The 69,646-nt window shown below is 50.7% G+C and overlaps 4 protein-coding genes across 12 annotated transcripts; 1 reads left to right on the top strand and 3 right to left on the bottom strand.

Annotated features, from left to right (window-relative positions):
• Positions 1–12,389: 12,389 nt before the first annotated feature.
• Positions 12,390–35,408, bottom strand: LOC113255871 (olfactory receptor 9-like). Its single transcript, XM_026499610.2, is given in 5 exon segments — positions 12,390–12,727; positions 12,730–13,083; positions 13,086–13,177; positions 13,179–13,339; positions 35,214–35,408. Coding segments are annotated over 5 exon segments (1,140 nt in total).
• Positions 35,409–35,609: 201 nt separating this feature from the next.
• Positions 35,610–39,078, bottom strand: LOC130544457 (histidine-rich glycoprotein-like). Its single transcript, XM_057316353.1, has 4 exons — positions 38,786–39,078; positions 37,327–37,458; positions 36,407–36,566; positions 35,610–36,014 (listed from the first exon to the last, which is right to left on the bottom strand). The coding sequence occupies exons 1-4, from the start codon at positions 39,076–39,078 to the stop codon at positions 35,610–35,612; spliced, it is 990 nt and encodes a 329-aa protein (XP_057172336.1).
• A 4,674-nt stretch (positions 39,079–43,752) lies between these two features.
• On the top strand, positions 43,753–46,477 carry TMT1B (thiol methyltransferase 1B). Its single transcript, XM_026500334.4, has 2 exons — positions 43,753–44,623; positions 45,682–46,477. The coding sequence occupies exons 1-2, from the start codon at positions 44,126–44,128 to the stop codon at positions 45,916–45,918; spliced, it is 735 nt and encodes a 244-aa protein (XP_026356119.1). The 5' UTR covers positions 43,753–44,125; the 3' UTR covers positions 45,919–46,477.
• Positions 46,433–65,613, bottom strand: ITGA7 (integrin subunit alpha 7). 9 transcript variants are annotated; one of them, XM_044384735.3, is made up of 27 exons: positions 65,160–65,588; positions 60,894–61,021; positions 60,713–60,792; positions 59,371–59,626; positions 58,753–58,884; positions 58,304–58,423; positions 57,259–57,466; positions 56,955–57,148; positions 56,498–56,586; positions 56,244–56,371; positions 56,048–56,143; positions 55,827–55,888; positions 55,511–55,680; positions 54,931–55,080; positions 54,170–54,285; positions 53,406–53,598; positions 53,246–53,326; positions 53,061–53,140; positions 52,843–52,917; positions 52,598–52,700; positions 51,872–52,048; positions 51,579–51,710; positions 49,643–49,756; positions 49,326–49,424; positions 49,112–49,237; positions 48,052–48,164; positions 46,433–47,413 (listed from the first exon to the last, which is right to left on the bottom strand). In XM_044384735.3, exons 1-27 carry the CDS (start codon positions 65,363–65,365, stop codon positions 47,347–47,349), a joined length of 3,495 nt encoding a protein of 1,164 aa, XP_044240670.1. In that variant the 5' UTR covers positions 65,366–65,588; the 3' UTR covers positions 46,433–47,346. The 9 variants fall into 9 exon arrangements, with proteins under 9 accessions (XP_044240670.1, XP_044240671.1, XP_048073824.1 ...); XM_044384736.3 differs by having other exon boundaries at positions 46,433–47,146; XM_048217867.1 differs by lacking the exon at positions 58,753–58,884 and having other exon boundaries at positions 46,433–47,146; positions 65,160–65,613.
• Between the last annotated feature and the right edge of the window lie 4,033 nt (positions 65,614–69,646).

The following is a 69,646-nucleotide window of genomic DNA, read 5'->3' as shown; positions in this document are numbered from 1 at the left end:
ACTTGACCACTATCTCACACCATACACAAAAATAAACTCCAAATGGATGAAAGACCTCGATGTGAGACAGGAATCCATCAGAATTCTAGAGGAGAACATAGGCAGCAACCTCTACGACATCGACCAAAGCAACCTTTTTCATGACACATCCCCAAAGGCAAGAGAAACAAAAGATAAAATGAATTTATGGGACTTCATCAAGATTAAAATTTTCTGCACAGCCAAGGAAACAGTCAGAAAAACTAAGCCCACGGAATGGGAGAATATATTTGCAAATGACACTACAGATAAAGGACTGGTATCCAAGATCTACAAAGAACTTCTCAAACTCAATACACGAGAAACAAATAAACAAATCAAAAAATGGGCAGAAGATATGAACAGACACTTTTCCAATGAAGACATACAAAGGGCTAACAGACACATGAAAAAATGTTCAAAATCATTAGCCATCAAGGAAATTCAAATCAAAACCACACTGAGATACCACCTTACGCCAGTTAGAATGGCAAAAATAGACATGGCAAGAAACAACAATTGCTGGAAAGGATGTGGAGAAAGGGGATCCCTCCTACATTGTTGGTGGGAATGCAAGTTGGTACAGCCACTCTGGAAAACAGTGTGGAGGTCCCTTAAAAAGTTAAAAATTGAGCTACCCTATGACCCAGCCATTGCACTACTGGGTGTTTACCCCAAAGATACAGACGTAGTGAAGAGAAGGGCCATATGCACCCCAATGTTCATAGCAGCATTGTCCACAATAGCTAAATCGTGGAAGGAGCCGAGATGCCCTTCAACAGTTGACTGGATTAAGAAGATGGTGTCCATATATGCAATGGAATATTACTCAGCTATCAGAAAGAACGAGTTCTCAACATTTGCTGCAACATGGATGGCACTGGAGGAGATAATGCTAAGTGAAATAAGTCAAGCAGAGAAAGACAACTATCATGTGATTTCTCTCATCTATGGAACATAAGAACTAGGATGATCGGTAGGGGAAGAAAGGGATAAAGAAAGGGGGGGGTAATCAGAAGGGGGAATGAAACATGAGAGACTATGGACTCTGAGAAACAAACTGAGGGCCTCAGAGGGGAGGGGGTGGATGAATGGGATAGACCGGTGATGGGTAGTAAGGAGGGCACGTATTGCATGGTGCACTGGGTGTTATACACAACTAATGAATCATCGAGCCTTACATCGGAAACCGGGGATGTACTGTATGGTGACTAACATAATATAATAAAAAATCAAAAAAAAAAGAAAAAAACTGGAAAACTTCTTCAAAGTCATTCAAAATTCTGAGAAACCTGGGCGTCTCAGTCATTAAGCAACTGCTTTGGCTCAGCTCATGATCCCAGCATCCTGAGATCGAGCCCCACATCAGGGAGCCTGCTTCTCTCACTGTAGCTCCGCCCTGCTGATGTTCCCCCTCTCTCTGTCAAATAAATAAATAATAAAAATCTTTTAAAAAAAAAAGTCATTCAAAATTTTGCCATAATTGGAATTACATGCAAGTACATATTTATATTTAGTAGCTCTTCCTTTTCTTTCACTGACAAATGGTAATTTTAAAAATTTTTGTAATAATGAAAAAGGATTTCATATCCAATCATACTTTTTCAAGTCAAGTATTTCAATAGAGCCCTATTGGAGCTCTAAGGCACAGAATGCACGTGCACTGGTAGAGCGGCCACCGTGAGGCCAGCTTCGATACCACGGTGGGGCCAGCAGGTAACACACAAAAGTACTGGATATATGTGAAGACAGATATTCAGGACCACTAGGGACAGCTGACCTCTCAGAAGACCCCTAGACTCCCCGCCCTCATGAGGGCGACCCCTGGGCTGCTCTCTGTACTCCTTGAGCACATGAAAGCCCAACTCCTTGACAGCTCCATGGGCCCCTCGTCCACAGGGGGCAGCAGGACCCTTGGGAGCTGCATGCTGGAGTAGATGTGAAGGTCGCAGAGCCCCTCCTGGGCGACCCTCAGCCTACTGAAGCCAAGCAGTGGCTATGGCTCATTTTTCTCAGCAACTGCAGGAATCTCAGCGTGCATTACCAAGTCCCACTCCTTTTGGGCTTCCCCCTGAGGTGTCCCAGGCAAGCTGTTTATAGCCAGATGCATCAGGCCAGGGAGCTCTGTCTATTCCAAGACCTCACACATGCAGAAACTAAGGGCTTAGAGGGTCATTCTCTCACGGAACATTTGCAATATGAGTGGCCCTACAATGTGCCACGATGCACCTTTAGGAAGACCAAGTTTTTCATCCAGAAAATACCATGTCAACGGGCACCTGGGTGGCTCAGTCAGTTGAGCGTCTGACTTCAGCTCAGGTCTATGATCTCGGGGTCATAGGATGGAGCCCTACATTGCGTTGGGCTCCCTGCTCAGGGGGGAGTCTGCTTGTCCCTCTCCCTCTGCCCCTCCCACCACTCATGCTTTCTCCATCTCTCTCTCTCAAATAAATAAATAAAACCTTTTAAAAATAAATATATAAATAAAATTTTTAAAAAAGAAAATACCATTTTAAGCTGTGTGCCAGGAATTTGGGGCAGAGGAGAATAAAACACAACCTAATGGGGGAGGCAGGCCAATTAACAGCCAATTACAATCATGATTTTATATGAGATGTGTACCAAAGATAGCAGCAAGACAGATGGTGAGGAGCAAAGAAGAGGTCCTGAACCCAGTCTGAGAGAGATGAAGAAGGCTTCAGGGAGGACAGGGTACCATACCTGAAGTCTGAATAACAAGAAGTTGTCCGGGGAAATAGGTAAGAAAGGGAAGAGAATGTACAGAGGCCCATAGGTGGTAAAGAGCATGCCACAATCTAGAAACTGCAAGGCATCCTTTACAATTGAGTACAGTAAGCAACAAGGAAGTGATGAAAGAGGAGGGAGAGATAGGGGTGACCAAAATTGCTGGGGTGTGAAGAGGTTCAGTTAACCAGTTAACCTCTCTCCCTTTTGGGTTCTCTACCAACTAAGAAAATATATTGGTAATAGAGAGGGAGCAGAAGATCAGCTTTATTACTGAATTGGATGATATGGCTTGAACCCAAAGTCAAAATGAGCTTTCTACTCCCCACATTTACCACCACCACCACCCCCACCCCCAGTTACAGGCAGAAAATCTGTACAAATTACAGGTCACTCCAAGCAAGCCCAGCCCCAACCTCGCCACCTGAAGGGGGAAAGAGTGTGTACAGCCTAAGTCAGGCCAGCCTGAGAAAGCAAGCCAAAGAGGGCTTAGGCCAGGCGTGGGCAATATGCTTTCTCTGGTATCACCAGTAAGTTCTCCTCCTCCCAGGAAGTGAGAGAAGGTGAGAGAAAGCAAGAGATGTTTCTACCCTATTCCCTTCTGGGAAGGGAATAAGAAAGCCCCTCATTTTGTGGAAAACCTACAGAGCAGAGTGACAGATGTGCTCCCAGTCCACCCAGGACAGAGCATGAAGGATGATGGGGGTCACTTATGAATGTGGGGACTCATCCTGAGTGACAAGATGGGATTTGAGTGTTTAAAAGATCATTCTAGCTATGATGTGAGGAATACATAATAGTGGCAGAAAAAAGAGACCCAGGGACCACGAACCAGTTTCTTAATCAGGGCGTCCACTTGCAAACAGCAGATCTGGCTCTGATCACCTTAAGCAGGGAAGAATTAATCAAAGAAGACTTAGCCATGCAGTCTCCAAGGGAGACAGAGAGCCAGGGTCCCAGCTACACGTCAGGGATGAAACTCAACAGCCCACGAGGCTGCTCCAGCATCCACACCACTGACACCAGCACTCAGTTCACCCGACACTGCCCAGGGTGTACTGATGACCCCCAGGACCAGACATCAGAGCTCTGCCACCGCTGCCTCCAAAAGCCAGATGCCTTCTCCACACACTCTCCAGCCCATAAACTCTGCATCCCTCTGCGCCATTGCTCAGCTCCAAAGCAATGTCTGACTTACCCACAGAACCCCAGTCACATGCCAGCACCCTAGCTGCAAAGGGAGCTGGGAATGCAAGTTTTCTGGCTACTGCTTTGGAAAGAGGGGACTTATAAGACAGGAAACTTCCCAAACAGTAGAGAGGTGTTTAGAAGATGCTGGAAAGACAAAAAACAAGACAAATGTCTACCATTTACAAATCCCACTGCTGTAACTGGAATCCAGGCAATTCCAGCACTCTCCCCATTGAAAAGAAGGGTGAGTGAGCTGGTACAAGTTTGAGGCATAAAGGAAGTGATTAGAGCCTAAGCAGGAGGCACAGAAAGGCAGTTGAGGCAGAATGAATAGAAATAAAAATAGCTAATATTGTTTGAGTACATACCGTACTCATACAGTAGCATGATACTAACCCCCTGACTCGTAATCGTCTTACTTAATTGCCATACAAACCCTATGTGATAGGCTAAGGGACAGATCCCAGTTTTGTGGGACCTAAAGCTTATATAATTTGAGATGGCCCTATTTAATAAACTAAAACAAAAATACTAAAATAAAATTAAGTACAAATGTCTATTCAAAATGAAAAAAAAACTTATAACGATTAGAACTTCTTTGAACTAGTCAATGCCACAAACGTCATATCCAGAAAAATAGTATGCTTTTGTTAACTACCTAATCACCTCTGTAATTCTTTTCTTCCTACCTTTTCTGCTGTGTACCTTTTCGTTGCCTTCGTATTCGTATGACAGTGATTCTGTAACGCACTTTCCACAGAGGGATTGGAAAGATGATTCGTCTCTCCCCTAGCATGGTTGACTAAAGTTTGTCGCTCTTTTATGGAGAGTTTAGAAAGTTTCTTTCAACTTCACAGCTCATTATTGGTACTTTTATGTACATTTTCAGGATTGTTGTCAAATTTGGCCAAACCTCTATCAAGTTTCTTTTATCTATTAGCTGTAAATTTTCACAATACTCCCAAGTTTTTTCTTGGGCAATGAATTATCTTACGTAGCCTTTGAACAGACTTCACTTGTTAGCCAGTTTGAGGTTCTCATTATAGCTGCATATTCAATGTTATCTTTTCTTCTTTGAGGTCAGTATTTGATGTGTAATCATCAAGAAATCTAAAATTCTTTCCGATGCGCTCGTATGATTCACTCCGCTTCATTAATCCGGTGGTGTTCGAGTCACCATGGCTGCATACCAAACCACCCCAATCTAGTGGCATGAAACAACAGTCATTTCATTATGCTCGTAATTTCTGCAGGTCAGGAATTTAGGGCACAACCAGGATGGCTTGTCTCTGCTCCACAACGTCTATGTCATCCACTGAGGGACTCTAGAACTAGAAGTAACTTGAACAGCAGGGAGCAGAATCACCCAACATTTTCTTCATTCACATGTTGGCTGCCTGCAATGACTGGGTTTGTTGGCCAGAACACCTACACATGTGTGGCTTGGCCTTCTCATAGCACAGCAGCTGGGTTCCAAGGGTGAGTATCTCAAGAGGAAACATCCAAAGACCAAGCAAAGAGCCAACCCAGAAGCTGTAAGGCTTCTTCTGACCTAACCCTGGAAGTCACACAGCGTCATTTCCACCACATTCCGTTGTTTACAAGTGGGTCTGAGCTAAGGCCAGCTCGTTTAAGGGTAGGGAGAATGAGACTCCACCTCTTAATATAGGGGAGTGGCAAGGTCATCCTGAAGAAGTGTAGGTGGGGTGGGAGATATTGCTGCAGTAGTATTTGGGAAATACTATCTGTCAGAGATAATCTAGTATTCCAAGGGCCATTTTTTCATGCAAAAATCTATCCCTTCCTCTTGATGAATTATAGCTTTTTTTTTAAGATTTTATTTATTTATTTGACAGAGAGAAAGACAGCCAGCGAGAGAGGGAACACAAGTGCATTTTTCGGGGTGCCTGGGTGGCACAGTTGTTAAGCGTCTGCCTTCAGCTCAGGGCATGATACCAACGTTCTGGGATTGAGCCCCACATCAGGCTCCTCCACTAGGAGCCTGCTTCTTCCTCTCCCACTCCCCCTGCTTGTGTTCCCTCTCTCACTGGCTGTCTCTATCTCTGTCAAATAAATAAATAAAATCTTAAAAAAAAAAAAAGTGCATTTTTCCCTATATTGTAAGTGGGAAACCTCCAGAATCGGTAGGCATGCTCCTGGAAGGTACAGAAGTTCTTCTTTCTTGTCTTGCCCAGAGTTACACCAGCTGAGCTGGCTAGCTCACTGTGCACAGAACCCACAGGTATCATCACCGTCTCGCTGAGGACACCACACGGCCCCTTACATTGATAAGACTGCACTCAGCACCCGGAGAGAAGCAAATGGCAGGTATGCCAGAGGCACATTCATACCAGAGGCTGGGAGATAAATCTTATCCAATTTAGGTGCCGGCCACCTCATGCAGATTTTGGGGGGATGTCGAGACATCTCCTTAAGTGCCTCACTTTTCTCATTGGAAAAGACCCCCTGCGGTTCTATAGATTTTGGAAGCAACATACAGCCCATTTGGGTGTGCTGCTTCAAAGCACTTGTCAGATGTCATAAAAGCCAGAGCAAGAAAATGTTCTCAAGCTGACCCAGGCTACAGTTCCTCAATCTGGGCCTCTCAACTACCCGGGAGACCCTAAGATGCTCAGTCTTGAGGACAGTGGAACCTGTGGCGAATCCAAGAGGTGAATCACGGATCCGGGAGCAGAACCTTGCCCTTTGGGACAAATAATTAATATCTTCTTTTGAAACTGTTCTTGGGTGTCTTGCAGGCAACCGTACGTACTGAATACCTGACCAGTGGACACCAACTGACCCTAAACTGTATTGCCCTCCACAGACTGGGTGGCATTTGATCCACCCAGCCTAACGTTAGGTATTCCCAATAGCACTTCATCGATAAGTAGAAGTGTTACTGTATGTTAACGAACTGGAGTTTAAATAAAAACTTTTCAAAAAATAAGTGAAAGTGTCAAATTCAGATGGGGCCCAAGCACATCCTGAAGACAAAAAAGTTTCGTCTGCCTCCTTCCCCAGCAAATCACACCCAGTTCATTCATAACGAGCCTGTGAATAAAATGGCCACGATGCAAGAAAGGAGGCCAGGCGTGAACTTGACAAAAGGGCTTACCCTTACCAAGCTAACCCAGTTACCACCACTGCTGAGAACAACTTGCAATTTACTTTGGGTTGGTGGTTAAGAGCTTTGTGGGAGCCAACTCTCCACCCTTCTATACAGAGGCCAATAAGGCCAGAATATTGGCTTCCCTAAACTCTGGCCGCCAAGACACCAGCCTATGACCCTGGCTAGTCCTAGTGCTTCAGGCCTTACAGCGAGTGCAAGAGACGCACAGAGTAGAGGAGAGTTTACAGCTCACTTTGCTGATGGCAGCAGTGCCATCCAGGGCCCAGAGTCAGCAGGGCCCCACGCTGCCAGACGTGGTGTCTGTGCCCACAGCCTCCTAATCAGACCACTCTTGTGATACGACCTCAGCTGCAGTTCTGCTCGAAACTTCTCTCGGTTCCTGATCATTTTCTAAGCCGGGTTCTCCAGGATTCCCATCAACTCTGTGAACCACCCGAGTTCTTTTTTCTCCACCCCAGAGTTGCTCACTTGTTACCCTTCCCCCATGGCCCATCCCCATTCACAGTTTGCACCAGGATTTCCTAATTTCCAAATCCCCTCTCTTCAAAAGCACACACCCCTCTTCCCCTTACCTCTTTTCAACTAACACATCTTAGACTTTCCAGCAACTTTAGGGAATTCTTTTTAATGGAGAAAGTCCCCAATTTTTAATATCTAAAAACCTCTATGAAAGTCATCATAGAGGGGCGCCTGGGTAGCGCAGTCGTTAAAGCGTCTGCCTTCGGCTCAGGGCGTGATCCCGGCGTTCCGGGATGGAGTCCCACATCGGGCTCCTCCGCTGGGAGCCCGCTTCTTCCTCTCCCACTCCCTGCTGTGTTCCCTCTCTCGCTGGCTGTCTCTCTGTCACATAAATAAATAAAATCTTAAAAAAAAAAAAAAGAAAGTCATCATAGAGGGGCGCCTGGGTGGCTCGGTCTGTTAGGCATCTGCCTTTGGCTCAGGTCATGATCCCTCCTGGGATAGAGCCCCATGTAGGCTCCCTGCTCAGTGGGGAGTCTGCTTCTCTTTCTCCCTCTGTCCCTCTCCCCGCTCATGCTCTCTCTCTCTTTCAAATAAATTTTTAAAAAAGAAAGTCATCATAGAAATAACAAATGATACTAGTAGCAATCACAGTACTGATCAAAATAGATTAGTGAACAGTTCACTATTTGCCATGCACTGTGCTAAGCAGTTCTCTCATATTTATTTATTCATTTATTTAGTCAACAAATATTTACTGAAGGTCCACTATGTGCCAGACAGTAGGAATAGACTAGTGAACAAGACAGGCAGCATCACTGCCTTTATGAGACACACATTTTAGCGAAGGGAGAGAAACCACAAACAAATAAACAAGTTGATTTCGGATCCTGCTAAGTGATTGTGTAGTAAAGAATGTCTGGGGAGAGGTACATTTAATTTTTACAACAATCCTGTGAAGCAAAGAAACTATTGTAATCATTATTTTACAGATAAGGAAAATTAAGGCATAAAAATGTTAAGAACCCTCTCAAGGTCGGGGCACCTGGGTGGCTCAGTTAGTTGAGCGTCCAACTCTTGGTTTAGACTCAAGTCATGATCTCAGGGTCATGGGATTGAGCCCTGCGTCAGGCTCGTCACTCTGTGAGGGTTCTGCTCGAGATTCTCGGCCTCTCCCTCTCCCTCTGCCCCTCCCTCCGCTCACATTCTCTCACTCTCTCTCTCTCTCTCTCTCTCAAATAAACAAATAAATCTTAAAGAAAAAGAAAAGAAAGAAATCTCCCAAGGTCTTACAGATAGTAAATGGCAGGCAGGATTTGATCTTGCCCCTGCCGCACACCAAAGCCAAGCTCTAATGCTCTGTGCCATATTGCTATCTATAACCTAGCCTTCTGCTCAGACTTCCTCAGCCAGCTCCCTACTCTCCACTCCTAGACTTTCCAATAAAATAAGGGGCCCCATTCTACTCTTTAATGCCTTTGATTCCCAAGGATAGATATGGGATCCTCCATCTTCAGAATTCTACATCCTCTTGTGCACTTACAGGAGGGCCAATGTTCACACAAGTGCTCAGAGTAGAGCTCCGGTCAAACAAAGCTCACATCACAGGAAACTACTCTATTTCCCCAAGAGGCTTCCTTCTTCCCGAATGGAGGTGAGCAGAGCTTTCTACCTAACTCCTCATCTCCTTTTTTTTTTTAAAGATTTTATTTATTTATTTGACAGAGACAGCCAGAGAGAGAGGGAACACAAGCAGGGGGAGTGGGAGAGGAAGAAGCAGGGTCCCAGCAGAGGAGCCCGATGCGGTGCTGGATCCCGGAACCCCGGGATCACTCCCTGATCTGAAGGCAGACGCTTAATGACTGAGCCACCTAGGCGCCCCCTAACTCCTCATCTCCTGTTGCGGTTCCGGCCCTGCTTGAATAACACCTGGGGATAGATTTGCCAGATTTAACAAACGAAAATACAAGATGTCCAGTTAAATTTGACTTTCTGATGAACAATAAATAATTTTTAATGTAAATATGTCCCGAATATTTCTTTTAAAAAAAAAGATTTTATTTTTAAGTAATCCCTACACCCAACATGGGGCTCACACTCACAACCCAAAGATCAAGAGTCACACGCTCCACCACCTGAGCCAGCCAGGCGTCCCCCGAATATTTCTTTCCCTGGAAAGATAAAAGAGTGCTAAATCCCTGTGACCAAATATTTTATGTGACATACTTATACTAAAAAATTGTTAGTTGTTTATCTGAAATCCAAATTTAACAGAGCATTCTGTATTTTCCTAACAATTTTATCCAGGAACCCTGAAAATAGGGGACCTCCACCTCCAGAGCTGATGTCACTGTCTCAAGTGAGAAAAGCATGTAACCATCTAGGGCTGAGCCAGTCCGATTTCATCATTCCCTTCTCTTGTCACATCCTCCTGCTCAGAACAGTGGAGGAAAAGTTCTCTCCCCTCATCTTGTTCAGACACCAGCTCTGCCAGGAAGTCATCCTTGGGTCTGACTGTGATGCCTCATGTTGCCCCTCGGTCCACCTCTGTCTCACCCAGTCCTTGGTCAACTGAGGGAAAGTGGGTTCTTGTCTTCCTCATCAGATCTTTTCTGCACTATAAGAATATTAAATATTCATACCTTCCCATCTTTCTTTTTCCCAGGCCATCTAACACCAACACATTCCTAACCCTTCGTCCACTTCCTTGCCCTGAAAATTGGACTGTAAAACAATAAAAATTCTTTTGGAAGGCAATTCGGCAATATGTTTCAAAAGCTCTGAAACTGTCATGTTTTTAGTCAGCAATTCTATTTCTAGACTTTTGTGCTCATAAAAGACCTAAGAATACAAAGATATAAGTGCAACAATTTCTCTCTCTGCAATATTTATAACAAAAATGATTAATTCCAATAAGAGCAGTGATGAGGTTGTGGAATATCGGTGAGGTTCAGTGGGGTGGAGTCCGGAGCCAATGACCAAGAAAGAATTCTTGAGGCATCTTTGGTGCAAAATGGTGGTTTATTAAAGCACAGGGACAGGACCCGTGGGCAGAAAGAGCTGCTGCCCGGGTTGTGAGGGGCGGCTGATTACATACTATGGGGTTGGGGGAGGTGAGGAAAAAAGGGAGGTTGAGAAAATACTTTCATATGTTAAAGAAGATTCACAGGATACTGGAGGCCTTGCCATTGTCAAGTTAAGGTTGTTTTTCCCTCTAGCAAGACATTAACATTAAGCTGGTTGGGAACTTCCTGGAGGCTGCAGATTATAAGGACATTTAATTGTATCTACATTCCCTTCCGGAAGCTAGGTTATTGATAGAAATGCTTTGTTCTTGTAAACTGCTAAGACATTTGTAAACTGAGGGAGACTTAAGTCTTGCAGGATTGTGGTGTCTATAGGTTAACTGTTTCTTTGTCCTTTAGGGCAGCCAGGAGTGCCTGAGGAATGTCACGTACACCCCATGGCGGGGGGGGGGGGGGGGGGGGGGGGGGGGGGGGGGGGGTTGCAAGGCGTCAGTTTCTGCTTTGTCCTCAGCTTGCCTTCTGTTCCCTCATCAGCAGTTGCTTAATATTATAGTATATATCCATATATTGATACTATAAGGATATTAAAATCATGCTTTAGAAGTCTCCCTATATGGTAAAGTGCCACAATATAGTTTAATAAAGTGAAAAATAAAGGTTATAGAACAACTTAAACAGTAAAATCCCATTTTCAGTTTTTAAAAATACGTTTATATACATATATAGAGGGAAACCAGAGTGCAATAATTTCCCAAGGACATTAACACCAAAATGGTAATAGTTATTTTCTTTTCTTCTGAATGAAAAATTCTTTGCAATTAACAATGTTAATTTTGTAAACTGAAAATCAATGCTACTTTAAAGACCCCCATTTATTGTATCTTGAGAGTGATTTTCCCCACTTGTACCGGCCCCTCCTATGGCTTCTTGCTGAAGGAGAATTCATGAACAAACAAGAACTGGCTTCCCAAGAAAAGTAAAATGGTGCCAGGTCTCTCTGGCCAGCAAACCAATGTGGCCTCCAAGTAGAAATAGGGGACAGTTTACAAGAAACAAAAGCATCATCTTGGGAGTTTAGGGGCCAGATCAGACCTTCTGATTGGTCAAGGAAGAGAAATTGTATGTGCCTTTCTACCTTAGGACCAGAGGAGAAAATAAAGAGCAAGTCAGGCAGCAGGTGAGAAAGAAGCTAAGTATTGAATATTAACGTCTCAGGGATCCCAGGATAGCCACTGTTAAATCAGGAGCAATGTACTAGACAGACGCTTCCAGACCTAAAGCAGCACCAAGCAAGACTTGGTGCCTGAGTGTCTGAGCCCAGACCTTACTCCTGCTCCTTCCCTGCCAATCCAGTCACACAGACCAGACCTCGTGCCTGGAGTAAAGGAGCTCTTGTTGTACCAAAGGCAACTGATATGAGAAACAAAGGCTCGCAGTGAGGAGTCTGGGAGAAGAAGAAAGAGGTATCTCCAGGAATCATAGCCCCAGAAGGTGCCCTGAGCCTCAGAACAGAGCAGGAATGGCTCGATCTTCACACAAGATGGACACAGTCGTCTTCCCTCTCAACCTTCCCTCAAGTGCATGCTTTTGCAGTTCTACACCTACAAACAAGTCAGGTCAAGGCCTCACGAGGAGATTCCCAGAAGCGGAGCTCTGAGCAGGACGTCAGTGGCTTGGGCCCTCCAGCTGGGCAGGCCAAGGAATCCCACTCTCACGGTGCACAGAGCAGGCCAGACCCCTGGGGTCTCAGGGTCCTAGCTTCTCTCTCCTCTGAAAATATCCAAGGATCAGGCCTTATCTCCAAGAACTCGACGGAATCAAGGACTCCAAAGGTATCTCTTCATAAGGCGTCTCATTGCCCCTGTGACCTCCTTGTTCCTCAGAGTGTAGACAAAAGGGTTGAACACCGGAGTGACAACCAAATAGAAGAGAGCAAGTATCTGGTCCGTGTCCTGAGAGGAGCCTGCCCAAGGCCTCATATAGGCAACGGTCCCAGTCCCAAAAAAGAGCATGACCACAGACAGGTGGGAGGAACAGGTAGAGAAGACTTTTCGACGTCCCTGCGATGTCGCGACCCCAAGGATGGTGACAAAGATACAGGCATAGGAGGCTATGATCAGTAAGAAGGGGGTCAGGACAAAGGCTGTCGTGACGCAAGATTGCCCACGTCACCCCAGAAGGTGCTGGCACTAGCCAGTCTCAGCACAGGCAGGATATCACACAGGAAGTGGTGGATGGTGTTGGCACCACAGAAGGGCAAAGTGAAGATGAAGATGGAGTGAGTGGTACCCGTGAGGATGCCCATGAGGCGGGAGGCCCCCACCATACTCGCACACGCTCTCCGGTTCATCAGGGTGGTAGAATGCAGTGGCCTAGAGATGGCAGCGTAGCGGTCATAGGCCATGGCGGTAAGCAAACAGCATTCAGCGATGCCAAAGACGACAAAGAAATACAGCTGGGTGAAGCAGCTGGCAGGTGAGACGGTGGGGCAGGAGGCAAGGGGGTCAGCCGCGTCCTAGGCACGCTAGCTGTGGTGTAGAGGGTTTCCACCAGGGAGAAGTGGCGAAGGAAGAAGTACATGGGGGAGTGCAGGGCAGAGTCCGCCAGCGAGGAGGTTCATTAGGGAGTTGCCCAGCAAGGTGACCCGGTAGATGCAAACTGCTCCCCAAAACAGTGGGCCCCGAAGCGAACCAAAACCTGAGAACCCCAGCAAAACAAATCCCGTTACTGCTGTGCCATTGCCAGCCGCCATGTCCTCAAGTCCGGGCTGGAGGAAGGAGCTGAGAGGGGGCTCATGCAGCCCCAGAAGCCACCCCGGCAAAGACAAAGGCTCCCGCTGCCGCAGGAAAGGCGTAAAATAGTCTGCAAGAACATTCCAGTTCCCGGGAATAGGATGGGTGAGCGCCTGAGCTGCTAGCAATTCCCTCGCAGAAAATCCCTCAGAACCGAAAGATTAACCAGGGGAGTGGAGAAGGCAGACCTTCCTCCAGCCTGGGAACTTGAAAGACCCCAGGGTGGTCGTTCTATTCACTGAGTACTGGGTTCTAGGAGCCAAGAGCAGGGACAGGTAGAACAGCTACCTTTTGAGAAAGTGGTGGCAAAAATGGGCAGAAAGGTGGGTGAGCAAACAGAATAAATAAGGCTGGCAGGAAACTAGAAGAAACATAGATCCACCGTGAGGCAGAGGAAGAGCTGGAGTGAGAACAAGAGACAGAAAGAGAAGACACGGCATCACAGGCTATGGAGAGAAGGCAGGGGGTGCTTTTACCCGCAGATGAGTCCCCTTGGCCCTCAGGATGCCCCTCCCCGGAGGCACATCACCAGGAGCTCTGGCCCCCCAGGAGCCTGATTCCCAGGGGAGAGGGAGGGAAAGTAGGCGGGGGAAGCTAAGGAGGGGGAAGGCAGGTTTGTCTGGGTCCAGGAAGAAGGAAGCAGTTTTCTCCCCCCGCTTCACCATGCCTAAGCACCTCCGAATTCCCTGCGGTCAAGCCTGGGGTCTGGATCCCACCCAAGGACAACGGAGAGACCACAATGCAGAGGGGTTGGGATGTATCGAGGGTCCCCCTGCAAGGCCCGAACGAATGTGGGCTCAGAAACCAAGTGTTCTAGCTCCCTGACCGGTGCCTGTCTGCCGAGCTGCTCAGCCTGCCGCCCTCACGACTGCCCTCAGCCGGCGGCCCCTTCCCAGAATTGGTCCGAGGCTTCTGCTTGACAGCACCCGGAAAGTAGGGAAGCACTTTTTCAAAATCCTCTTGTAAAATAGTGCTAATACTCAAAAAAAAGAAATTGCTGCAAATAGCAACAGGCCTGACTTCTGGTAGAACTTCCCCAGCTACCCCAGGGATTCAACCTGTCCTCAGCTGCTGCGGAAAGCGGAAAGCGTTAGAAATACGAAACACTCGGGGCCTCTGGGTGGCTCAGTTGGTTAAGCAGCTGACTCTTGATTCAGCTCAGGTCATGACCTCAAGGTCCTGGGGTCAAGCCCTGCCTCAGGCTCCGTGCTTCTCATATTAACCTTCTTTCGTTGTCTTTTCCGGTGTCTCCTGCCGGGTGCCAAGACTCCCTCACTGCCGTGACTTCCAGCTGACGACGATCCTTTCTACTCAAGGAGGTTCATACATGTTGGACTGGCTGCCTCTGCCTTTGGCAGCTCCTGTGTAAGGGTCCCCAGCTGACCAGTGTTGATGCATGGGCGGGGACATCCCTACACCCCTATTCAGCAGGAAGAAGTTACAGAAGAGAAGACCTTCCACCCTGAGCAGCCTTAAAGAATTAAGGGTCGAAATTGTTCAGGGGGGAATGATGTGGAGAACAAAGGTGAGAAGGAAATGTAGATAAAATTAAATTTCCTTATAACCTGCAGCCCATTGACAAATACTTGAGGCAATCCGAGGATGACATTCCTCCAGAAAACGCCTAGTGTCTTTATGTTAATACTTCGCTAGAGGGAAAAACAACCTTAGCTTGACAAGATCTAGGCCTCCAGGATCCTGTGAGTCTTTAGCATATGAAAGTCCTCTTCGAAACTTCCTTTCCTTCCCCCAGCTCCGAAGTATATAACCGATTGCTCCTCACAACCCTAGTGTAGCTCTTTCTGCCCATGGGTCCTGTCCCGTGCTTTAAAAAAAACAATTTTTTGCACCAGAAAAAAAAAAAAGGTTTGTTTTTAAAAGTTAATTTATTGGTAGAGGAAAGGGGTATACAACAATACACTTAAAATATTAAGTGATAAAAGCAAGGTAAAGAAATAAATTCTCAATAGAAAATATATATCAGATAGATGGACACCAAAGTACTAACAATGATAGGCTCTAAATGGAATAGACTTGGAGTTTTCGTTATGTTCCTTTATGTCGGGTTTTTTTTTTTTTTTAGTATCTATGTATATTTTAAGATTTATTCATTTGACGGAGAGCAGATGTGTGCACGTGAGTGGGGGGAGGTGCAGAGGGAGAAGGAGGAGAAAAATCTTCAGGCCGACTCCCCGCTGAGCAGGGCTCCAGGCGCGGGGCTCCATCTCACTACCCATGGGATCAGGACCTGAGCAGAAATCAAGACTCACTCACTCAACCAACTGAGTCACCCAAATGCCCCTTAATATATTTTTGATCCAATGATCATACAGTAGGAAAAAATATATATATGAAATATTAAAAGAGGGGTTCCTGGGGGGCTCAGATGGATAAGCATCTGCCTTTGGCTCAGGTCGTGATCTCCAGGTCCTGGAATAGAGCCCCATTGGGCTCCCAGCTCAGCGGGGAGTCTGCTTCTCCCTCTCCCTCTTCCTCTCCCCTGCTTGTGCCCTCTCCCGCATGCGAATAAATGAAATCTTTTTTTAAAAAAAGAAAAAAAAATTAGAAGAAAAAGATGAAATTTGTTTTGACATATTTTGATACTTTTAAGTGTCTAATATATTTTCAGTCATTTATGCCTACTTACACCTTTGGAGATGTTTTTATTAATAGTTTAATTTTGTAATTTGATCAGTAGTGAATGTTTCTGAGTATTTCCCAAGCTGTGAGTGAAGCACAGCTATGGACACTTAGGTCGTTTTCAGATTTATGATGGTGAGCATTTCTGCAAGTTTCCAATTTAAAAGAGTTACAAATAAAAACAGCAGGGGGCGTGAGAAGTCTGAAAAGGAGCCCAAAAAGGCAGATTTTTTTTTTTTCCTAAAGAGCGCCAGATTCCATAGTTCGTTCAAAATGGGATCGCATTGCCCCCTTGTGGCGAATCTCAGAGTAGCCATTTTCGACGTCGGCTCCTGTCTGGGAGCTGTGTTGGGGGTAGTAAAAGCGAAGGGCTTTGAAGATTTTCTACTTATTCCAATTTCAACCTGCAGAAGAGGGAACTGAGATCTTCTCAGTTTGTAACCTGCTAGGGAGCGTCCCAGGTGAAATCTGAAACCGGCCCCCGTACTCAGAGGGCAGGGAGAGACTGAAGAAAGAGGAGGCCACTCCAGGTGGGTAGGTGGCAGTTTTAATAAGCAAAGGGAACTTACATACGAGGCTTGTCTTGTGCGGCAGCAAGACGAATGGATCCCTGCACCTGCCCATTGCGTCTTAAGAGTTTATAAAGAGGCCCTAAGTGGGTTCAGTCACGTACACCAGGCAGCTACTGTCAACACCACATCACTATCTCAAGGCTGTGTCCTTGGAGCAGCCCCTGGGAGCAGGAAAGGCAAGTGGAACCCACATTTCAAGAGCGGCGGGGGGGGGGGGGGGGGGGGGCTAGGAGCCTGTGATCACCGCGGCCCAGCTCACAGGTCAACCGGTGGTCACGTCTTTTCAATGACCTTCTCCAGCAGATCTAGGAAAGCTCATTTGGTTTACCCAAGATAACTCAGCGAATTAAGGGCAGAGCTGAGACCAGTAATAACATGTGTCATTTACAGGTCATGCCATCATTGCATAAACCACCTCCCCAGATCCTGACACAAGGCGCTTCCATTAATCCCAGCCTACAGTTGAGGAATGAGTGAGAGAGATGAAGTGTCTTGTCCAAGGTCACACAGCCTGAGAGCAGCAGAGCCAGAACTCAAACACGGTCTCTCTGCCCCCAAAGCCAGTGTAACTGAACACTACAAACCCAGTCTGTCAAACCCAGCGCCTACCCTACATGTCTCTGTAATGTGTGTGTATCTAGATCACAGAAAGAAAATGCCTTGGAGACATCTGCTCTATTCTCATCATGTTACAGAAGAGGAAACAAAGATGGAGGAGGGATAGATAGAATTTTTCCACAGTCACCCAGGGACAGAGCTAGAGCTGAGGGCAGGTTCCCCATCTAATGCCCTCTCTCAGCCTGTTTTACCTACCTGTCTATTGCAACTCTGCGTGCGTGCACGTGCCTGTGAACACGTGTGCCGTGGGGGTGCACGTAGGTTCCATACATGTGTATGCAGTTTTGTGTGCAGGGACCATCCTACACATAGGAAGAGGAGCCATGAAGTCCCCAGAGTAAGCCCCACCAGTAACAGGAGCTTCTCAAATTGGCACCTGCCCCTTTGCAGAGCCTTGAGTTTGGACCAAAGAGTTTAAAGGAAGAAAGGAGTCATCGGTGGTGTAAGGCCCCACAAGTGGGGCCCTGAGGGACTAAGGGTGCTTCAGTGGTGCAATAACCCGGGGGTATACAGTCAATCCTTGAACAACATGGGGGTTAGAAGTGCCAACCTCCCCACACACACAGTCAAAAATTCACTTATAACTTTTGACCCCCAAAAAACATAACTGCTGATGACCTACTGTTGACCAGAAGCCTTACCAGTAACATAGTCAACTAATACCTATTTTGTATGTTATATGTATTATATGCTGTATGCTCGTGATAAAATGAGCTAGAGAAAAGGAAATGTTACTAAGAAAATCGTAAGGAAGAGAAAACACATAGTACGGTACTAAGAAAAATCTACAGGACTCGTGTAGTTCAAACCCACCCTGTTCAAGGGTCAACTGTACTTCCCTGAAGTGCAGTGTGCAAGGCTCAAAGGGACACGTGAGGCCACCGGGGAGGGGGGTGGAGTCAAACATCCTATAAAAAGGCAGAGCTCAAACCATAAGCCCCTTTCTCTCCCAGGAGAAGAAGCCCAGGGGACCAAAATAGGACATCCCCCAACCAAGAAGCGTAGCCTCTTCCATGTTCCTTCTTCAGCACAGAACTCCACGTCTGAGCCTCTACATGGATCCTGTGGATGGGGAAGCAGGCGAACTGAGACAGAACAGAGCTGGTAGAAAAGGCAGGACTGGCAGGAGAGGGGAAACATGGCCAGAGACAAGGGAGGAACTTTCCCGATGCCGCCGAGGTGGGGGTGCCCTAGTGCCGGCAAGCTCATGCCAGAGCACTCGAGGGCAAGATGGCAAGCAGCCAAGCACAAAGACCACAGGCCCTATGCAGACACATACCGTTGACAGAGAAGAGCCACTCCTGCCTCAAGTAGGATGTTTTCATCCACCTATGGATGTAGGTGAGGGGATTTCCACCAAACCAGATTTCACATTCCTGGAAAACTCCAATTAGCTGTTCCCCTGCTTGAGAATCTTTATCTGCCTGCTCCTCAAGTTCATATCCTGTCTACCCTTCCAGACCCAGCACAGACGCACCACTGAGAAATCTCCCCCCATTCTCCCATAGAAACCACATCACCCCACAGTCTTCCATGTAGTATTACCTCAAAACTTAGTAGCTTGAAACAACAAATATTTGTTATCTCATGGTTTCGCAGGCAGGAGTCCAGGTATGAATTAGCTGGGTGCCTGTGGCTCTCACAAGACTGTAATTAAGATGTCAGCTGGGCTGGGGCGCCTGGGTGGCTCAGTCATTAAGCATCTGCCTTCGGCTCAGGGCGTGATCCCAGCGTTATGGGATCGAGCCCACATCAGGCTCCTCCGCTGGGAGCCTGCGTTTTCCTCTCCCACTCCCCCTGCTTGTGTTCCCTCTCTCGCTGGCTGTCTCTCTCTCTGTCAAATAAATAAATAAAATCTTAAAAAAAAAAAAAAAAAGATGTCAACTGGGCTGCCTTCTCTCAAGGCTCCACAGGGGAGAAGGGTGTGCTTCCAAGCTGACTCACGGGGCAGTTGGCAGGCCTTAGGTGCTTACTGCCTGGGGACATCAATCCCTGACCACGTGGACATCTTCACAGGGCAGCTCACACCTCCAAGGAAGGGAGCAAAGGAGAGAGTGAGAGAGAGTGAGCAAGACTGAAGTCACAGTCTTTTTGTGACCTAATCTCGAAAGTGACATCCCATCACTTTGGCTGTGCACAGTTAGGAGTGAGTCAGTAATTCTAGCCTGAAGAGATCCTGATTACAAAAAGACTGTGACTTCAGTTTTTCTCCCTCTCTCTCACTCAGAGGGAGGGCATCTGCCATTTGTGAGCGGCCCGATGGAGAGGCCCGCAAGACAAGGGACCAATGTGTCCATTTGCTCAAGGGAATGGGGTTACCTGAAGGCTCAAACCCCAGGAGGTGGGGAGCAGTGGGCGCCAGCAGAGGGGTGCTACCCACCGTGCAGCTGTGACCATGGCATTGCCTGAGCAGCCCCTGAGCTTAGCACGGGGCTGAGTGTCCACTTCAGCTACACCCATCATCCCCCTCGTGAGCCAAGCACGACGGTCACCTCTTTACAGATACCAACGCTGAGGCGAGAGAGAGGCGATGCGTCTGACTTGTTCCAGGGCCCATTAGTCAGTGACCCAGCCAGGATTCCAACCCAAGCTCTGACCCAATCCCATGCCCTTTCTACCTCAACTGCCTGCCACTGATCACTTTCCAGGTTAGATTCCTGGCTTCAGCAATGTCCACAATAGCTAAATCGTGGAAGGAGCCAAGATGCCCTTCAACAGATGACTGGATTAAGAAGCTGTGGTCCATATATACGATGGAATATTACTCAGCCATCAAAAAGAACGATCTCTCAACATTTGCTGCAACATGGACGGCACTGGAGGAGATTATGCTAAGCGAAATAAGTCAAGCAGAGAAAGACAATTATCATATGGTTTCACTCATTTATGGAACATAAGAAGGAGGAAGAGCAGTAGGAGAAGAAAGGGAAGAAGAAAGGGGGGGTAAATAGAAGGGGGAATGAACCATGAGCGACTATGGACTCTGGGAAACAAACTGAGGGCTTCAGAGGGGAGGGGGGTGGGGGAATGGGATAGACTGGTGATGGGTAGTAAGGAGGGCACGTATTGCATGGTGCACTGGGTGTTATACACAACTAATGAATCATGGAACTTTACATCAAAAACTAGGGATGTACTGTATGGTGACTAACATAACATAATAAAAAATTATTATAAAAAAATAAAAATAAAAAAATAAACTACGTCAAGAAGATTTAAAAAAAAAAAAGATTCCTGGCTTCACCACCTACAAGTGGGTGAGTGCCGTGGGCATGTTGTTGAACCTCTCAGAGACTTGATATTCTCACCTGTAAAATAAAGATAATTCTTACCTCTTGGGGTTGTTGTGAGAATTCAGGAACAAAGTGTTTGAAAACACGTAGCACAATGTCTGGTGTAGGATCAAAACCAGCGTTGTGCCCCATGAATCAGAGAGATAGAGGTGAGTTTACTACATCCATTTCCACCCTGGCCTGGGAAGACAGTAAAATTTCAAAACCATAAGGAAAAAGGATACCAAGATTGGAGAAAGTATGGGACTAAAGGAAAAATACCTTGAAAGTGTTCAAGTGTTCACTTGCAGTGAACGGAAGACTCAGGAGGCCCTCCTGTCACAGACCTCAAGGGCAAGGAGAGGGCTTTCTTGGTCACGTGTTTATTCAGGTGCAAATAGAAATCGGTTGGCTGCGGCATCTGGGGGGTGTGTTCATGGGGGGACATGAGGAGAGCCAAGGAGAAGGAAAATGAACTGTTGGCCAACCCCACAAAGGTCAGACGATGAAACTGACCTCAAGGTGCCACTGAAGACATCACAATTAGACCCAAGAAACTAGGGCTTCCCTGTAGAGATCATGAAAGAACACAAAGTCTAGGAACTCCATTCACCCTGAACCCCCGACCTTCTTGACCTTCCTGAGGCAAGCTTTCTCTTTGTAGGGAAAACTGGTGAGCGAAGATCTCATAGGTGCTAAGAGTTCCCAAGAGAAAGAGGCGGGGGCCCAGGACCGGCCTCTCCAACCCCACGAGACACTTCTCACTTTAAAAGCCTAAGTGGGAACTTGCAACCCCCCAGATGTATGTATGGCATTATTAACAAAGGCTTTCTCCCCGTGGGTTTTGTGAGAGTTTTAATTAATTCCCTCATGTCAGCCGTGTCTCTCCGTTTCCCTCAGGCCTGCTTCCCAGCTCCACCGTCCCCAGGGCCTCTGCAACAGCAATTTCCTGCTCCAAAGGATCACGACTCGGCGAGCACAGCAGTAATCACAGCCACCACAGTTCCCCGATGACTTTTGTCCCTCAACGTTTAAAAAAAGGAAAAAGTTGGCAGCCTAGCAATGAATAGAACTCTTCAGCAATTTCCTGTCATTATCTCATTCCGTCCTCACATCGACCCCACGACAGGCCTAACAGCCATTACTCCCGTGTTCTAACAATGGGAAAACTAAGGAACCATGTGACAACAAAGTCACTTGTCCATCAAGAGTGGAACTGGGACTTGAAACCTAGAAGCCAAATCCCTGGCTCCCGGTCCAGGACACCCTAATGCGCCACCCAGTCCTGCCCATCATGGGGCCCCCTCTCCTACCAGCTCTGTCCCCACATTGGTTACGTGACCTCTGAAAGCCCAGCTCCTTCCAACACCAAGAGGCCACAGCATCCCACACAGCAACCAGGAACAGCTGACCTCCTCTAAGAGGTCCCCTACTTCCTCATGACCTCACCACTGAACCTGGCTTCTGGAACATGGACCAGTGAACCCTTTGGGGATGGTCATTGCTCCCTGCCCACAGTCTTCACTATGCCCCTGTAACACCACCACAACTCCAGCGGATCATCTGCCTCCTCCCTCCCACTTCCACCCCAGAGCTGCAGAGAGACTCACTACTTCCATGTGTTAATGTCCCGTCTTGGTTCTTGTCGCACAACGTGAAGACCTCACCAGGACAGACTGAACACCACAAGATGGCAAAAGCTAAATGTGGGAACAAAGGAAAGAAATAGAAAGAAAGGAAATTTTTTAAAAAAGAAAAAGAAAGGTAGGGATGTAAGATGGAGCCAGGAACGAAACTAAAAACCAAAATGGAAGACCCATGCCCTTCTTAAGGGGAAGCCACAAGTCTGGCCAAAACAGTTTGGCAGCCAATCGAGAAAGGAAAGCCTGATCAGTTCCAGAGTTCATGGTGTCCAAGAGATAAAACAGAGACAGGCTACTCAGGGCAGTACAATTATTCTCGGAGCCAGGACCAGACAGAAACTTTGCCCCAGGACACCCCTAGAGAGAGGACTGTGGTTCACATCCTTGCATTGCCTTGAGAGTGAGTTACCCAGGATGGGTTGTAATAACTGCCCTCAACACAGGAGAGGCCATCACACCAAAGGACCTCGGGGTTTGTGGGGAGAGGTGGGGTGCACCCGCTCCGTCTTGATACAGCTTGATCTAGGCTTGATCTCAACCTTGGCTCTACTGATGGTTGGGGCCAGATAATTCTTTGGTGAATGTCCTGTGCATCCTAGGATGTTTCCCAGCATGCCCGGCTTCTACCCACTAGACGCCAGGAGCACCCTTCCCCAAAACAGTGACAAACAAAATGTCTTCAGATATAGCCAAATGTCCCTCAGGGGACAAAATCGCTGAGAACCACTGATCCCACAGTAGAAATCATTGCTCCTATTTTCTTTTTAATGTGGAGAGGCAAAGAAGGGACCTCGTTTTATTTTTATTATTTTTATAGCTTTATTGAAGTATAATTTATAGACTATAAAAATTCATTTATTTAAAATATGCAATTCACGGGGCGCCTGGGTAGCGCAGTCGTTAAGCGTCTGCCTTCGGCTCAGGGCGTGATCCCGGCGTTCTGGGATCGAGCCCCACATCGGTCTCCTCCGCTGGGAGCCTGCTTCTTCCTCTCCCACTCCCCCTGCTTGTGTTCCCTCTCTCACTGGCTGTCTCTCTGTCACATAAATAAATAAAATCTTTTAAAAAAAATATGCAATTCAGCGTTTGCTGTGTTTGTTTCTTAGTATACTCACAGGGCTGTGTAACCATCACCACTATCTAAGTTTAGAACATCTTCATCATTTCGGAAAGTAACTGCAGGTGCCAAAGCAGTCACTCCCTGTTCTCCTTTTCCCCCAGCCTCTGGCAATAAGTAATCTGGTATTTTTCTTATGGATTTGCCTATTATGGACATTTTATATTATAGAATCATGCAAAGTATGGGGGGTTTTTTGTGCCTCGTTTCTTTCATTCCACATAATTTTTTCAGGTTTTGTCCATATCATCAGTACTTCAACCCTTTTTATTGCCAAGTAATATTCCATTATATGGAGATACCATATTTTACTTATCCATTCATCAGTTTATAGACATGGGGTTGTTTACACTTTGGGGCTATTATTAATAATTCTGCTATGAGCTTTCATGTACAAGCTTTTGTGTGGACATTTGGTTTTAACTCCCTTGGGCATAACCCTAAGGATGGAATGGTTGGGTTATATGATAGCTCTAAGTTTAGTAGTTTGACAAGTTGCCAGTTTTTCAAAATAACTGCACCCTTTTATGTTCAGACCAGCAATAAATAATGGTTCTAATTTCTCCACATCCAGCACTTGTTGGCTGGTTTATAGTGGTGTTCATCTGCTCTATTTCTCAGTTGATCTTCCTCCTAGCTGTCCTGTCCATTATTGGAAGTGGAATGTGGACGTCTCCAGAAATTACTGTTCATTGTCTATTTCTGCCTCCAGTTCCGCCAGGTTTGGCTTCCTGTATTTGTTGTTAGGTGTCTCTAGTAATATCAGGCAAAAATAGAGGTTAAAACAGAAGTTATTATGGAGACCAAGAAAAATATTTTATAGGAATATGGCATTCACTCTATAGTGAAGGCAATAATAGACATTAAGTTGAAATAAATGAAGTGGGAATTTTTAAAAATAGAGAAAATCAGCAAAACAGAAAGTTGAGTCTTTGAAAAGATCAACAAAGTGGACAAACATCCAGCTAGACTGACCAAGAAAAAGAATAAAAGTATTAAAATCAGGAATGAAAGAGAAGCTATCACTACTAAACTTACAGAACTAAAAAGAGATTAGGGGTGCCTGGGTGGCTCAGTCGGTTAAGCCTCTGCCTTCGGCTTGGGTCAAGATCCCAGGGTCCTGGGATCGAGTCCTGCATTAGGCTCCTGGCAAGCAAGGAGCCTGCGTCTCCCTCTGCCTGCTGCTCTCCCTGCTTGTGCTCTCGCACACACTCTCTTTCTCTCTCTGACAAATAAATAAATTAAATCTTTTTAAAAAATAAGAAAGATTATAAGAGGATACTATGTGTCCAACATCTGGACCTCCTTAGCAATCCTATTTATTGCTTTTTTTTTTTCCTTTTCCTTGTAGATGGGCCATACTCTCCTGTTTCTTTGCATGTCTCATAATTTTTTGTTGAAAATTGGACATTTTAAATAATATTATGTGGCAGCTCTAAAAATCAGATTCCCACATCCTTGGGGAGTTTTGTTGTTGCCGTTTGTTACCGTTGTTTATTTAGTGACTTTCCTGGACTAATTCTGTGAAGTCTATATTCTTTGTTACGTGTGGCCATCTGAGTTTCTGCTTGGCCAGCTTAGCAGGGAGCTAATGATCAAACGGAGATTTCCTTCAGTGCCTTGACCATTAAATCTCCGCGCTTTGCTGAGGCGCTGTGTGTGTGCGTGTGTGTGTGCTGTGGCATGGCTTTGACTTTCCAGCAGTTTACAACTCCCACTTCATCTGCATTTCCTGCTTGTATGGATTCCCTAGGTCAGCCGGAGGTGAGAGATGTGCAGCTGTGTACCGCTACCTTGCATTCCAGACCCTCAGGATAGAATAAGAGATTTTCAAAGCCCATTATAGACATCCCCAAATTCTCCTTTCAAGATTTTAGCCAGCCCCTTGTTTGCCCCATAAGATTGCCACATCAGGCAGCAGCAATTTTTAAATATTGCCGCTGATTATCTAACCAATGCCCTACTGGTAGGGATTTCCTCACCGAACACATAAAGAGAAGCCCTGTAAATGGGGCTTTCCCAGGCATCTTTCCGACAAGTCAACGAGTGACAATTCTCTGGAAAACAGCTCTTTTGGGAGCGCAAGCCCATTCTACCCCTTCCAGTAGCTGCTAGGGTCCTGGGTTTTGCAGTTCCTGTGGATCCAACGCCACTGGTTTCAAGGCTACGTGGAGCTGGGGAGAGACGGTAAGAATAGGGAGACTTAAAACACCACGAAACTCACTGTACTTGCGAGATTCCACCATTTGTCTTAAAAAAAAAAAAAAAGCTCATTGGGTTGTAAGCCTTTGGTTAATTTCTAGAGTTCTCAAACACTCAATTTTGACAATTTTTGTCAGTGTTCTTACTGCTTTCATGGAAAAACATGTTTTCAGAGGTCTTTACTCCACCATTCCAGAAGCACTTCCTCCTGTCCTTAGTTTGTTTTTTTTTTTTTAAGATTTTATTTTTACTTATTTGACAGAGAGAGAGACAGCCAGCGAGAGAGGGAACACAAGCAGGGGGAGTGGGAGAGGAAGAAGCAGGCTCATAGCGGAGGAGCCCGATGTGGGGCTCGATCCCATAACGCTGGGATCACACCCTGAGCCGAAGGCAGACGCTTAACCGCTGTGCCACCCAGGCGCCCCTCCTGTCCTTAGTTTTTATCACATTTCCTTCATAGTTCCCTGGGGTCTCAGAAGGGAGTGGGTCCTGAAGAAACAACGGAACCAAAAAAGATTTCAAGGACTTCACGTCTGCCTTTTGCCAGATCCCAGAGTCATAAAACCTCAGGATGAGCCCTCTGTTTCCCCATGACCACGGTTTTTGGGGTGCGGGGATGCAATAGCCATGTTGGGAGACCAGGGCCAGCGCTGACGGGGAGTGCCTCAGGAACTGGGTAGGACTGGAGCTGTTGGGATGAGTGAGGAGTGAGACCCCAGCTTTTGTGGTATTAGTAAGTTGGTCCCTAAGACTACCACTCATGGTTTTCCATTGTTTTTAGTGCCTATGTTGCAAGGGGGAAATACAATTTTCACAGTGTTTCACAACATATAGAACCATGAGTAACTTTCTATAATTGTCATAACTGACTTCACATTCTATCTACAACCTGGATGTGGCAGGCAGGGCCACTCAGAGACTGAGAGAATACTAGCCCTCTTCATTTTCCAGGCTCTGGGTATAATAAAAAACAAAGAAATGCCAGAACAGAGTTACTCAAATATTGATGTACTTTACCAACCAAAACTTTGAATACAATCAATAAACACAAAGACAATGGGACCTTATTTGGCAATAAGATGAAGGCTATACTTGAGGCCCTTCATGGATACAAGGCCCAGGCCCCGTAGTTTTCCTGGTTCCACTAGTACTAAGGCTCCTCCTTTCTGTGCTGCTGGGGAGTTCTTTGCTTCCCAGTGGGAGGGAGGGAGAATTCAGCTAAGCCGCACCAACTATGAATCCTCTGTTGCCAGGAGAGCCGCCTACAGCTCAGCAGATCAAAGTGGTGAGTCCTCCCCACCAACCCAAGGAGGTGAGAAGTACGTGGTTCCCAACCACAGCGGCGTCTCAGCCCTGGTCACGGCCTCCTGCCTCTCTGGGGGGGGGGGGGGGGAATCATCTCCTGTGTTCTAATGGGGTGCTGTACCCCTCTGTTAAGAGGGAGCTGTTACAGAGCAGTCCAGAAGAAGCCTAGAAGAGATGCTTTATCTAAATAAATCATTCCCTAGTATCATACAAGCAAGAGTCCTTCTAGACCTAGATCTTCAGGAGGAAAGGTTTCTTGTGGACCCTTCCTCTCTCTCTACCCATGTTCAAACTTCAGATTGTAGCCAAATGCTAACAGAAAATTTCCTCTGTCCAGATTTTACCAGATCCGAATTACCTCTGGTTTCATGAATGAAGCAGACGTGCGCCGTAGCCGGTTTCCTCACAATTCACCCACAGTGAAGCGGGGGAGCGAGGTCCTTGTCTCACGGAGCTGAAGAATGAATCTCGCGACAACGGAGAGTGAGTAAAGCGACAGAAGTTTATTAAGTAAAGATACAGAGAGAGCTCTCAAGAGTGAGAGGGGTTCCGACAGGGTTGCCAGCGGGGCCTTTAGGGTTGGTCTTTTATAAAAAGCTAACCAAGGAACTTAAATCCTTTAACATCTCTGTTGATAACACCTTCCATGGCTTACTTCCTTTTTAGGGTCTGGTTATTCTTTTTTGGTCACAGGTGATGATCATAAAGACACCCACCCCACACAACCCACCCTGCACGCCTAGGGCACGGTGGTCCGATCTGTCCCCTATCTCTGGGTTCCCCACACCTCCACATTTTGGGGATTTCTGTAAGCCTGATCACACAGCTCTCTCTCCCTACCTAGCCCCGCCTGTCCCTTACTCAAAAGCAAGCATACCTGATCCTAGTGAGGGTTAATTTTTCTCCCAAATCCATAAAATCTAGTTTCATATTAGGAAACCATATACTGGGGCTCCTGGGTTGCTCTGTCGGTTAAGCGTCCAGCTCTTGATTTCCACCCAGGCCATGATCTCAGGGTCGTGAGCCGCACATCAGGCTCCATGCTCAGGGGACATCTGCTTGGGATTCTCTCCCTCTCTCTCTGACCCTCCTCACCCTGCCCCCGGCTCATATGCCCACTTGCTTGCTCTCTGTCTCTTTCTCTCTAATAAATAAATGCATAAAATCTTTTTTTAAAGGCATATATTGTCCTGATATTAAGATCTTGACCCTATTCCTTCAAATTTATAACCCTAACAGGACTGAGCTAAGGAACACTTGCCTTCTTCCCAAGCCCGCAGTACCTCTACTTGGTCCCTCAGCCCTCCCAGGCCAGGTGCAAGGTCCAAATTCTCATCCACAACTCTGTTCCCTGACAGAAGGAAAGGGCAAGTGTCGATCCTTAGCACACATCACGGTGTGCATTCTAACACGTATCTGATGGCTTCCATGATTTTTGCTGTGATATACCAATACATCACATTTGAACCTAAGAGGGTACACGCAGGAGTTACACAACAAATATATATTTAACAAGAGCACACTGGGGTGCTGGCGGGCCCCAGCTACTCTGCCCCCCCACCCCCTCCGGCTCCCTGTCAGTTGTCCTTATGAGCACAGGAGACCGAAGGTGAAAGTCTGCCGGCTGCAGGCTAAAACAAGACACTTTAGCACAGCCACGCCTTCAAAAGGTAAATCATCGCTCTGGGTTAGCCAGTAGCTGTTTACACTCGCCGTTCTGACCCTTACTCCAAGCCTGCACTTTGCCCTGTTCCGGAAGCTGAGCACCCAGCCCCAGTCCCTGCCCCAACCCCAGGAATGGGCTCATCTGATCCTCTGGCCCTGACCATTGCTCACTGACCAGGCCCCTGATCTTCCATCCAGGTCCTCCTGCCACACCTCCCTGCCCAATCGTGGCCAGACTCCGTTTGGTCCTATTTACCCAAGCCTGGTCTCAGGCCCCAGACAGCTCCTGTTTGACCCCACCTGTGAGGGGCTCGGTCTCTAGGCCTGACTATGTGGGCATCGCTGCTAGATCGGGTCCTTTGCCACCACTCCTCCCTGAGGTCAAGCTCTGGAACGTCCAGCCAGCTAAGCCCTGCACAGCACTGCTTCCTGGAAGAGTGAGAGGGACTAAGGACCTGAGCTCACAGGCTTCAGACCCCTTTTCAGACAATAAAGTGATTTCTTAAGATAGTGCTTCTCAAACTTGAATACACATAGGAATGACCTGGGGACCTTGTTGAAATGCGGCTTTAGATTCACCGGGTCTGGGATGGGGCCCAAGACTGCAGTTCTAAGAAATACTCAGATGAAGCCAATAGTGTTGGTCCAGGGACTACACTGTGAGTAGCAAGTTTCTAGAATACTAACTATTGTCATTTTGCAAAATTAAAAAAAAATATTTCACAGTAACAACAGCCCTAACGTCACCAAGGGAAGAGGAGAAATTGTTCCCTCGCAGTTCGCTCCAGCCCGCAGAATTTGGAGTCTGTCCCATGCATATTTTGCACTAATCACATGCAATACTGCTTTGAATTTCACATACAAGTGTCCTGTATGTTGTGATGAGCACTGGATGTTATATATACGTGTTGAATTACTACACCAGAAACTAATATTATACTGTATGTTAACTAACTGGAATTTAAATAAAAACTTGCTTTAAAAGTCTCCTATGTGTGTTTTGTTCACTACTCACACATCTGGTTCCTTTACAGCATTCATTCATTCTGCAAACAAGACTGGTTATTACTGTGCTGAGGCTATAGGGACATAGTCCCTGTGCTCCATAAGCCAATGGGCTTTTAAAGGAGACAGACACGTAAATAGGTATTTTTGGCACCATATGGTACGTACAACAATAGTATCTGTATACAGTGTGAGGGAAAAGAGGCCCAGGACAGTATCAGAATCGGGGAGGCAGCAGGAAAGCCATTCTGGGCAAAGGAGAGCCTGAGTGGAGCTAACGAACAGAAGCGGTGAGCCAAGTGAGGCGTAGGGGACCCGCCCAGCAGAGGCTCCAGCACGAAACAGCTGGGTAGCAGGGGAGCCGCACACCCTTGGGGTTGTCAAAGCACGTCAGCGAAGGAGAAGACCTCAGAGAAGAGGCTGAGGTGTCAGCCAGGGGCTGATCACAGAAGGCCTTCCTGCCGTGGCAAGCAGCTTGGACTTTATCCTGTGGACGACAAGGAGGAAACAATTCAGATTTTTAAATAAGGGCATGGCATGGTGATGTTTGTGTTTTAGGTAAATCATGTTTGGCGACTGTGTGGAGAATGGATTTGAAGGTGACAAAACTGGACAGCTGTTTTCATGGTCCAGAAACCAGATGACATGGGCCTGAATTTACAGCAGTGGCGGTTGGGATGAGAGAGACAGATTCAAGATGTGTTGAGAAGGAGTTTGGAAGTACCCGGCAAGATTTAGTGATGAATTGAATGCGGACGGGAGTGAGAGAACAGGAGGGTGAAGAATGGCTCCCGGGACCTTGGCTTGGGGGAATTACAATGTATCCAACTGAATCAGAGAGGACAGGAAGAGTTGCTGGAATAGAGTTCCAAACCGGAGCCAACCTCTATGCTAATGGGTCTCCAGTATTTATCTCTAGCCTGAAATGCTCTTCAGAATTCCAGATTCACATATTTAACTGCTCATTGGACATATCACCTTCAAGCCAGCATGCCAAAACCAAATTCACCATCTTAAAAAAAAAAAAAAAAAAAAAAAAAGTCCTTACTCTGGTAAATTGCCTCCAGTGACCAGAGCCAGAAGTCTCAGAGCAGCCTGTTAAGAACTACAAATGTTCACAGGGCGCCTGGGTGGCCCAGTCAGTTACGCGTCTGACTCTTGGTTTCAGTTCAGGCCCTCATCTCAGGGTCCTGAGATTGACCCAGCCTGGGGCTATGCCCTCAGAGAGGAGTCAGCTTGAGAGCTCCCTGCCCCTTCCCCCCCCCAAATAAATAAATAAGCGTCTGTAGTTAAGCGTCTGCCTTCGGCTCAGGTCGTGGTCCTGGGGTCCTGAGATCAAGTCCCGCATTGGGCTCCCTGCTCTCCCTCTGCCTGCTGCTCCCCCCACCACCCCGACTGTGTTCTCTCTCTCGGTCAAATAAGTGGGTAAAATCTTAAAAAGAAAAAAAACAAGAAGTTCTGGGGATGGACGGTGGCAATGATTGCACAATAATGGGAATGAAATGAATGCTGCTAATTATACACTTAAAGTTGATTTAAATCGTAACATTTATGTATATTATGCATATTTTACCCAAATTTTGTAAATGAAAAATAAAATACTACTTCTTACCACCTCCTATATAAATCTTGTCTCTGTCCCCACTACAGCTCCATTTTTCATTATCCATTCACTGGACTGTTGTAAATCATCTCTCTTTTTTAATCTCTTCTAATTTTTATGTAATTCCAATATAATTAATATACAGTGTTATAGTAGTTCCGGGTGTACAATACAGTGATTCAACAATTCTATACAGTACTCCATGCTTATCATGATAAGAGTACTTGTTTTTTTTAAGATTTTTATTTATTTATTTGACAGAGGGAGAGACAGCCAGGGAGAGAGGGAACACAAGCAGGGGGAGTGGGAGAGGAAGAAGCAGGCTCCTAGTGGAGAAGTCTGATGTGGGGCTCGATCCCAGAACGCTGGGATCACACCTGAGCCAAAGGCAGACACTTAATGACTGCGCCACCCAGGCGCCCCGATAAGAGTACTTTTAATCCCCTTTATCTGTTTCACCCCTACCCCCAAACCCCCCCACCCCCCACAACCATCAGTCTATTCTCTATATTTAAGAGTCTGGTTTTTTGTTTGCATCTTTTTTTCTTTGTTCATCTGTTTTGTTTCTTAAATTCCCCACATGAGTGAAATCATAGGGTATTTGTCTTTCTCTGACTTACTTCGCTTATACCTTCTAGGTCCATCCACGTTGTTGCAAATGGCAAGATCCCATTCTTTTAAATGCTGAATAATATTCCATTGTGTGTGTGTATTATATGAGTATATATATATATATATATATATATATATATATATATATATATCTCACAGCCTCTTTATCCATTCATCTATCTTTGGAAACTTGGGTTGCTGCTATATCTTGGCTATTGTAAATAATGCTACAATAAACATAGGGGCATATATACCATTTGAATTAGTGTTTTTATTTTCTTTGGGTAACTACCCAGTAGTAGAATTACTGGATCATATGGTAGTTCTACTTTTAATTTTTTGAGGAACTTCCATACTGTTTTCCACAGTGGCCGCACCAGTTTGCATTCCCACCAACAGTGCACAAAAGTTCCTTTTTCTCCACATCCTCACCAACATTTGCTTTTTCCTTAGGTTTCTGATTTAGCCATTCTGACAGGTGTGAGATAATATCTCAGTGTGGTTTTGATTTGCATTTCCCTGATGATGAGTGATGTTAAGCATCTTTTCATGTGTCTTTTGGCCATCTGGATGTCTTCTTTGGGAAAATGTCTATTCATAACTTCTGACTTTTTAATGGGATTATTTGTGTTTTGTTTTTTTTTTTGTTTTTGTTTTTGTTTTTTGCATTGACTTGTATAAATTCCTTATGTATTTTGGACATTAACCCCTTATGAGATATATCATTTGCAAATATCTTCTCCCATTCAGTGGGTTGTCTTTTTGTTTTGTTGATGGTTTCCTTTGCTGTGCAAAAGCTTTGTATTTTGATGTCATCCTGATAGTTTAAGTTTGCTTTTGTTTCCCTTGCCGAAGGAGATATATCTAAAAAAATATGTTTCTACAGCTGATGTCAATGCAAATCGTCTCTCAGCTGGTCTCCCAGGCTCCAGTCTTTTTTCCTGTAAATCCAGTCATCAGAGAGATGCTTCCAACAAGACATCAGACCATATGACTCCTTCCCATTTCCTATAGGATAAGATCCAAAGTCCTTAGGTTGGCATACAAGATCCTCAATGATACAGATATTTATCAATGAAATGGACCCTTTATCAGTGATATGGACCTTTATTCATCCATCCAATAAATATGTGTTGAGTCATCTCTGAGACCGACACTAGAAATGGCCCTGAGTATATATGGCAATGAAGAGGAAAATACGCTTTCTGACAATGTAGAGTTAATTCACTAGAGGAAATAGCAGGCTTTAAAATGTTGACAAAAATTTTCAATTATAAATTGTGATAAAATTTTTTGTTGTTTATTGATCACATGAGTTTTTGATGCAGGCTGGCTGGGTCCAAAGACCAGAAGGAGGAGGGGGTCACGCAGGACCAGCCAAGAGGATCTTTGGCTGGCGCAGGATGCGAATCAAATACAAGCTGGAAAATGCTTCTGACAAGCCCACCCGGTCACTCCTTAGATGTTACCTGTTGTGCGGGAAGAGTCCAAAGATATCATTAACTCCTTGACCTTTATAAGGAGGACACACATTATCTGTTCTATAAAGCATGTGTAAGGCAGGGGTGTAGGTCCTACCAAGAATAGAAGCAGGAAAAGGGTCCCTTTAGTTTATCTGTCTCATTTGCAGTGTCTACTACTTGCCAGGCACCACGCTAGGTGCTGGACATATGATGATAAGGAAAAAAGACATAATCCTTGCTCATATGGAGCTTATTGTCAGAAACTAATCAGATAATAACAGCAACAAATAGTAATTACAAACTGAGCTCAGAGTTCTTGACCTAGATGGGGGAAGGGAAGGGATGCTTTCACTCTAAGACCTGAAAGTTAAGGAAAAGTTAAGTAGGCAGGAGAGAGGAGGGGACTGCTGCAAGGAAAGAGAGCATAGTAGGCAAAGAAAATGACAAGCTCAAAGGCACCGAAGCAAAGAGAAGGGAGAGAGTGTGAGAAGTGAAAGATTGCATAGCTCAAGCTTGGCGAGCGTAGAATGGGGTGAAGCGGCCAGAGGCTAGATCTGCAGGGCCTTTGGGCCTCCATAAGGATTTTGGATTTTATGCTAATGGTGATAGGAATTCACTACAGGATTTTAAGTAGGGGGTGGCCGTGGGGAAACCAGTAACGAGGCTATTGTAATGGGCCAGACAGACCAGGGTTGGGGCCTGCTCTGTGCCCGTGGAGGTGCTAGAAGTGCGTGAAATAAAGATAAATCTGGAAGCAGAGCTGGTGCGACTTGGAGATAGCTTGGATATGGGAGTAAGGGAAAAAGAAACTCAAAAAATGAGTCCTAGGAATTGTGTTAGACTTTTTTAAGTGTAATAATATTCTGGTTATATTTTTTGTTACGTATCTTTTAAAGAAATATATTAAAATATTTACAGATGAACAGACATGTCTAGGGTTTACTTCAAAACAATACCCAGGGTGGAAGGGGAAAGCAGATGAGGCTATGGATGGGGCAGGACTGACCATGGCTTGATGGTTGTGTTGAGGCTGGATGATGTATACACGGGGGCGCGTGACTCTGCCAGTTTTTGTGTGTATTCAAAATCTTTCATCGTACAAAGTTTAAAAAGAGAGAAGCAGCAGAAAGAGAAAGAAGAGGTGAGGGGGTGGAGGAGGAAGCAAGAGATGGAGAAATAAAATAAGTCCTAGGTTTTTGCTTAAGCAATTGAGAAGCTGATGGTACCGTTTATTGAGATGGTGAGAACGAGCAAAAGAAACTTCAGGAATACCATTTTGGATGTATTAATTGACACATCCAGGACACATGCTGAGGAATTTGTCAAGTAGGCAACTGGATATGCAAATCAGAATGAAACTCAGGAGTAAAGTCTGCATTAAAGAGATTAATATGTGAATAATTAAACCCATGAAAATGGGTGAAGTTACTTAATGATATAATGTAGACAGAGGGAGACCTAAAGCTAAACCTAAAGAAACAAAATCTAGAGGTTGAGTAGATAAGAAAGACCTAAGAAAGGAGTCTGAGAAGGAAGAGCCAGAAGTATAAAAACAAGAAGGCTGTGATGTTGGGACAACTTAGATGAGAAGTACTCCAAGGAGGAAGTAGTAGTCAACGGTTCCTCAGGACGGTAAGAGGTCAAATAAGATAAAAACAGGGAATAGCTACTGGATCTTGCCGGGGCACCGCCCCCAGTGCTGCAGCCGTGGCCCCGTTGATTCAGGAGAAGGACGAGGCACAGACAGGATAGCTTGCGAAAGAGAGCGTCGGTGCAGGGGACGACCGCCGCGAGTGCGATCGCCCCGCACAGCTGCAACCTCGCGTATTTATTGGCAACAATCAAAAACAATCACAATCAAGGGAGTGATCCGTATTACATTCTAGTGAATAGTGGTGCATCACGGGGAAGGTCACGGGATAGTAGTGGTACATCACGGGGAAGGTCACGGGGTAGTAGTGGTGTCTCACGGGGAAGGTCACAGGGTAGTAGTGGTGCCTCACGGGGAAGGTCACGGGGTAGTAGTGGTACATCACAGGGAAGGTCACAGGGTAGTGGTGCATCACAGGGAAGGTCACGGGGTAGTAGTGGTGCATCACGGGGAAGGTCACGGGGTAGTAGTGGTATATCACGGGGAAGGTCACGGGGTAGTAGTGGTACATCACAGGGAAGGTCACGGGGTAGTAGTGGTGCCTCACGGGGAAGGTCACAGGGTAGTAGTGGTACATCACAGGGAAGGTCACGGGGTAGTAGTGGTGCATCACGGGGAAGGTCACGGGGTAGTAGTGGTGCCTCATGGTGAAGGTCACGGGGTAGTAGTGGTGCATCACGGGGAAGGTCACGGGTAGTAGGGTACATCACGGGGAAGGTCACGGGGTAGTAGTGCATCACGGGGAAGGTCACGGGATAGTGGTGCATCACGGTGAAGGTCACGGGGTAGTAGTGGTGCATCACGGGGAAGGTCACGGGGTAGTAGTGGTATATCACAGGGAAGGTCACGGGGTAGTAGTGGTGCATCACAGGGAAGGTCACAGGTAGTAGTGGTGCATCACGGGGAAGGTCACGGGGTAGTAGTGGTACATCACAGGGAAGGTCACGGGGTAGTGGTGCATCACGGGGAAGGTCCCGGGGTAGTAGTGGTGCCTCACGGTGAAGGTCACGGGGTAATAGTGGTGCATCACAGGGAAGGTCACGGGTAGTAGTGGTACATCACGGGGAAGGTCACAGGGTAGTAGTAAGTGCCTCACGGGGAAGGTCACGGGATAGTAGTGGTGCCTCACAGTGAAGGTCACGGGGTAGTAGTGGTGCATCACGGGGAAGGTCACAGGGTAGTAGTGGTGCATCGCGGGGAAGGTCACGGGATAGTAGTGGTGCATCACAGTGAAGGTCACGGGGTAGTAGTGGTGCATCACGGTGAAGGTCACGGGGTAGTACTGGTGCGTCACGGGGAAGGTCACGGGGTAGTAGTGGTACATCACGGGGAAGGTCACGGGGTAGTAGTGGTACATCACGGGGAAGGTCACGGGGTAGTAGTGGTACATCACGGGGAAGGTCACAGGATAGTGGTGCATCACGGGGAAGGTCACGGGATAGTGGTGCATCATGGGGAAGGTCACGGGATAGTGGTGCATCACGGGGAAGGTCACGGGATAGTGGTGCATCACGGGGAAGGTCACGGGATAGTGGTGCATCACGGAGAAGGTCACGGGATAGTAGTGGTGCATCATGGGGAAGGTCATGGGTAGTAGTGGTACATCAAGGGGAAGGTCACGGGGTAGTAGTGGTGCATCACAGGGAAGGTCACGGGATAGTAGTGGTGCATCACGGGGAAGGTCAAGGGGTAGTAGTGGTACATCACGGGGAAGGTCACGGGGTAGTAGTGGTGCATCACGGCGAAGGTCACAGGATAGTAGTGGTGCATCACGGTGAATGTCACGGGGTAGTAGTGGTGCATCACGGTGAAGGTCATGGGGTAGTAGTGGTGCCTCACAGGGAAGGTCACGGGATAGTGGTGCATCACGGGGAAGGTCACGGGGTAGTAGTGGTGCATCACGGGGAAGGTCACGGGGTAGTAGTGGTTCATCACGGGGAAGGTCACGGGATAGTGGTGCATCACGGGGAAGGTCACGGGATAGTGGTGCATCACGGGGAAGGTCACGGGATAGTGGTGCATCACGGAGAAGGTCACGGGATAGTAGTGGTGCATCATGGGGAAGGTCATGGGTAGTAGTGGTACATCAAGGGGAAGGTCACGGGGTAGTAGTGGTGCATCACAGGGAAGGTCACGGGATAGTAGTGGTGCATCACGGGGAAGGTCAAGGGGTAGTGGTGCATCACGGGGAAGGTCACGGGATAGTGGTGCATCACGGGGAAGGTCACGGGATAGTGGTGCATCACGGGGAAGGTCACGGGGTAGTAGTGGTACATCACGGGGAAGGTCACGGGGTAGTAGTGGTGCATCACGGGGAAGGTCACGGGGTAGTAGTGGTTCATCACGGGGAAGGTCACGGGATAGTGGTGCATCACGGGGAAGGTCACGGGATAGTGGTGCATCACGGGGAAGGTCACGGGATAGTGGTGCATCACGGAGAAGGTCACGGGATAGTAGTGGTGCATCATGGGGAAGGTCATGGGTAGTAGTGGTACATCAAGGGGAAGGTCACGGGGTAGTAGTGGTGCATCACAGGGAAGGTCACGGGATAGTAGTGGTGCATCACGGGGAAGGTCAAGGGGTAGTAGTGGTACATCACGGGGAAGGTCACGGGGTAGTAGTGGTGCATCACGGCGAAGGTCACAGGATAGTAGTGGTGCATCACGGTGAATGTCACGGGGTAGTAGTGGTGCATCACGGTGAAGGTCATGGGGTAGTAGTGGTGCCTCACAGGGAAGGTCACGGGATAGTGGTGCATCACGGGGAAGGTCACGGGGTAGTAGTGGTGCATCACGGGGAAGGTCACGGGGTAGTAGTGGTGCATCACGGGGAAGGTCACAGGATAGTAGTGGTGCATCACGGTGAAGGTCAGGGGATAGTAGTGGTACATCACGGGGAAGGTCATGGGATAGTAGTGGTACATCACGGGGAAGGTCACGGGGTAGTAGTGCATCACGGGGAAGGTCACGGGATAGTGGTACATCACGGGGAAGGTCACAGGGTAGTGGTGCATCACGGTGAAGGTCACAGGGTAGTAGTGGTGCATCACGGGGAAGGTCACGGGGTAGTAGTGGTGCATCACGGGGAAGGTCACGGGGTAGTAGTGGTGGCTCATGGTGAAGGTCACGGGGTAGTAGTGGTACATCACGGGGAAGGTCACAGGTAGTAGTGGTGCATCACGGGGAAGGTCACGGGGTAGTAGTGGTATATCCCGGGAAGGTCACGGGATAGTGGTGCATCACGGGGAAGGTCACGGGATAGTGGTGCATCACGGGGAAGGTCACGGGGTAGTAGTGATGCATCACGGGGAAGGTCACAGGGTAATAGTGGTACATCACGGGGAAGGTCACGGGGTAGTAGTGGTGCATCACGGGGAAGGTCACGGGGTAGTAGTGGTGCATCACGGGGAAGGTCACAGGGTAATAGTGGTACATCACGGGGAAGGTCACGGGGTAGTAGTGGTGCATCACGGGGAAGGTCACAGGGTAGTAGTGGTGCATCACGGGGAAGGTCACGGGGTAGTAGTGGTGCATCACGGGGAAGGTCACGGGGTAGTAGTGGTACATCACGGGGAAGGTCACGGGGTAGTAGTGGTGCATCACGGTGAAGGTCACGGGGTAGTAGTGCATCACGGTGAAGATCACGGGGTAGTAGTGGTGCATCACGGGGAAGGTCACGGGGTAGTAGTGGTGCATCACGGGGAAGGTCACGGGATAGTAGTGGTGCCTCACGGTGAAAGTCACGGGATAGTAGTGGTGCATCACGGTGAAGGTCACAGTGTAGTAGTGGTGCATCACGGGGAAGGTCACGGGGTAGTAGTGGTGCATCACGGGGAAGGTCACGGGATAGTAGTGGTGCATCACGGGGAAAGTCACGGGGTAGTAGTGGTGCATCACGGTGAAGGTCACGGGATAGTAGTGGTGCCTCACGGTGAATGTCACAGGGTAGTAGTGGTGCATCACGGGGAAGGTCACAGGGTAGTAGTGCATCACGGTGAAGGTCACAGGATAGTAGTGGTGCATCACGGGGAAGGTCACGGGGTAGTAGTGGTACATCACGGGGAAGGTCACGGGATAGTGGTGCATCACGGTGAAGGTCACGGGATAGTGGTGCATCACGGTGAAGGTCACGGGGTAGTAGTGGTGCATCACGGTGAAGGTCACGGGGTAGTAGTGGTGCCTCACGGTCAAAGTCACGGGATAGTAGTGGTGCATCACGGGGAAGGTCACGGGATAGTAGTGGTGCATCACAGTGAAGGTCACGGGGTAGTAGTGGTGCATCACGGGGAAGGTCACGGGGTAGTAGTGGTGCATCACGGTCAAAGTCACGGGATAGTAGTGGTGCATCACGGGGAAGGTCACGGGGTAGTAGTGGTACATCACGGGGAAGGTCACGGGGTAGTGGTGCATCACAGGGAAGGTCAGGGGATCAGATGATGTAACGTTTAGCAAGTGGGGCCCATTCTTAAACATCTTTCTATGGACCCTGTGGGGTATTGTGAAGAGCAATCAGGTTTTAGCAGTGTTCTGCCCTGAACGAGTTGGGCGTTCCCAACTGTTGGACGAGCCAGGCGTTCCTGGCCACTACGCCAGCCGAGTGTTCCTGGCCGCTTGACTCTGACATTTACACTGAAACCCGCAAGGTCACAAACATATTTTCCTATTATATCCTTAACATAAGTTCTCGGCCAGGGGCTGCTGCAGAATCTGGCAATGTTCAAATAAGATAAAAACAGTTTTTATTATAGTGGTGGATTGGAGAGGATGGAAGAGTGAATGGAAAGTGAGTAAATTGAGATATCGCGAGCAGATGACTCAAGAAGTGCGGCTGTGGGGCACCTGGGTGGCTCAGTCAGTTAAGCATCTGACTCTTGGTCGCAGCTCAGGTCTTGATCTCACAGGGTCTCCGCTCAGGTTTTGATCACAGGGTCGTGAGTTCAAGCCCTTCATTGGGCTCCATGCTGGGCACTTAAAAAAAAAAAAGGAGGGGGGCACCTGGGTGGCTCAGTTGGTTAAGCGTCTGCCTTTGGCTCAAGTCATGATCCCGGGGTCCGGGGATCAAGCCATACGTCAGGGCTCCCTGCACAGCAGGAAGCCGGCTTCTCCCTCTCCCACTCGCCCTGCTTCTGTTCCCTTTCTCACTGTCTCTCTCTCTGTCAAATAAATCAATAAAATCTTTAAAAAAAAAAAACAAAGAATCAAATAAAAAGAAGAATTATAAACAATAAGAGCATTTAATAAGATGACTAGGTACAAAGCTAATACAGAAACAAAAATGATGAGATGTATATATACAAATGGAAACCAGTTAGGAGATATAAGTGAAGACGAGACTTCCTTTTATATTCATCAAAAAAAAGTGATGTAACTAGAAATAAGCCTAAGAAATGTTTGGTATCGGGGCGCCTGGGTGGCTCAGTCCTTAAGTGTCTGCCTTCGGCTCAGGGTGTGATCCCGGCGTTCTGACAGGACAAAAGAAGGTAGGAACAATTGGGGAAACATAACATACTTTCGGACAAAAAGGTATGTCAATTCTTCCTAAAATATATTTCACATAATCAGTCAATACCCAGAGCAAACATCACATTCCATGGTGGTAGACTAAACACTTTTCCTCTGAGATGGGTAAGAGAAGGATGTCTGCTTGACCACTGAAATTCCAGCCAAACCAATGCGAGAAAAAGAAGTAAAAGTCATCCGAATTGGAAAGGAAGAAGTAAAATTATTTTAAAGGTAACTACATTACTATTTAACACAAGGATTTTTGTCTCAATCCCAAAGCCCACGTCAATCTTAATGGGTGCTGTGGAAAACAGTGTGGCAGTTCCTCAAAAAATCAAACCTAGAATTACCATATAATCCAACAATTCCACTTCTGGGAATGTACCCAAAAGAATTGAAAGCAGGGTCTCAAAGAGATATTTGTACAACCTCGTTTGGGGGGAGGGGTGTTTAAGATTTATTTGTTTATTTACTTTAGAGAGAATGGGCAAGAGCACGAGCAGGGGCAGAGACAATCCGAAGCGGACTCCGAGGTGGGGTTTGAGGCCACGACTCCGAGACCAGGGCCGAAACCAAGAGTCCAACACTTAACCACTGTGCCACCCAGGCGCCCGTAGACGCACGTTTATAGCACTATTATCCACAGTGACTAAATCGTGCAGGCAACCCAAGCATCCATTGAGAGATGAATGGATAAGCCAAATGTGGTATATACATAGAACAAAATATTATTCAGCCCTAAAAAGGAAGAAATTCTTCAATATGCTACAACATGGATGACCTTGAGGACATTAGGTTAAGTGAAATAAGTCAGTCACAAAAAGACAAACACTGTAGGATTCCGTTTATAGGAGGTACTTAGAGCAGTCAGAATCATAAAAACAAAGTATAACGGTGGTTTCCAGGGACTGGGGGGAGGGGAGAATGGGGAGTCATTGTTTAATGGGATCGAGCCTGCTTCTTCTTCTTTGGATGGCAAAGAGACGTGAGGAAACTGTCATGGTTGGTAGACGTGTTCCCGGTGTTGAGTGTGGTAATGGTTTCACAGGTGTATTCCTACGTCAAAACCCATCCAGCATACACCATAACTATGTATGCTTTCTTACGCATAATTATACGCCGATAAAACTGTACATAAAGAGGGTATTAGGCCACAACCTATTGAATAAAATAGGAAATCTGTGAGTCAATAATAATATGAATGAGTGAATGAGTAGAAATGATAGATAGGTAGATAGCTAAATAGCTAGATGATAGATAGATAGATAGATAGATAGATAGATAGATAGATAGATGATAGATAGATGATAGATAGATAGATAGATGATAGATAGATAGATAGATAGATAGATAGATAGATAGATAGATGATAGATAGATGATAGATAGATAGATAGATAGATAGATAGATAGATAGATAGATAGATGATAGATAGATAGATAGATGATAGATAGATAGATGATAGATAAAAGTCGTATAACACGAAATGTTGGTAGCAGAAGTGTAAATTAAAATAGCCACTTGGGAAGACTCTCGGGCAGTCTCTGCTAAACCCAATAAAGCGAGGTATTCAGGAGTGTGTACAAGGCACTACCTTTTGTGCAAAGGAAGGGGAATACATAGACACATGTGTGTGCGCATCTACATGTGTGGGGGTGTATCATCTATTTTGCAGATCATCTCCATCTCTAGAAAGATGCCACAGAATTGCGATCGTAATGTTTAGTGCCTCGGGAGAGGGGATCTGAGCACTGAGAGACTAAAGTGGAAGAGAGACTTTTCTCTGAATCCCTTTGTACCTCTTAAATTGTGTGCCGTGCGAATGTATTACTTTTTCCAAAAACAGAGTTTAATGATTCTTTTAAAAGCAAAAAGAAACCTTCTCTAAGGAGCGACTACTCTCTGACCTCACCTCCCACTAAACTGAGCTGCTCACCCACTCCAGAAAGGGGCAGGCAGCATCTGTCCCGTACACCTGCTTTTTCCTCTGCCGGGAGCACCCTTCCTTTCCTATCCCCGCTCTGAGGAGCCTCTCTTGTCCGCCAGTCGGCTCGGCTCCCCCTGACTCTCTTCGCTGCTGCAGAAGGCCGCTCCGCGCCCACGCCGCGTTCTGACCCGGCTTGGATCGTTGCCACTTCCTTCCTAAGCTCGCACCTCTGCTATGAGGAGAATTGCTGCCTCCTTTACAGTCGCAACAGAAGCAAAGCCCAGAAAGGAATGTGTCTGACTGTGGGGTCACCACACCTCTCTCCTGAGCAGTAGCATGGGGTTGCCCCTGGCTCGGGCAGCTCTGGGGGGGAAAAGACACTTCCTGAAGCAGCTCATCCCTGCCTGACTCAGGAATTGTCCCCAGACCTCTTCTCTCTCCCTCTTTTTTTTTTTTAAAGATTTTATTTATTTATTTGACAGAGAGAGACAGCCAGCAAGAGAGGGAACACAAGCAGGGGGAGTGGGAGAGCAAGAAGCAGGCTCCCAGCGGAAGAGCCCGATGTGAGGCTCGATCCCAGGACCCTGGGATCACACCCTGAGCCGAAGGCAGACGCTTAACTACTGAGCCACCCAGGCGCCCCCCAGACCTCTTCTCTAAGGACCCCACTGGCCGGAGTAGATCCGCTGGTGGGTTTGACTGGAGGGCAGAGGCAGTTTTTTGACAGAGCACCCCTCTCAACCAGGGACTTTGTTTAAACTCAGTCCTCCCCCAGAGGACATCAGTGGCCCTGGGAAATGCTACTCATGAGATTTTGGCTATTGTAATTTCCCTCTTGTATAATGTCAAGCTGCTGATTTTCTTTTCTCTATACAAAATTTCCTTTGGCCATTATGCAATTGGTGGGCAGCCTGTGGGACTGTCTATGGGGAGCTTCCCCCAAGATTCCCCCCAAGAGAAGCCACTGCTTAATAATTTGGGGACTTTCTGCTAAGATGCCTGTGACCCCAAAGTCTGGGTTCTGAGACTCCTCTGCCTCAGTGGCAGCCTGGTACCGAAGCCTCGGGAGCACCGTCCTGGACTGTGAGGACAGCTCGGAAACCTCCCTGTCTTCCCCCACTCTCCTTAAATCACACGAAGGTAGGAGCAGGAGGAGACCTTAGAAACCATGGAAGGCTCATCCAATCTCTCTTCTCTCCACTTTAGAGTTGAGAAACTGGAGCCCAGAAAGTAAAAAGACTTGCCCAAAGAAACACAGCAAGTTATAATGGTCGAACTAACACTGGGACCTGGGCTTCCTGATTTTTCTTCCCTGTGTTGCCTTTTTCTCCCTTCTTCTATTGCTGGGGCACTGCGGTCTTGAATGTGATAATAAACACCAGTTGAGAAAATGCCTTTCTTTTGACCTGCAATCTCCCTCCTCCTTCTGACCAATCGGGCCTTACCCTGAATCCTCTGTGCTTGGCTTCTAACTGGGGCAAAGGCATGTTACAGTTTACAGAGCCCTGGGGGTGTGCCAAGGGAACCCAACCAGATTTTCCAGCTTGCATAACCTGAGCAGATCCCGGGGACAGAATGAGGCCAGCACATGCCCATGAGTCAGCTCTGTCCCAGCCTTTGGCCCCCATGAAGCTGCGATCTGAGACCTGTCCCCCTCCGCCCTTCCCACTCCTCTCTGAAATGCTCAGCACACCTCACCTTCAACTGACAGCACCCCAGAACTCAGGACACTAGCACCACCTGTTCCTTCACCCCACGTAGAACTATGGGGCCGTAGGACCTCTGCCCTCTGGAGGGATTCCATACACCCTCCCCACCCTGTCAAAGAGAAAGTTGTCAAGTAGGACACAGGGAACGAAGTCCTATCACAGGGGGAGGAGAGACTCCTGTCCGCGGTGAAGGAGAGAAAGAAGAGGCCAGTGCCCCAACGGCCCCAACGGAAGCAGGGCTCCGAGCCGCTGTGTCATGGGTGCCCTGGTCCGCCTCCTGCAGCTGCTGGTGCTGCTCCTGACGCTGCCCCTGCACCTGATGGCTCTGCTGGGCTGCTGGCGGCCCCTGTGCAAAATCTACTTCCCCTACTTCATGGCTCTGCTGACTGCCCAGTGCAACCGCAAGATGGAGAGGAAGAAGCGGGAGCTCTTTGGCCAGATCAAGGGCCTTATGGGAGCCTCCGGGAAGGTGGCCTTGCTGGAGCTGGGCTGCGGCACGGGTGCCAACTTCCAGTTCTACCCGGCGGGCTGCAGGGTCACGTGCCTGGACCCAAACCCCCACTTCGAGAGGTTCCTGACCAAGAGCATGGCTGAGAACAGGCAGGTCCAGTACGAGAAGTTTGTGGTGGCTGCCGGAGAGGACATGAAAGGGCTGGAGGATGGCTGCATGGATGTGGTGGTCAGCACCCTGGTGCTGTGCTCCGTGCAGAGCCCAAGGAGGGTCCTGCAGGAGGTCCAGAGAGTGCTGCGGCCGGTGAGCAGAGCCCACAGGGACGGGCAGGCGCGGGCCAGGCAGATGCAGCACAGGGAATTGGGTGTGTGAACACATCAGACACTGGTCCATCCCCACCTGCTGGTGAACAGTGAACATGACCGGGGCCTCGATGTGGCCGGATAGGGTGCTGTGGAAGCCCCACAGAACCACCTAATGCGGCGGTTGGGGGGGCAAGGTGGGGGAGACACCTAAGGAAGTGATGCTTACGTGGAGATCTGAGCGGATTAAGCAGGATGTGGAGGAGGGGGGAAAAATAAAAAAGGGTTCTAGATAGAGATATTAAAGGACATAGAATCCGTAAGATTTTGAACTGGGTGTGGAAAGGAGTTGAGGATGGGTTCCAGGTTTCTGGCATGAGTGACTGGTGGAGGGGAAGAGGGAGGGTAGAGGGAAGTGCCAGTTGCTGAAATGAGAGAAATCCATTTGGGACTTGTTAGGTCTGAGGTGCCGCTGAGACAGGCAGGCAGGAAACCCAGAGGCAGCAGGAAGTCAGAGAAAGATGCAGCCTGCACACAGAGACGTGGAAGTTACCAGCTTGTAGCTGGTAAATGCAGAGCACGGGGGGTGCGTGAGATCACCTAGAGAGGGTTCAGCAAGGAGAGAAGGGCGGAAGGAACCCCAGCATTAGTCACGAGTCACGTGCAAGGTTTTCCTGGGATGTGGGCCAAAGGATAAGGTGGGGTACATGCGTCTGAGTCTCGTAAGACAGGTCTCTGTATACAGTGAGATCTCTGCTCCTGTCTCTCCAGCTCCCCATCTGTCTGCCCTCGGCTGGCCTGTCCCTCTGGCCATCCTTTGACAATTGCTCACCAGTCACCCCCCCGGAAGGTTCTTCACATGCGCTTTTGAGTGGGAGGGTAGGAGCCAGGGGCTACAGAAACAGTCAGGAGCAGAGTGACGATGTGCTTCCTGACCCTGCTGACCAGCAACCCCCGCTTCGCCAAGAGGTTCCACCGGCACGGTCAGCAGGGCGGAGGTGAGGGGAGAGGAAGGTTGTGGAATGGAACAAAACAGTGACGCGAATTCTTTTATCCCAGGGAGGAGTGTTCTTATTCTGGGAGCATGTGGCTGAGCCCCGGGGAAGCTGGGCCTTCCTGTGGCAGCAAGTCCTAGAGCCCACCTGGAAACACATTGGGGATGGCTGCTGCCTCACCAGAGAGACCTGGAAGGATCTCGAGAGTGCCCAGTTCTCTCAACTCCAAATGGAACACCAGCCCCCTCCCTTCAAGTGGTTGCCAATTGGGCCCCACATCATGGGAAAGGCTGTGAAATAACCCTTCCCCAAGTCCTGCCTCCAGCCAGAGCAATCCCACCTACAGGCTAATCTGTCTTCTACTGAGAGGAATCTAGGCAGAGAAGCCGTTCCCCCGCCACCCCCTCTTCCTCCTTCCCCCGTCTCTGCCCCGGCTTCTAACTTCACTCCTTCCTTCCAAAGTGAAGAAGCTCTATTCCTCACCTGACCACAGGGAGGAAAGTGATGTCCTGTCATATCCTTGACTGAAAATTCCAAGACTGGGTCTCCCAGTTTTTGCCCACCCACTGCTAGGGCGTTTCCCTGTCGCTTGCCCTTGTTACCATAGTAAAGGTCCCCCTTCCCCTTCGTCTGAGACCACACCCATGTGCCTCCAGGAACTGGTCACAAAAGTCATGATACATGTGCCCCTGCTGGGCCCCCAGCCCTCCCTCCCACTACCACCTTTGTCCTGAGCTGTGGGGGTGCAGAGAGAAGCAGTCCTCTCCTGGAGACCCTGGATGGGGGGGAGCAGGACTCAGCAAAGAAGCCGGAGGTTTTGTCCTCAAATATTTTTTAATAAATAGGCAAAATCCACTAGATTGATGCAGCAAACTAAGGTCAGAGGGGAGGGGAACCAGGGAGGGAAGAGCCCCTGAGTCAGCAGCACAATCTCCTCCCCATCCCTCTGGTCTTAAGGCACTTTCAGGGGGACAGGTCCTTGGGGTCCTATTAAACAGGGTGAATGGGAGCGGGAGGGATCAAGGTCCTTTCTCCCACATTTGCGTCAGGACATCACAGCCCTTCTCCCCCTACCCCACAACCCTATTCCTGATTTACTGCCCTCATCTCACAGTATTCTAAGGGGAAGTCTTGGGGGGCGCTCCTTGAGGGGGTGGGGAGATGCCTATGTCCCTGGGGAAGCAGATCCTGTCACATGCTGATGAGACACCAGCAACCCACTCCACCCTCTTCACCCCAAGGACCCACGTCTGGGGAAAGGGTGGAGGGATCCACGGGCCAGGCTGGGACACAGGGAGCTAGGCAGTGCCTGACACGGGATGCCCGTCGGAGCCTGGCTCAGGGTGCCCATCAGCAGCCAGGATGGGGTGCGCGTCGGGGCCCTCCCGCCGGGGGCTGCCCCAGTTGTTCCTCAGGATGGTGCCTGTCTTCTCCTCCTTGAACTGCTGCCGGTCTTCCCGCGGGATCTTCACCGCGTGGTACTGGGGCACGGTGGCCTCGGGGTACCGCGCCCGCTTGAAGAATCCCATCTGCAAGGACCCCAGGCCAGACATGAGGAGCCTGTGGGGCTGAGGCCCCTGGAGCAGATGCCCAGCACAGCACAGCGCCTTGCATCCACCATCAGTGGACAGAAAGTACCGATTGCAGCAGAAAGGAGCTGCGTCGGACAGCATCCGGTGTGGTGTGCAGCCCCCACAGGTGCCACAGTTAATGCTGGGCCCCCAGGTCCTCACTGACAGCAAGAGAAAGACCAGGAGGGGCCAAAGGTGCGGGGCCAAGGACATCTCCCTTGGCTCCTGAAAGAGGGGGTTGAAGATGGAACAGCAGGACCCTGACCTCACCCAAGCTTTTTAAGAGACCCAATAGCATGCCCCAGAACACAAACGAGATCTGAGACCCAAAAATGGCTTCCTAGACCCCTGCGTACTCGGAATGACTTCTCTCAGGCCTCAGACACTCCCCGTGTACTCAAACAGCACTTTCCTGGGCGCAGGGCCCTGTCATCCATGAATACAGTGGCCTCACCCCTCCCTACGTCATGAACACGTTGGTCCTTCCATACCAAGGTGGAAATGTACCCCTTGCACACTCACACTCGGGACCACCCAAGGCTCCTACATGCTCAGACTGCACGCCATGTCCTTGCCCGTTCGTCTCTGCACACTCATGCCCACAGAAAAGCCATGCATGGCACCTTCCAGCACTCGCACATGCTCATACGGCGTGAGCCCGGCCACCCCTTTGCGCATGCCTCAGGCTGTGTGTACGCACCCTTACACGCTCACCCTTATCATTACCTCCCACCCGTTCCTAGAACTCACACCACCCTCGTGCAATCTCATTTCTTCACCCTGGTCCCGAGTGCTGGGGGCCCTACTCACACGTACACATCCACACTCACACACACACACACATGCACACACACAACATTTACCCCACAGTCCCTGGGCCCCCAGCTTCCACGGCCGAGGGCTGCACAGCCAGATGGGCCCGGTGATAGTTGGTGGGAAAAGATGAGCTCTGGCTGCTCCGATGGAAGAAGCCACACTGGGATGTCAAAGGAGGAGGAGAGCAAAAGAGGGGGAGGATGGGGAGACTCAGGAGGGATGGGGACCCTTATTTCTACTGTGTCCCCCTTCCAAGAAAGCAGGGAGCAGGGATTCTAGAAACAGTTTCACGAAGGTGTTGCCTCCCTGAAGACCGGCCAGGTTCCCAACGCTGTGAATGCTCATCCAGAGACCTGGTCCATTGATGACTCACATTTGCCAAACAGTGCGCTTGGTCTGCAGCTGGTCCGGGGATACTGGCGGCAGGTCTCCAGAGGGCCCCAAAGGCACACCTGGTCCCCATAGCCCAGACGTGGCGTGCAGTTCAGGGTTTGACGATGGCTGGTGGATGTGATTGCCTGTGCTGACATGTGCACTTGTGTGCTTTTAGGTAGAACCCAGACCCAATGGGATTCTGTCTACACTCTGCGTACAAAGACGGTTCCATGTAGAGCCTGGTATGTGGAAGCTCTGAGTTCAGTCCCAGAGGCCGCCCCTGGAGGCTGTTCTCCACGCCGTTGTGTCTTCTTGGTCACAGTTTCCTCCCCTGCCTTCCCTGCCTGCCCTGCCACACTCTCGTTAAGTCAGCCCCCACTTCCCCGCTTCCATGGCCCTGCCTCTCATGGTCGCACCCACCTCATCTCCCACATCCAGGTCCTATGACCCCACCTTCCTCTAAGCCACCTGCTCTCAAGCTTTCTCACCTGAACTCCCACGGCACTCTCTTGCCTAGTGCCTTCTGCCTGGTCCTTACTACACGGCTCGCCTCCCGCACTAGACTGTCAAACCCCAGAGGACAAGATCGGCATCTGACTTCTCTCGGAAACGTCCAGAGCCTGACAGAGTCCCTGGGACATACAAGCGTTCCGTGCAGATTGGCGGAAGAAAGGAGAGAGCGGGTGGGACAGAGAAGCCCGGCCCCAGCAGCCCCGCGTCCCCCAGCCTCACCTTCCACAGCAGCAGCACCAGCAGCGCCAGCACCAGCAGCCCGGCCAGCACGGCCAGGAGGATGACCCACCAGGGGACTCCCTCTGCCACCACGGCCACAGGGTCCAGGTAAACCATCACCGGGATCTGGGGAGCGAAGGGTTCGGGGAACAAGGGCTAGCGCAGAGGGAAAGAAGAGCTTCCCCGCCCCGACTTCCCCAGGCCCGCAGCTCACCACTGTGGAGGCGTCTCTGAGCAGCAAGTTCTTGATGGATGACTTCACCGTGATATTGGCTCGGACGATGACTTCCAGGGACTTCACAGCGGAGTACTCCTAAGGGAGCGGAGAAGGGCAACCTTCTCCTCAATGCCCCATGCCCCCCGCCCCAGCTCCCGAAATTAAGTGGAATGGTGCCCCACGCAGAGGGCATTTCTGCCTGTCTTGGGTTAAGAGTGTGCTGCATTTGGACAGGGAGAAGGCCCAAAGAGCAGTGAGTCCCGCGGGGACTGCTGGGGAAGAAGACGCCAGCCCCACTGCCACGGTGCTCTTACCTCCAAGAAGGTGCTGTTCCAGAGGCGGCCCCAGACGTGCAGCACGGCGGCGCGGTCAAAGCTGTAGAGAGGGCAGCTGAACACCAGGCAGTTGGCAGTGCCCCGGGCACAGTCCTAGAGACCAGGACAGGCCGGGCTCTGAGCCACTTGGCCCCAGCCCACTGATCTTCCCCAGGGCCCAGCACCTTCACATATGTGCTCACACAGACACAGAATCTGCTCGGAGATTTCACTCCATCCCTCCATGAGCTCCCACACCTTGGACCCCCTATTGCCCTAGTTCCTCACTTACTTCTCTCCCATTTTCCTTACCCGACCTCAAACTCGCCTCCTCCAGGAAGTCTTCCCAAACTAACCCCATGGTCCAAAAGAGCAGCCTACCCCAAATCTGGTCACTCTGGCCTTGAAATGCACGAGGAGCAGGGAGGAGGTCTCTTACAGTGGCAACAGAGTAGCCTCCCCAGTTAAGGCTTATGTTATATAACAACGGTCCCGTTTACTGAGCACCTCCTATCTGCAAGGTACTTACTACAGCTGTCCTGCAAGGTGCCAATTATTATCATCCCCATTTTCCAAACTAGGAAATAAAGTTCAAAGAGGCCAGGTGTAGGGTGCCTGACTGTCTCAGTCTGTAGAGCATGTAACTCTTGACATCAGGGTCATGATTTCAAGCCCCATGTTGGCCAAAGAAATTACTTTTAAAGAGTGAGAGAGAGAGAGAGAGAGAGAGAGGCACCTGGCTGGCTCAGTCAGTGGAGCATGAGACTCTTGATCTTGGGGTTGTGAGTTCAAGAGCCACGTTGGGTGTCGAAATTACTTAAAAATAAACACTTAAAAAAAAAAAAAAGAGGCCGGGGGCCCTGGCTCAGGTTACACAGCTAGCAAAGTTGGGAAGTGACAGAACAGATCTTTGAATCCAAGTCCATGTTGGACAAAGCCGCACTCCTATGCTAAGCCCAAACCCATTGAAGGAGGAGGAGTCCCCCAGCAGCTGCTGGGGGTCAGGGACCTAAGTCCTGCTCCTTCCAGGTCTGACCTACATCCATTTGGCCCAATCCCACCTGATGATCCAGTTTGCCTAAAAACTGTGTTATAGTCACCACACTTTGTGTGCAGGACAAGGGCTTTGAGAGCATTTGAATTCTTTGAATCCTCTTTTATTTTGCCCCTTTTGAGCAGCTCAAGAATCCTCGGTCAGTTTGTCTGAAAGCAATTTTAAGTAAAAGAATCAATTTCAAAGTTCTTATTAGAAAGGGAGTCCTTTCAGGGAAAATCAGTCACGTGGAAAAGGCAGGACAATACCCATCACAGGGAACCGACCATAATGCAAGCCCACGCTGCCTCCACGTGCCTTCGAGTTGCCTCCTGCCATGCCCTCCGGGAGCAGGGAAGCTGAGGGCCCCCGTGAGGGACAGGGTGTGACAGTGGAGCTCCCTTCCAGACAGACGACGCCAGGCCTGGCCCGACTGTTCACATCCCCCTGCCAGCGGTCTCTCTGACTCCTTCTATTCACCCTTCCACACCTGGGTTTCTGCCTCCTGGCAACCAGGCCAAATGCCCCCCACTCTGCCCCTTCCACACTCACTGCCCACACGTCCTGCAAGGGATGAGCACAGAGCGCGTGCTCACTGGCTCAATACATCCACTTAACAAAGCTACGCAAAACAAGTACTTGTGTGGTAACTGGCTGCAGGCCAAGGGCCCTCTCCAGGTGAATACTTAGTGGTCAGAGAGGGACCCGAGGTGTCAGCCGCTGCTTCGCGGTGGTGATAGAAACGGTCTTGTCAACTCGCTCCAGGTGGGTGACCGTGACGCCTTTCAACAGGCCAGCCTCCTGGACACCCAGCACCTGGAAGCTCCACGTCCCTCACATCCTGTCACATCACCAACAGCCCCGCCCCTCCCTGGGACTGTCCCGCGATGGCCCCGCCCTCACCAGGGTGATGTTTCTCTTCTTCTCCGCGGAGGCCACCGGCCACCAGGATGTGCTGGGCTCCGGCTGCTCAGGATCCTTCTCTGGCTCCGGCTGCCCCAGTTCCCGCCGCCTCCTGTCCCTGCTGTCCACATCCTGGGTGCAGGGAGCGGGCACAGTGAGCGTCCCTCCAACACAGCAATCCTGAGATGGCCTCTCCTCCCCACTGCCTTCCCCCGGGCCCCCACAGCCTCCCACAGCCCCCACAACGTCCTTCCCAAAGTCTAACCCCCCTGACCGCCCTGCCTAAGCCTCACCAGTTGGAGGATGTTGGGCCTCGGGGAGCACAGCCCCTTCTGCCCAGGTGCCTGCCCAGCCTCCAGCTCCACCCGCATGGGGTACAGCAGCCACTTCCCGTTGGCAATCTCATGGGGCCACATGATGTTGAGGAAGGCAGAGCCCAGCGTGTTCAGCGACTGGCCTTGGTTGGAGACCTGCGGGCAGAAGGGAGTGTGAAGGGAGGGCCCTCGGTTTCTAAATGGGCCCTAAATCTGCAGAGACAGAGGGGACAAGGGCTGAGGGGAAGGCTTCAGGAAGCAGAGTTTCAACAAAGACTTGGGATCCTAGACCCCACCAGACATCATTCTCTGCCTACCCCAAAACTAGGAAGACCTGGAGATGCTCCTGCAAGGGTGGGGAGGCCCCAGCCAAGCAAGGGCAGAGTTCTAAGGAGACACATCAGCCCTCTCCCACTGTCCCCATCCCCCAGCTAAAGCCCCTGGCAGAAAAGCCTCCCTGGACCCTCAGGGCCTACCCAGACCAACAGGTAAGATGTCCATGCAGGGATGACCAGGAAATGGTCACCCGAGGCCCCAACACAAACACCTGCCCACAGTCAAGGTCCAGGAGTGAACAGAGGCCTTGAACTCACTGGACCATCAAGCCACCACAGGGTAGAAGAACCACAGCCTTGGGACATGTCTCAGCCTCTCTCTGTGCCAAGAAGGGAGGGGCCTGACCAGGGGCCTCCCCAGAACACTTACCGTGACCTCATACTTGACCTTGCTGCCTATATCCCGCTCAGACTTCATGGCGCTCTCGCCGCGCACCACACCCGAGAAGAAGAGCTGCTGGGGAATGGCCACCCTGGCGTGGGAGGGTCAGAACAGAGGGTTGAGGAGGCCCGGGGCCTGGCTGACTGGAGGGTCAAGAGGCAGAGCCCAGGCCAGGGCTTCAGAGGAGCCATGCCCACCGCTGCAGCCCATGCGTCCATTCGGACAGAGCTTACCCTGTGATGGACAGCGGCAGCTCAATGAAGACACGTGCTCGCACAGAGATGGGCTGAAGCTCCTGCTTGCTGATCCTGCCGTGTAGACAGGAGCACCCGTGGGCGATGGGGCACAGGCGCCACCCCAAGGGCTCAGATGAGGACGGCAGCGCCCCATCCAAGTGGACATCAACCCAGCAGCCCCCACCCTCACCACCCCCTGGCCCCACCAGGCTCACGTGGCCAACAGCAGCTCCACTTCCAGCTCTGTGGTCTCAATAGTGATCCCTGAGGTGCCGAGGGTGAGGTAAAAGGTGACCTAGGCCCAGAGTGGAGAGCGACACGAGTCGGGGAAGGCTGGGGGCCGGAGGGCGGTCAGGGCTTAGAGAGGCACTCGGACAGGGGTAAGGGCTGACATGCCAACCTGGGCACCTCTCTTCATGGGGTTCCCCAGCTCACACTCGACATGGGAGGCATTCTCATTGGACAGACAGAGCGGCTTCTCCTGCAGTGGGGAGAGGAGGAGAAGTCAGTCTGGGTTCCCGGCCTCCGAGACCCCGCCCCACCCTGCCACAGGCCCTCACCGCGGGGTCCAGGGCTCGGACTCCTGAGTAGTGCAGAGAGGCGGGGAGGGTGACCAGAAGCTGGGCTTCATGAGCATCGTCCCCATCGGCCTGGGGCCGGGCCGGATCCGAGGGCAGGTTGGTGACCGTCAGCTCCAGGCCGATGACTGGCTGCCCACTCAGGGCAAACAGGGCTGTCGTCCCATCTGCATCCCTGGAAGTCAGATCCCAGTCACACTAAATCTGAGCACCTTCCCCTGCCTGTCCTCTCTTGCCTCCTCCCCACCCGGTGCATGCTGCCTGCCCCACTCCCTGGTCTCTCCTCCCACGGGCTCCCCCACATCGCCCTGCCCACCATTCAAGCCTCAGGTCTTCCCACACTCAAGAGAACAGGCCAGGGAGCCAGGAGACGCTGTTCCGGTCCAAGCTCCCCTACTTACTCACTCGGGGCAAGTAACCTAAGCTCTCTAGGCCCCCGTTCCCCACGCATAAAGGAGCTAATAATAACTCCTACCTCCCTGGGTTGGGAAGACGCAGCAGTGCGCTGTGCGTGAACTGTGTAGTACTCTCTGTCTTGTGAAGGCGTGTTACTCCTTGCCAGGAGAGCCTCTGTGGCCCCAGCACTGGCCCTCATCGTCTGAATTACCAGCCTCCGCCCTCCGTCTGCAGGCTCAGCCCCTCCCTCGGCCTGGCCCCCTTGCGGCGGCTTGCTTTTCTTCCTTGGACTCTGGCCTTCCCACCCCCCCACCCTCCGCCCCCCACCACCACCCCCTTGCCCCCCTCACATGGGCAGAGGCTGGAAGTCCGTGTCGCTGACCCGGGCACAGAAGCGGGCTTGGACCAGCTGCAGATTGCTCTGACAGATCTTGTCTTCACCACAGCCTTGCTTCAGGAAGTGGATCTGGGGAGACATTTGAGGGAAGGGTCATTCGTAGGGGTGAGGCAGGAGGTGACTCTGTCTCCGAGGCGCACAGTCGGGCAGAGGATCACAAGATTAAGCAACGTGGGTTCAACTCTCAGATCTGCTGCTGATCCGCTGCGTGATACTGAGCTGGTCCCTGAACCCCCCTGAGCCACGTCCTCCTCAGTAAAACGAGCAAGCCAAGAGGCTGAGGTTGAGGCCAGCAGGCCAGCCCGCAGCGAGACCACACCTCCCCAGCCCCCCTTGCTGTAACCAATTCCGGATTTAGAATGTGAAGAGAAGGGAAGGGCATCGCTTCCAGACCCACCGGGAGAGCCATACAAGGAGCTTCATGCCCCCCTTCCAGCTGACAGGGAGGGAGGCCCCATCTCAAGATGGCAGACCCCATCAGCTGGGGCTCCTGAATGAATGCGTGGAATGGAGGGCCAGTGTCCCCTCTAGGAACACAGGATCGCTTGAGCCACTTTCCATTTTGTGGTCTACTTGTCACAGCACCTGGAGACATGAGGAACTGCTGCGGTAGCGTGTGAGTTTTGGAGGCTATGAACGCTTGTCACTGTGAGAGCTGATGATCGTTACTCCTTCCAGCTCCTTCTCCTGAGCTAAACCAGGATCTGCACTCGCCTCTGTCCGCTGGGTGCTGGGCTGGTGAGCGTTGAGGATGGGGGCCACAGGGGGCAGCCCCTGGCCAGGAGCCTGTCGCCGGAGCCGTGGGGTCTGGAGAGTGTAGGACAGGGTCACCACAATGGGCCGAAGCTTGTCTTTGACATTCTCCTGGGAAGAGGAAAGATGGACATGGATACTAGAACAATCCTCAGGCCCCAGAAAGACCTAGGACAGATTCTGAAACCCGGCAAGAAGCTTGAGGAGATGAAGAGAGAGAGGTAGAGACCAGAGTGAGGGAGAGGGAGAGCGACTGGGGTGGAAGAGGGAGGAGACCAGGATCTAGGGCTTTGAGGACCAGGTGTGACAAGGGAACCTGCCATTTCCATCTCCAGGGAGGACAGGACTTGTACTCTGGACACAGAAGGTAGAAGACACAAGAAGGCAGCAGGTGAGGAAGAGGTCAGCCCATAAGACAGGCTTCCCAAAAGTTGAGATCAAAGAATGAGGTGTGAACATGTTGGACAAGAAGCTGAAAGGAATCAAAGAAAAGAAACCATGCAATGACAGTGACCCTCAGAGGCCAACGGGTCAGGCCCACCTGTAGCTGGAACATGGTGTCTCCACAGACTCGGTCATGCTGGTGCTTCAGCCACACGGTGCCTGAGGCCTGGTGCTTGGGGTCATCTGGGCCACGGCTCAGGAAGGTCACACGGGGGACCTGGCCCCGGAGCCTCCTGTCTGTGTCTCCATCTAACACATAATCCAGGGCTGTGGCATGTGGAGAGAAGAGAGGAGCCCGTGAGCTGAGGAACTGCTCTAATCTGACCCTGTCTCTGAGATGCCCTTCTCTCCACCTCGGAGAGACCCACCCTGAAACCCAGTGGAGCGGGAAAGGGGAGGGGGACCTCACTCACCCACAATAGGGCTGTAGCTGCTGGGGGTTGCAATATAGCTGAAACAGACCCTCAAGTCCACACTGCGGGGGCAAGAGTAGCTCCTGAGCCAGGCAAGGCTGAGGGGCCAACGCCTCGCGCCTGCCCCCGCCCCAGGGCCCAGCCCACACTGGGCGGAGAAAGGGAGAATGGGGGAAAGTGGACCCTGAAATGTCCCTGCCTCCCCTTGGGTCCCATCTCACCAGACCGAGTGGCCAGCAGCACAGTTAGGCTGCCCTAGGTCGATGGCTCGGGGAGCAATGAAGACCTCATGGGAGACATGAAGGACGGGTCTGGCCCTGGGGAATGGGGAGCCGAGCACACGCGTGAGACTCTGAGGCAGGGAAAGAACGGGGCTGGCCTCGGGGAGGGAGACGCAGAGGCGAGGGAGGAGCTCACCTAAAGAGCACCGCGGTGTCATCCAGGGAGCCAACCAGGAGGTCCGGGTAACGGTTCCCATCCACATCCAGGCCGCCCGAAAGGGAGTAGCCGAAGCTCTTCATGCCCACGGCCTCACCCTCCAGCACCTGCGGGACCGGACCGTCAGCTCCGCACACCACCACCCCCAGCTCCGCCCCTGCCCTCTGCTTTTGTGCCCCCTGACTCCCCCCACGCCCACTGCCCCCACACCTCATCCCAACGAACCCCCTCACCTGGGAAGGTTTGATGACAACCCCCAGGCTGCTCCCATGGTAGATAAAGACTTTCCCATCCCCATCAAAGGGAGCCCCCACAGCAATATCTGTGGGTATGGGAAAAAGGTAATCAGGCTAGGGTGGGGCGAGGGGGGGTGTGGTCATCCAGACCCCAACTTTCCCTCAGTCACTCAGTTCCGTATAATATGTTTTCTATTTTACTGAGAGGCTACTAAGTCCCAGGCACCTTACACTCATCATTTTTAAGCCTCTTAGCTACTCTCTGCAGATATTACCAGCTCAGAAAGCTTACTTGACCCAAGTCACAAAGCTGGTAAATGGTAAAGCTCAGATGCCAACCCAGGTTGCCTCTCTCCCAGAGCCCTCAGAAGGCCTCCCCCTGGACCTCTGAGGCACTTCCCCATCCCTGCCTCTGCCCCTTCTTCCCCTGAGGCTTCCCAGTTCCCAGTCACACCTGCAAAGCCATCTTGGTTGATGTCCCCCAAGACAGCCAGGCTGATCCCGAACATGGAGTCAGGAGAGCCACAGATCCGGAGAGGGGACACCCCAGCCCAGTGACCCCCCTGGTTCATGTACACATACACGGCACCCCCCAGCTCTTCTTGGCGCTCAAAGAAGTAGGGGGCACCCACTACCAGGTCTGTCCAGCTACGGAGAGAGGGAAACAGTCAGTGTGGCTCCCTCCCCAGCCACGGGGGTCAGAAAGATGCCAGAGGCCCAGCCTCCCTCAGGCTCCATTCCCCTGTGTCCACTCTCACCCATCATTGTTGAGATCAGCCACAGCCAGTGAGTAGCCAAAGCCAGAGGTCAGGCGCTCCCCAGACAGCATCACTTCGGGCACCAGGCGGCTGGCACTGTCTTTGCGCAGAATGACCACAGCACCCTTGTGGTTGGCACGGGGGGCCCCTGCCACAAAGCTCAGCTCCTCTGCACGCACCAGACCCTTCCCCGAGTCAATGGAGAAACCTGGGTGGGGTGACTTTCCAATGAGCCCTCCCCGAAAGACTCAGGAGCCAAGGTGTGCCCAGGCTCCTCCCACTCTGCCCCCTCCTCACAGGTCTGGAGCCAAAAGGTACAGGTGCCCTCCAAGTTATCACACCACAGCTGGACTGCTCTGCCTCCCCCTCCAGAGGCCTGGCAGCCCTCCCACACCCAGAGACTGGAGTTTGGCACAAGAAGTGCGATGAGGTCAGCCTCGGGGACTGGGGAAGAAAGAGAAAGGCAGTGGCTAGGAAGGCCAGCCAGCTGGGCAAGAGCAGAGCAGGGCACTACGCCTAGGACCCCCAGGGAGCTGCTCTCCCCTCTGCATACCCAGGAGGCTCCAGCCCCATCTAATGCAACTTCTTTGCCCCCACTCCCACCATGCTGGCAGGGAAAAGAAGTCTTCGTGTGGATAGTGGGGAGAGAAGGGGGAGTGGGAAAGAACTTGATTCACCCAAACATCTCCCAGGCCTGGCTTCCTCCCCCTTCACAGAGGGTTACAAACAAGACAATGAGAGGGACTTACCAACAAGGACAGACTTTTCTCTGGCATGTGCCCACCATCCATCCCTCAAAGAAAGTCCCACTAGAGCTCTACCCTCCTTCTTTCCCAGTACAGTCTCAGCCCACCTGGTTCTTCCTCCATGGAGAATCCCGCTCACAGCCCCCTAGGCCATCCCCCTCGGGGCATCTTCATCTTCTTTGAAATTTGGGCCCTATGTGTATTTCCCTGGGTGTGTGTTGGTGAGGGCAGGGCAGGAGAGGAGGGGAGGCCAAGCCAAGCCCCCAGGGCCCAGGGGGACATGGTGGGAGCTTACAAACCTAAGTAGCTATTCAGGGCCAAGTCTCCGGCTGGTCCTGGGAGCCGGTCAGCGGGGTCCAAAGTTTTATACACCAGCTGGTCAGGGTCTGAGCTATCAATGTTGGTCACAAAGAGCAACCCTGCGGGGGGCAGGTGGGGGGAGACACCAGGGAAGGGACATCCAGAGGAGGGGCCACAGAGTGGGGAGACAGAGCCAAACATAAAGGCAAGAAGGAGGAGGTAGAAGAGGAAGAGGGAGAGAAAGAATATGAGAGAGACAAAGAGACCAGAGAGATAAGAATCAGAGACAGGAAGACAGAGAGAGAAAGGGTGAGAGCCAGAGCCAGAGCCAGAGCCAGAGCCAGAGACAGAGACAGAGACAGAGACAGAAGGGTGGGGGCATGGAGAGGGAGGACAAGAGAAAGGAGCAGAGGGTTAGAGCAGCTCCGGGCCAGGGAGGGGTCCCTACCAAAGTAGCTGTTGGCAGGGACCGGGATGAGGCGGGGGTCCTGCTCCTTCTCACCCCCCGCCTCGTAGGGCCCGTCGTCCAGGTGTGCCAGGTCCGCTGAGCCCTGCGCACAGAGCTCCACCCTGGCGGTGCCTGCAAGGACAGACCTGTTAGTGCCCGGGGCAGGGAGCGAGGACCACCCTCAGGCCAGATGCCGGTGAGACAGGCAAACAGGGAAGCCCCTCCTCTCCTTTGCAGCCCTACTTCTACCCCTTCCCCAGCCCAAGCTTCCGGGCCCACAGGCTCGCCACCCCACTCACCGAGTGTCAGCGCAGCCAGTGGCAGCGTGCGGAGACGGGAATGGGAGTGATGAGGTGGGGCTGAAGTGTTGGAGCGAGCGGAACAGCCGTGCGTGTGGGGGCTCATGCCAGCATGGTGGGGAACACTCCGCCATTCGAAGGAGAGGGGACACCCCCATTTGTGTGCGTGGCTGGCATGATGGGGGTGGAAGACGTGGCGGTGCCCCGGGCGACATGGCAGGGAACGTGTGGGCATGCTTGGCCACGTGCTGCCCCAATCCCATCTCTGAGGGTAGAGGACATTTCGGTTCCCTTCTCCCCTCCCCGAGGAGTGACTCACCCTTCCAGTTGTAGGTTCCCGGGGCCCCAAAGAGGAGGTAGTGGCTGTCGGGGGAGAAGGCAGCAGCCGTGCCCTGCTGGCAGAACCCAAACTGTTCATGGCCCTGAGGGCGCCCCTCACAGAACTTCCACTCCCCACCATCCAGCTCATCACGGATGGCCAGGTCTTGGCTTAGCACAAAGCAGCGACCAATCACATCCCTGGTCTCCAGGATCTGGTCTACTCGCTGCCGAGCCTCGTACCGGTGCGCGCAGGTCTGCGGGAGGAAACGACACGGGGTCATCCCCCGTGTGGGCCGGTCACGGCTGGAGCCACGCAGCCCACAAGCAGACGTGTGGCAAGCACACAGACACACACATCACGGCACCACCACCCAGCCCGGTGTGAGGCAACATCCACACACCAGTCCCACCTGCACTCACTCCCTTGCGCTGGCAGGAAGAAGCCTTGCTCCACAGTCTGCTCGGGCACCCAGGCCCCAGCACGCAGGACGCCCTATGTGCCCGTCCCCGACGTGCCAAGCTCGTCCTGTCTCTGGACCTCTGCAAGTGCCACCACTTTGCCTGTGAGGAACTTCCTCCCCTCTCCACTCCAGCAGCATTGTTTCTTCTTGACAGGCTGGCTGAGCTCTACCTCCACTACCCCGGCAGGAGTCTTCTCTCCACGCCTCCTTGGGACTTTCACATACTGGGGACGGTACCGCTCACTAACATTAATCACATCCTGGGGCGCCTGGGTGGCTCAGTGGGTTCAGCGTCTGCCTTCGGCTCAGGTCATGACCTCGGGGTTGTGAGATCGAGTCCCGCATCAGGCTCCCTGCTCAGCGGGGAGACTGCTCCCCCTCCACCCTGCTCATGCTCTCTCTCTCTCACTATCTCTCTCTCTCTCAAATAAATAAAAATTTCAAAAATTAAAGAAAAACATTAACCATATTCTGCCCCACGGTGACTCAGATTATTAGTTGTGTTTGCACGTGTTCATGATGATACAGAGGGAAACAGACACAGAAAAACAGAGAACGAGAGTCTCCAGAACACTGCGGCAGGCTTCTTGAGCCACGGACGGGGCTTTTCCGTCTTTACGTTTCCTCTCTCAGTAACCAGCACAATGCCTGACGCTTTAAAGGTTCTCAGTAAGAGTCACAAATGGACAGATGGATGCTTAGATGGTTTTAAATTTATGAGGACAGGCACCACGTCTTATACCTTTGATCCTGGGTATCAGGCCATCATACCACACACGCCCACCTGTGTTCTGTAAGCACGCCTGTGCGCGTGCACACACCACAGACACGTGCACACTGGCACCCACCTTGCATACAGTCACAAGAAGTGGTACTCACGACAATCTTGCCCCCGGGTCCCTGGCTCCGAACACTGACTCCCAACCACTGGTTCTCCTTGCTCTCCTTCTGCACATCAGCTGGAGGCAGGACAGTGGGAATGAGGAGAGGGAAGAGGAGGCCGAGTCCTCTCCTCCCCGTCCTGTGCCATACCCCCCCCCGACCCTGCAGGGGTCCACACCTCCGTGGTCAATGTCCACTCTGTAGCAGTCAGTCTCTTCCAGGCTTAGGGGGCAAGCGAAGAGGCCTCCGGTGCGATTCGCCTGCTGCCCAGGCAGAGCCAGGGCCTGCGGAGCTCCCACCAGCAGCCTGCACAGCGGGCAGGGGCAAGAGTTAGCAGCCAGAGCGCTGTGCCTCCCCAGCACTGCCCAGACCTGACCCCTCAGAACCAAGCGGATGTCGAAGAACTTAGGAGGACGGCCGGGAGTCAGTTTCCCCGAGACCTGGCGACTCGGCCGTGCAAGCGTTACATTACATGTGCACATACTATCCACATGCACCGTAGACACGCACACGCACACACACACACACATGTGCGCTAGCACGCCAAACCAAGCGGCCTGGCCAGCGTAGCTGGTTTGAAAGAACCGCCTGTTCCCAGCACCTGTTCCTGACCAGGCTTTCCCTACCCACTTCCTGGCCCCATCCCCAAGCTCTGCCCTCCTCCTCAAACCCGGTCCAGTTGGAACCCTCCCAGAAATGCCAAGAATGCTGAGAGCCAAAGTAACAGGGGCCCAGACTGGCACCACGAGGTGGCCCAGGGACCAGCTTCAGAGGCCTGGCAAGGGGCTAGATATGGGCCTGTCCCCCAACCCTTCATCAGGGACCCATCAGAGACCCCATCCCCCACAACACTGCCAGCCCGGGATTCTATCAGTCACTCTAGCTGGCATGGAGGTAGGGCAAGTTTCTCATCTGTCCCCAATCTTGCCCCCATTTTCTGCCCATACCCTGAATCCCCTTCCCCATGGTTCCCTCTCCTCCCCACATCCATGATTTTCCCCATTCCTCCCACCGTCCCTGCCCCCACCCTCTCCTCTCTCCTACCTCCCCCTCAGACACTTTCCCAGCTACAACTTTCTTGGCAGGACAATTTTCCATGATCACAGCCAAGGCTTCTTCCCCAGGGAAGGACTGTGCTGGGAATGGAGGCTGCCTGGGTCCCCTGGGGCTGATCTCCGGGCCAGGAGTGAAGGAAGGGGTAAGGTGAGGTGACTGGCACCCAGCTGACTACGAGGATCTCTCTTCGCAGAAGGAAAGACTCAGGAGCGCAAGCAGGGCAAACCTCAAGGCTTCTGTCCCACACTCTTTGCCTCCCTCTCCGTTGCTGGGGGACAAGGCTCGAAGTTGTGTCAGGCAATATTGCAGACAGGCATCGATGGGGCACTGTGCCAGTTCTGAGGGGGAGGGGAGGGCACGGAGCCACTCTCCCTTCCCACAGCTCTGGTCTCTTAGCAGCTGTCATCCCGCGTCAGAGCCAGTGTCCAGAGAGAGGAGCGGGTGGGGAGGGGCAAGGAAGAGGGCATGCGTTTGGCATTCATTAGCAACTATGTGCTGAGAACCTATCATCTGCCTCGGCCTGTGGCCGGCACTCGTGAGACAAGGACGTAATATTATTATTCTGCACCTACGACGGGTCAGGCCCTAAGCTAGATGCCAGGGACGTGAGGAACGAACGTCGGCCTGCTCCAGATATCGGGCTAGGCAACTCACAAGCCTTCTCTCGTTTAAGCTTCACGACAATCCTATGTGAGGATTCTTTTCTTGTCTTTTGGATGAGGAAACTCACTGAGACACATTAAGTAGGATGCTGGAATTCAAATCCACACCCGCCTAATTCCAAAACCCATGCGTTTTCCACCATACCGACGACTGGCTGTCTCCAGAACGCTGAGACAGAGCCCTCCAGAAAAAGAACAGGAGGAAAGGGAGGGGAGGATACCCCACCCAGAAAAGGAAACCAGGTGGGATGGCCAACCTTCAGACAAGTCCGCAGCATCCCCCCACCTCCAAACTCAGAGACGGCCGTCTCCTGGAGGACTGGGGTCTCTTACCAGTGTCTCAGCAGGTCACCACACAGCTAAGCACCAGGAGAAGCTAATATCAGTGTCCAGTGCTCACATCTCCCCTAGAGGTCCAGAGTAGGGGGAACGGGGAGGGAAGGGGTCCACGTGGAGGAAAGAAGCTGGTGCGCGTACGTATGGCCAGCCTCACTCTCAGTGGAGAACGGACCAGCCCACCCTTCCTGGAACAAGAGTTCCCACACGCAGCCTCTCCAGTCCCTCCACCTCTGCCCCAGCCACACACTTTTCTGGCTTCATCCCACCGTCCCCAGCCACGCCAGGCGTCTGGGCGGAACAGGAGCCACAGCTACCGCCACTGCAGGCAAAAGCAAGAACATGTTGGCAGTTGGGGGCAGAGGGACTCCCTGGGAGCCTGACTAAGTGGAAGCAAAGGAGTAGCCCCCTACCACCACACCTCTCAATTCTGCACACACTCCCGGGCTCTCACCCGAGGCCTGCCCTCCCGGACTCTCAATCTGGGTGGCCCTCTGGGGAGGGTGCTTGGCCCGAAGGCTGACTCAACCAGGGTGATCTAGCCAAGCCTTTGGGTCCAGGCTTGAGGAAGGCACTAAAGCTCTTCTCTAGCTCTGTGGAGCACGCTACAGGAATAACAGCGCTAACACTTTCATAGCACTCCCTCTGAGCCTTGCACTATTCTAAAGGTTTTATATATACTAAGAATTCTTCAACCCCACAACAACTCCCTCTGGTAGTACTACTGTTTAACCCCGTTTTACAGTTGAAAGATATAAATGAACCTGAAGCCACAGGACAAAGAAGGTTAGACTTCAAAGACTCCTCCAGGGGCAAAAGTGAAAGACATCAAAACAGGTGAGGCCTTTCCATCAGTGGATGCTGGTGAAGGCGACCTGCAACTCAAAAGCTAGGGACTGAGCAAGGACCTGGTCTCTCACGTGCCACCAGGCAGCAGAGCACCCCTTGCGAAAGCTAAAGCAGGGTTAGGCAGTCGGGCTCCTCCAGGAAGGCCCCGAGCTTGGCTCTGGGAGACTGAATCAGGGGCCACCTTCAGAGAGGAGGGGGAAATAACAAGAGACCAAGCTATTAAAAATAACCTAGAATTTGCCTGGAAATAGCTCAGAGAGTTCAGCATGTCCTAAAAAGGCCTCCAGTCCTGGAACTCTGGCAGATGGGGGAAGAAGGGAGGGAGGGAGACAGAGATGAGGTAGGAAGCGGATAGAAGGCTGAAAAAGAGATGAAGTCAGTTGCTTTCTATCTCTCCCAAAGTTTGTGGGACCACTGACCATGCTCCCTGATGACAGGGATAATGGAAGAAAAAAGATTAGAGCCAGCCCCTCCTCCTCAAGCAGGGGAAGAGAAATAAGCTCCTGTCCCTACCCTCTGCCCCCAAGCCAATAGTATCGGGGAGAAGACAATCCCAGTGGACGGCATTGATCCCAGTAATGGACACTTAGTGTGGCTTAGGCACCAGCCTAGGAAAGAAAAGCCCCCTGGCAGGAGGGGGTGGGAAGCTTTCTTCCCCTTGTCTCTCTCTTTAAAATCATACATGTAGCTGGAGCCAATAGCACAGGAAACATGACAGACACAGACCCCACACATATGTGTCCATCTCCCAAGAGTCCTGAGCTGATTAGAAAATAACTAGAATTATCCTCTGACCCTCACTCCTCCCTGCTTCCCCCCACTGCTGAGATTCCTAGACCTGGAAATTTCCTGAGGTGGAGGAAGGGGAACAACCTGGCCAGCATCCCTCCTGGATGTCTCTCTCTCTTGCTGCTGCTGCTGCTGCTGCTGCTGCTGCTGCTGCTGGGCTGCCGCTGCTACAACTTTTGGGGCTCTGTTTCCTGCCAATCTATCATCAAACCATCTAGTACAGGTTGCCATACCCTCCCAGGTCCTCTTCCAACCTTCCCGTGGTCTCGAGCCACAGAATTAAATGGCAGGGCTCTCCTGGCCTCCAGTGTCCTACTGTCTTCATTCCACCCCATGGCAATGCTCTGACGGGAAGTTATTTCTGGAGTCTACCCTCCATCCCATGGTGTCTTCAACCTCTCTGTCCTTTCCCTCTCCTCCTGCCCTAAGCAGAGACAAGATGTCCAGTCCCCCTTCCTGAGGGAATCCAGCCCTCTAAAGGAGGGGAGTCACAGACCCTGGGACTGAAGCAAGGACGCAAGTTGGGGGAAACCTGCCAAGGCAAGAACCTCACTCTCCAACTTCTCCCCAAAGCAAGACCCCGGGTCTCAGGCCCTGAGGGTACGTCAAGACAGATAAGGCAAGGCTGAAGTATGGGATAGCTGGGCATAGCCTGAGTCGTCGTGGGTTTGGAAGACTGAGAGATGGGATGAGGGGTTGGGGGGAAATCTGTGGTTCGGGCACGGGTACTCTGGGCGGGTGCGGTGACTCACCAGCTCTGGGGTCGGGGCTGCAACTGCCGGTGCAGAGCCACCGAGAAGCCGAAGAGGCTACCCGGCTCGCCCTCCTTGCGCAGGGCGCCCATCACGTCCAGATTGAAGGCGACAGCCCGCGGGGCGAGCAGTCCGGCCAGCAGGGAGCCAAGAAGGTAACAAATCCCGGGGGCGCCCCGAGAAACACCGCCCGGAGTCCCGGCCATGCGGCGAACCCCGGGCACGCTCCCCACGAGCGAAAGAAAACTCGCTCGCGCCCGGAGCCGCAGGTCTCCCACAGCGGGTCTCTGGTCTCGAGTGTCGCAGGTCTTTCAAGTGTCTCGCAATCTCTCTCCTCGCCAGCCGTCTCCCGCCGGCCCTCTGCCCCAGCACCCGCTAGGACAACTGCAGCAGCCGCAGCCCTGGCGAGCGCTCGGGCTCCTGCCTCCGCTCCAGGGGCACCGCCCCGGCCCCGCCCTCGGCCCCGCCCCTCCCTCGCGCTGCAGGTGGAGGCTTCGCGGCGTCGCAAAGGGATGTCCAAGCTGGCGACTCCGGGTGGGAACGGGCCTTGCTCGCCAGGATCCCCACCCCGGCTTCGGCCCCGCCCCCGCCTGCGCGCTCCGGCGCTTCTCCCTACTCCTGCCCAGGCCCGCGAGTGGTGGGGCGGCGCCTGGGAATGGGGAGGGAGAGAGAAGTACAGATAGAAAGGGACCGAAAAAAAGAAAGGACGGTAAGAAATGAGAAGTGCTTGAGGCTAAAGGAGTCTGGGAAGAGAGATGCAGACGGGGAGATGAAAGGGCAGGGTCCTGTGTGGACCTTTGGTGCTGCCTTCTCTCCATGGTCACGTAGAGCGCCTAGCATGCTGTTCGAATCAAACCACATCCCACCCCATCCCATCCCATCCCCAGAGCCCAGCAGTGACGACGGCTTTGCTAGCCACACCGTCAGCATTGAGGAGAACTGAGGAAAAGACAGAAGCAAGAGGAGAGAGAGAAACTCAGCAGGTCCGGGGAGAAGAGCAAAGGAGGCAGGTAGAAAGAAAACAGAGAAAAGAGATGGAGAAAGAAGGGCAAGAGTTTGATCAATAAGGAATGGTTTGGGGGGAAGGGGGGTTCCTGGCTGCCTCAGTCCGTACAGCATGGGACTCTTGCTCTCGGGATGGTGAGTTCCAGCCCCACCTTGGGAACAGCGCTTACAAAAAAAGGGGGGGTGGAATTAAGGGAGAAAAAATTACCGAGGATGATTGATAGAGGAAGAGGAAATTAATTAAGCTGGGGAAAAGGGAGTGGGGGGGGTCAAAGAAGGGCAACGGCAAAGATGAAAAAGATTGGACCCAAGAGGCAGAGAGGTGGAAACGATGTCTTCGGCTCTTAGACCCCCTCCCTGAACTGTCGGTTTCCCACCCTCTGACGGGAAAGGATTGGAGAAGGCCGCGACCCGGGCTGGTCCAGGCGGGGATCTGGGTGGGGCTTCGCAAGGATCTCCACAGGGACCCGCAAGCCTGTCTCTCTTCCTCTCCCTTCCCCCAGGCTGAAGCAAAGGGAGGGGAGACATTTTCCAACCCTCTGCTATTTATAACTCCAATCCAGAAACGGGGCCAGGAGGAGAGATAGGAAATAATTTGGCACAACTGGAACCTCCCTTGCTCCCACCTCCTCTAGTGTATATCCAGCTGTCCATCTTTCCCTTCCCTCTCACTACTGTTTTTTTCTCATCCCAACCTCTATTTTTGTCCCCTTTCTTGCTTCTATCACATGGAACCCTCCTCCAAAGATTTCTCAGTTTCTCTAATGTTGTCTTTGTCCCTCCAACTCTATCCTATCCTTAAGATTTTCTCTTCTCATGCGGTGTCTTGCCAGTGTGGTCAGTAGAGCATGCAACTCTTAATCTCAGGGTCATAAGGTTGAGCCCCACATTGGGTGGCGAGATTACTTAAATATGAACTGTTTTTAAAAAATATTTTCTCTTCTCCCTCCCTTCCTTAAAAGCCCCAAAGCGCCCTACCCAATTTCTCTTCCCACGCTCCCTTTGTCTCTCTTATTTCTTTTTCCAAAATTATACTTTTAAAAACAAACAGAAAGGTAGGCTCTCACTCTGCTGACCCTGGGACAATCCTTGCCCTGGGTAAGTTACTATACATTTGAAGATTTGGGCCTCCGTTTTTGCAACACTACACTGGAGACATGCCCTCCAGGGGACTAGCACACCTCTAACTCGGGGCTATCGAGGAAGCACATGTGCTACCAACAAGCCAGCACCAGGATCCTTTTATTATCCCCCAAATCTGCCCTCTCTGTCCCTTTTCTATTCAGAGCCCCAGACAGTAGAGCTGATATGAGAAGGCAGAGTAGTAAAATCAGTATGGAACCCAGGACTCCTGATTCTGAGCCGAGATGTCCAACCAGGGTCAAATGCCTTTACAGACCCAGCTGCCTTCCTCTCTGCACCTGCAGCTTCTGCCTCCCTTCGTCTTCACCAAGCTGGCTCCTGCTAAATCCAAGGCTGAAATCAGATGCCAAGAATCTGCTTCTGACCTCCTCTGCCCAAATATTTGAGAAGTCATCTCACCCGCCACAGGAGGAAGGAGCAGGAAAAAGAGAGAGAGAGGCTGCCCAAAATTAGCCTGGCTATAAATAGTGGGGCAAGGAGGGCGGGGGATGTAAGAGTCCTAGACCAGTAAATTTAGACATGTCAATTTTCCCTAAAGGAGAAGTGAGACCAGATTGTTGGAATGGGGAACAATGTTGTAGGTGAAAGAGGGGTGCAGAATGAAGAAGTTGAGGGATCTGGAGAATGAAGCTCAATGTTTGAATAAACAACCTGCCAAGAACTTCTTGTATTTGAGTCAAGAGTTTGGAAATTCATGAAATTAAAACCAATTAAAACTATAGAGATGGGGCGCCTGGGTGGCTCAATTGGTTAAGCGTCTGCCTTCGGCTCAGGTCATGATCCCAGGGTCCTGGGATCGAGCCCCACATTGGGCTCCCCACTCAGCAGAGAGCCTACTTCTCCCTCTCCCTCTGCTGCTCCCCCTGCTTGTTCTCTCTCTTTCTCTCTCTCTTTCTGTCAAATGAATAAATAAAATTTTAGGAAAAAAAACTATAGAGATGACAAACAGATTAGTGATTGCCAGGAGACAGGGATGAGAGGAGGTGAGTATAAAAAGATAGCACATTACAGGGGCGCCTGGGTGGCACAGCGGTTAAGCGTCTGCCTTCGGCTCAGGGCGTGATCCTGGCGTTATGGGATCGAGCCCCACATCAGGCTCCTCCGCTATGAGCCTGCTTCTTCCTCTCCTACCCCCCCTGCTTGTGTTCCCTCTCTCGCTGGCTGTCTCTATCTCTGTCAAATAAATAAATAAAATCTTAAAAAAAAAAAAAAAGATAGCACATTACACCTGAAACTAACATAACATCGTGTGTTAATTATACTTCAAAAATAAATAAATAGGGGTGCCTGGGTGGCCCAGTTTGTTAAGTGTCTGCCTTCAGCTCAGGTCATGATCCCGGGATCCTGGGATCCAGCCCCAAATCTGGGCTCCCTGCTCCGCAGGGAGTCTGCTTCTCCCTCTCCCTGTGCCCCTCTCCCCCGGCTTGTGCTCACTCTCTCTCTCAAATAAATAAATAAAATCTTTTAAAAAATAAGATAAATAAATAAATGCCAAAAAAAAAAGATAAAGACAACACGGGAAGCTCCTTTGTGGTAATGAAGAGATCTGTATCTTGATTTTGGTGATAGTTATTCAAATCTATACACAGGATAAAACTGCTTAGAACTACCCACGCGCGCGCACCCTGACACACACGAACGAATGCACGTAGAACACTGATGAAAACTGAATAAGGCCTGTAAGCTAGTGACCAGTGTCCTTATGTCAGCTTCTGGATTTGATACTGTGCTACAGTCCTATCAGATGTCACCAGTGAGGGAAGCTGGGTGAAGGGTACACAGGACTCCATGTACTATTTTTGCAACTTCCTCTGAGTCTGTAACTATTTCAAAATAATTTTAAAAATTGATTAATGTCCAGGCCCAGCAAAGGCTTCAGCCCTATCCAAGTGGAAGCTGAGTCTTTCTCCAGCCCCTTCCCCCTCTAACAACCTTCTTTGCCTCCATCTGGGATCCCTGTTTTTCGGCTTCCCCAGATTACACATTTTCCAGCTGCTGCCTCTAGCTTACAAGCAAACACTTCCAGAACACATCGCAGGGTTAACTTCTCCCTCCACCTCATCTGGCAGCAGAGCCTTGGAGCATATGTCCCAGGGTCAGCCTCTTCCTCCCCAACACACACAACATGAGGACTTTCTCACCCCACCCACCTCTCCAGCACTGTAATCCTTCTGCCTGCCTCCAAATTCTGGCTGTAGCCAAAGCTTGAACTGCGGGAGTGGCTGGGAGAGAGAGAATATAAATGTGATTGAGAGGAATCGCTGGAGAAATGACTTGACTGCTCTCGTCTTTGAGGATCCAAGGGAAACCCATGCATTTTCTGGAGAAGGACTGGGAGG

The sequence above is a fragment of the Ursus arctos genome, unplaced genomic scaffold (genome assembly GCF_023065955.2).
Source record: "Ursus arctos isolate Adak ecotype North America unplaced genomic scaffold, UrsArc2.0 scaffold_21, whole genome shotgun sequence".
Taxonomy (NCBI): Eukaryota; Metazoa; Chordata; class Mammalia; order Carnivora; family Ursidae; genus Ursus; species Ursus arctos.
The sequence above is the reverse complement of the archived record's forward strand: the minus strand, read 5'-3'. Positions and strand labels throughout refer to the sequence as shown.

Bases quoted from the DNA above. Each gene is read 5' to 3' on its own strand.
- ITGA7 (XM_044384734.3), bottom strand. From the start codon at position 65,365: ATGGCCGGGACTCCGGGCGGTGTTTCTCGGGGCGCCCCCGGGATTTGT. The intron at 53,141-53,245 runs GTTGGCATGTCA...CTCTGGGCCTAG, and splicing joins CCATGAAGAGAGGTGCCCAG to GTCACCTTTTACCTCACCCT. The intron at 51,711-51,871 runs GTGAGGCTTAGG...CCCTGCACCCAG, and splicing joins GGCCCAACATCCTCCAACTG to GATGTGGACAGCAGGGACAG.
- LOC130544457 (XM_057316353.1), bottom strand. From the start codon at position 39,078: ATGCACCACTACTATCCCGTGACTTTGACCGTGATGCACCACTACTAC. The intron at 37,459-38,785 runs GTACCACTACTA...CTTCCCTGTGAG, and splicing joins CCCGTGACCTTCCCCGTGAT to GCACCACTACTACCCCATGA. The intron at 36,567-37,326 runs GTACCACTACTA...CTTCCCTGTGAG, and splicing joins CCCGTGACCTTCCCCGTGAT to GCACCACTACTACCCCATGA.
- TMT1B (XM_026500334.4), top strand. From the start codon at position 44,126: ATGGGTGCCCTGGTCCGCCTCCTGCAGCTGCTGGTGCTGCTCCTGACG. The intron at 44,624-45,681 runs GTGAGCAGAGCC...CTTTTATCCCAG, and splicing joins TCCAGAGAGTGCTGCGGCCG to GGAGGAGTGTTCTTATTCTG.